Genomic DNA, 60,948 nt, shown 5'->3' on the forward strand with positions numbered 1-60,948 from the left:
TGAGAAGATGACTCAGTCCCCCGGGAACCGGGTTAATGGTCTCGTTTAGGTATGACAAGAAAATACAAATATGCCAACAAACCATCGCCCGAGACCAAGGGTTAATGTCGATTCTATAGTTTCCTGCAATAACTTAATAACGAAGAAGTTGGGTGGTTTTTTTTCGATTTTCGGTTGTCTTCGGCGAGTATGTTGACATTTTAAAGTAGAACCTAAAAATAAAAAAATATGTCGAAGATTTCTCAGAACATTAAAAAAAATGGTAACTACTGTATTGAAAATAATATTTTTTTAAACTTGAAAAAATAAATTTCAACTACATGATTTTTTATTCACAGTATGTTCCTATAAAATGTAATAATAATGAATCCATTGTTAGCGATATGAAGGCATACTTTCATCTCTGTAGCGAAGTGATAAATGTGGCTTATATTGTGATATCATACCGTGGACGGATTCTCATAGGAAAAAAACATGTTACGTAATTTTATTAAAATACTCGCGGACCCGACAGACGTTGTCCTGCCCGAACGTTGGCTCGCCTGCTATAAGCTTGGAAAAAGACTTTTCATTGATAAGTAGGTAGGTACCTATTTACTTGTTTGTGATTAAATTCCTAAACTAAAAATTGGTAATATTCAAATATTGGATTTAAGTAGGCACCTAAGTACTTGTTTATGGTTGAATTTCAAAACATGAAATAAAGATTTTTTTCAAATATGGCATTCTTTTTGCAAAGGTCAAACTCCGGTCGTCTAACCAAAAAAGGGATGTACTTATGTGAGAATACGATTTTTATAAATGTATCGAATTTAATGTTATTTTAGTATTACCATAACTCCAGTAAAAATAAATAAATGGGTAGACATTATAAGGAATTTAAGGAAAAGACCTGATTAAGATCCACAAAAAACAAATGCTTTTTGTAAACATTAAAAAACAAAGATTTTTAATACGCAAAAAAACAACATCTTTTTTTTGTAAATGCATTCTCCTCGAATGCAACCCTGGTAGATCGATAAATAAAACGTTTATGCTCCTTACTTCTTTTTCACATATCAGATTGAAGATTTTAATATCTACGAACACGCACAGCGCAAAGACCTATATTTCTATGAAAACCGCACGTAAATCGGTTAAGCCGTTTAGGAGGAGTTTAGTGACATCGCACGTACAGAGGAATTATATATATAAAGATTGGTTGAAACCAAAAGACGAACTATACATTGTGAATAATAAAACTTTTTGTTAAATTCAGTTCTGCCCTCCGCTGGGGAGCGATAACAATCGGAAGATGCGGAACCCATTTTTTTTTCTCCAGATATATATTTTCACTCTGACGGTATAGTTGAAGATATTTAATTAAGCCCATTGTAGAGGTGCTATCCTGAATCTTCTCTACCCCCGAGAGCAGTGATGGTGGATTGAGAAGTGAGTCAAATTTAATTCTTTATTTTTTTAGTACTAGCTCGTGCGTAGTCAGTGGTCAGTGGCGTCACTTGGAAAAAATAATAATAATTTCATGAAAATCAACGCGTGGGTCATTTAAAAAAACAGGGTGTGTCAGTGTCTGACCCGCGGGTCATAGGTCAAACAATAATATGTCCACATATAAATTACTGTTCTTCCACTCTTTTTGTATGTAATGAAGGAAAAATGAAAAATATACAAACTCTTCAAAATAAGGCGATGAGAATTATACTCAAAAGAAATATCTATTCTAATGTAGAAAGAATGCGCAAAGAAATTCGCTTGCTCACAGTAAAGCAACAAATTAAATATAATGTAGCAATTTTTATACATAAAATAATTAAGGGGATGCATAAAATCAAAACAATGGTAAAATTTAACCAACAATGTCATACATATGAAACAAGTGGTAAAAAGGATAAGATTACCAATGACGAGAAAAACCGAATCTCAGAACTCATTGTACAAGGGATTGAAGCTGTACAATGAGTTACCTGAAGAAATAAAGGAAATAGAAAAAATCTAAATATTTTTAATTAATTTGAAAAAATATGTTTTTGAGAAATTTTGATAAAAAATTGTAATATTATTACAAGTTTATATTAGTTCTTAAAATGTTATGAACTAACTTAAAAAATCATAAATAAATCAATAGGTTCGCTATCACTACCTAGAGAGTGGTTAATTTGGGGATTTTTTTTTTTTGCATGTGACTATACTTTGCTTCACCTATGGCCACACAAATGATTAACTATTTTTATAAAACACTTAAAAAAACGCAAACGGTTTCGTCAATTCAACCTAATTAATTGTTTTGGGTAATGCTGGTCGCAATAACGTTCTAAATGAAAATCATCATGTTTGATTTCACTTGTTCGTATTTATTTGGCGTTTAATCGGCAATGTGGCCATATATGAAGCAAAGTGTCATCGCATTAAAAAAATTATATCTTCAAATTAATCACTCCCCTTAGAGTAGAGAAAATACAGAAAAGCAGCCCAGGTGAAGTGAAAACCAACTGACAAAATAGTCAAACTTTTATATTCAAAATTTCATTTATCGTTGTAGTAAACTGTTAAAGTCCTTTTAGTTAACTAAGATGTTTCGTCCATAAAAAACAAGGTAAAAAAGGTTTTTGGATTATACCGATCAAGATCAAGATCTTCTCTCTATGAATATACGTTTTCAAGTTGTGCCCGGTCCACATTTTTCCATAAATTCAAAATCTCGCATTTAGCATATCATGCTGGATATGAGCTTTCTTCAAAAAATTAAAAATAATATAATAATAGGGAAATATCGCTTTTTTATAATTTAAAATTAAAAAGGCTCAGAAATGCTGTCGAGTAAAACTAATAATTTTTTTGTACACATTGTAATTGTTGCATTAAAAATATTTTTAAAATTATAATTTCGAATTCCCGTGAATATGGTTCAATGAATTTGATACGCCCCTAATACGTCACGATTTGGCTAAATTTTGAACATTGTGACCGTTTAAGTTTAAAAATAACAGCGTCACTATTGTCAATGTCAAACATGTCGCGTTTTTGTAGAGACGTATTTTTTAACAATTTCATTTCATAATTTACATTTCTCCACAGCATTGAATTTTTCTAAATCCATTTTATATGTTTTAATCGGTATTCGTAGTATATATACGGCTTTATATTGATTATTATTTGATGTTAACATTCTACTTTTAAATTTTAGGCCTCGTGGTGTAATGGTCAGCGCGTTTGCCTGCCATGCAAGAGGTGGGTTCGATTACCGAAATGGTTGACATGAAATATTTATTTAAAAGGGTGTTTTTACACTAAAAATATTTCATAGTCCCTGGACTGGTACCTGAAGCATGAGACTAATCATCTTACTTTCATGTAATAAAAATGATCAAGATACGCAGCGATTGGTGTGCCAATGCAGTGCCCAGTGCACCATCAGGTATAGAAAGGGGATAATGATGATTGATTTTTTTGTATATATATTTTGTCTGATAAATACGAATGCTTATTCTTTGGTTCCTTATAATTTTTATATTATTTTATAAATTTATAAAATTTTATTCACTTTTTTCTTTGTAAAGGAAAAAAGAAACCTGCTGACAAGCCGGTTTCGCGGTTTAGTGGGTTTCATTATTTTTCCTTTTATATTTTCTGTTCATGTATCTTCTTTAATAAAATAAATATTTTTTAATATAATCCGCAAATAGTCAGAAACATTTCGTATTGAGTAGAAACGCGATACGAAATGTTCATAGAATTCATAAATATGTTCTCATCGGCATTCCGCGCTCACAAACTAATAACAAGGACAACAAAAAAATACTTTTTTGTCACAGAAGGAAAAATATGTGGCTAATAGTATTTTTTCTCTTGAACTCAAATATGATATCACTTCATGATATTCCCCATCACACAAGGTTTCCAAGATACAGGCATTTATAACATTCTACTATCCCTCGTATTAGGGAAACATTAAACAATAATTTCAATTGATTAGATATACGAGGGCTGTGTAAAAAATAAGGTTCCCAGCGCTGTAAACTCGCCGCGCGAAATGCTAGATGAAATCCGGCAACCTCGCTGTGTGCGTTGGTTCCCCCACTCTAGATTCCGCCTTAGTAAAACTCGTTGCAACGTTCAGTGCCGGCCTGAAAGCCATCCGCGATGGAATCCCTGATCGCCGTCTCCCCCAGGTGCGAAGTTCGTGCAGTAATCCGATTTTTGCACGCTAAAAAGTTACCACCGGTTGATATTCATAGGCAGTTGTGAAAAGTTTATGGGGAAACTTGTATCAGCGTTCAACACGTCCGCAAATGGTGTAGGGAGTTCTCCGATGGGCGCACAGACATCCACGATGAGCGATCGAGAGCGACAACGATCCTGCTTGTTGAGTTTATGACTCGAGGGACCACAATAAATTCGGGAAATTATTGCGAGACCTTGAAAAACCCTACAAGAGCCATCCAAAATTGCCGAAGAGGAAGACTGACGAAAGGCGTTAGAAATTTTGTCTGTGATCTCGTTGAACAGGCTCTTTACAGCCCTGATCTTGCACTGAGTGACTTCCACTTGTTTCCAAATTTAAAGCAACACTTGGGTGGACAACGTTTCGAGATTGATGAAAGAGTGCAGGAAGCGGTCACCAAATTCCTCCACAGACTGGCAGTGGAATTTTTTGAAGCTGGATTCCAAAAGTAGATTAGTCGTCAGCAAAAATGCGTTGAAAAATCTGGTGATTATGTTGAAAAATAGTTAAGAAATTAAGCTTTCCAATGATGTATTTTTTAGTTCAAATAAAAAATGCCTTAAACCTTAAAAAAAAAATTGAGAACCTCATTTTTTACACAACTCTCGTATTTAACACTCCACATAATAGGTAAAAAAAAAAAACTAGCAATGATTCAGAATAACAGAGAATAAATGTTTTTTTGTCTTTTTTTTGCTCTTTATTTCTAGTCAACAAATCAAATGCAATTTTACACTCCTACTTCCCATTATATATCTTACACCACTCTTTATCCCTTTCCTTCATTTTCCTTTTCACTATCTCCTTGTTTGGTCCCAATTCCTTTTCTTTTAATTTATATGACTAACATTGTTCCAATGATTCATCGTTTTATCTTTTATAAAGTTTAAGCCGTCGATTTACTTAATTGTAATTTTATTTTATATGACATAACAATTAACAATCCATATTAGCATCGTTACATTGCATTTCTTCAACAGTATTATACGTTTATTATGATAAAATGCTATGCATAATATAATATTATCGTAGCAGGTGCTGACACCTAAAGATAGGCAACTATGCGATTTATACGTTAATGCCTTAGTATTTTAACAAATACGCAGGCGCTTAAAGAAAAAAACTGAACATGTTATTACTTTTTTTTAAACTTACATACTACGTACTTAATCTTCAAAAAAAATAGTTTTGTAGTTACTATAAGAAAAATTATATTATTAATAATAAAATTGATGTAGTTAAGTTCATCACAGATTTAGGAGTTGATTTGGACTATAAACTGACTTACAATGAGCATATTGATAATATAGTAAATAAATCACTGAAATCCCTTGGCTTAATTTTTTAAAAAACTATGTAATTTTTTTATTAAAAAATATTAAAGTATCTTTAACGTAATATATTCTGATTTTACTAATGTCCGCACTATCAACATTTTTTATTGCTTAACTGTTCGCCCTCTTCTAGAATTTGCCTCGGGGGGCTGTTACCCATTGTTACCCAGTGAATCGTATAAATCACATTGAATCAGTTCAACATTGCTTGTTTCGAAAAATAGCGTAAATGCTTGGACTAGAGAGAAAAGTAACTATGCATATGCCAATATGGAGTCAATGTTAAATATTTATTATCTACAAAAATATTGACTCCAAATATATGTTCGGCATCCTTAATTATATAATTGATGTGTAATCGTTACTGGGACAAGTAAAATTCCATATTCTGACTCGTAGGTTAAAAATGCCCTTAATTCTCCAATGACCTAGAGCCTTTGTCGTATTAACTCAAGACAAGTTCTGGACTTTTTGGTTTAAGTTTATTAAAAATTATACGAGCACTAAATAAATAGTCCAAATCTTGTCTTTTAGGTTTGTCAATGCTTCTTTTCTCATTTTTAAATGTTTTTAACTATTCTTAAAATGTAATATTTATATTTTTGAATTGTATAAATGGACAATATCCGTTAATAAATAAATAAAGAAAAACAAGAACAAAATACGAATAATATAGCGTAGCATGTAATAAAATGTGTACGTATAGGTAATAGTACCGTACCTAACTATGACCTTTTTGAGCAAATAAGTAATATTTATCTTTATTTATTTAATCACAAAATATTACAAAAGACAAAACTTAGAGGGACACAACCAGGAAAAATGTTGCCTGTAAAGGCAAATACTTTATTGATTTTGACAGAACAGAAAAAAAAATGTCCTTATTAAGTCTAAATTTTATTTTCCGAAGTAAAATATAAGCATGTATTATTTATCTCACAACAAATAAATTGATTCATTTCACGTAAATATTAAAAATAATTTATTCAATTTGGTCTCCGTCGTTTCCCCCTTTGAAAATATTTTCTCTTCACTAATCTCTTCACTAAACTCCGAGAACAGATTTTCGCCATAAGCGTTAAAAATAATTAATGAAGAACTCCACTTTATGGGAAATTGCGTACAAAATAATTTTTGAACGCCCGGTAAAAATTAGAGCATTAAATTGTAATGCAAAATTTCTTAAAAATGTATGAAAATAACAACAAAAAATATTTAAATTAAAACGAACTACAATCAATGATAGGAGAGTGGGCAGAACTGACCAAAAAGAAGCGCAAGAGAGTTTGAGACCTCACAGTGCTGATAATACGACATACGATTTTTTTTTTAATTTTTAAAAGAGCTTAATTTTAAATTCTATCAACAAATAATAAAAAAAATATTTTAAAAAAACATTTATTTAATTATTTTTAACAACATGTATTTTATTAAAAAATTTCTTTTTAAGAAATGTATTTAAATATAATGTCATAATACGTGTTTTGCATTTACTGTATTGGTCAATACGTAATATTGTTTGAGACATCCTCCATATGCAGAATGCGCATTGGGCACTGCTGCAATGGTTCTCACCTGTTCAGAATCCATGTCTCTGCCATTTGCGAATATCAGTTAGACGAGGAAGATTTAAACAATATTTTTTTTAGATGCCCCATAAATGATTGTTATCCTGATTTCCTATCCGACCTCTTTGATATTAATATCCCATTCCCTATTCATTTTCTTACTCTCCTGTCCCTACCCAATAAACGTGTATTTAAAATCCTATGTAAATATCTAGTTTTAAATGGTGTAAAGCTGTAAATATGTTTTATTATTAAATGTTTATATTATATTAAATACTAACATACTAACTTGTACATATTATATTACAAACACATGTGTATATATATAAAAAACAAAAATACTCGACACTGGCCAGAACACCCGAGTTGAGATGTGAAAAGGCCATGAAAAAACGAAGAAGAAGAATAATACTTTATATTTTACAAATAAAAAACGTAAAAGGGCAAATAAATTTTTAGTTACAAACAAAAATTACTCAACATACCCCGTAAAAAGTTTTCCACAGACAACAATGCGTTGTTCACTTCACGAAGATTCATTCGGATTGGCGTGAAGTTGAAGCAGTAGATTTCTTTGTTTGCCATTTCGGTCACCCGTCGGGTTATCGCACTTCCTTGCCGCAAAAAGCATTAAAAATGGCGAACGTGTTTCGCGCCGTCACGGTTTCGACCGTCAATAACGACGGCGGATTGACTCCGAAATATAATTTTCCAACAAGTGTTAGCGTGGAATACGACCCTCAAGGTCTTAGTGTCAAAATTATTAAATCGGACGCGCTAACGGATCACGAATTGCTCGAGATCCCCGTCTACAGTCAGACGGAGTGTTCTAGGGTCGCCGCTCAATCGTACATATTTACAATTGACAATGAAACTCTGTTTTTTAAGTTCCATTCGGAAGCCGACACGCGAAAGTTTCATTTGCTGGTCAACGACGTTAAAGCCGGGCGGAACGCGTCTATGTTCACCGTGAGAACGGAGGACTCCTCCGCTATGCAATATTTCCAATTCTATGGGTTCCTGAGTCAGCAGCAGAACATGATGCAAGACTACGTCCGGACCAGCACGTACCAGCGGGCCATTCTCAACAATATTCTGGATTTTAAAGATAAAGTCGTGTTGGACGTCGGAGCGGGCTCGGGTATTCTGTCATTCTTCGCCGCCCAAGCCGGCGCCAAGAAAGTGTACGCCGTGGAGGCCAGCAACATGGCGCACCACGCTCAGGTCCTCGTGAACGCCAACGGCCTGCACGACCGCATCGAGATAGTCGCCGGGAAGATAGAGGAAATAGAGTTGCCCGAGTCGGTGGACGTCATCATATCGGAGCCCATGGGCTACATGCTGTACAACGAGAGGATGCTGGAGACGTACCTCCACGCCAAGAAGTGGCTGCAGCCCGGGGGGAAGATGTTCCCCTCGCGCGGGGACCTTCACATAGCGCCCTTCACGGACGACGCTCTGTTCATGGAGCAGTACAACAAGGCGAACTTCTGGTACCAGACATGCTTCCACGGTGTGGATCTCAGCTCGCTGCGGACGGCCGCCATGAAGGAGTACTTCCGCCAGCCCATCGTGGACACCTTCGACATCCGCATCTGCATGGCGAAGTCCGTGCGCCACGTGGTGGACTTCCTCGAGGCGGGGGAGGCCGACCTGCATCAGCTCGAGATCCCGCTGCATTTCCAGCTGCTGCAGTCCGGCACGTGCCACGGCCTGGCCTTCTGGTTCGACGTGGCCTTCGCGGGCAGCACGCAGTACGTGTGGCTGTCCACGGCGCCCACGGAGCCCCTGACGCACTGGTACCAGGTGCGCTGCCTGCTGGAGACGCCCATCTTCGTGAAGCAGGGGCAGGTCATGACGGGCCGAGTGCTCCTGATGGCCAACAAGAAGCAGAGCTACGACGTGACGATGGACCTCGTCCTGGAGGGGACCTCGGTGGCGTCGTCCAACACTCTGGACTTGAAGAACCCGTACTTCCGGTACACGGGGGCGCCCGCGCCGGCGCCGCCGGGCGCGGCCTCCGCGTCCCCCAGCGAGGCCTACTGGGCCGCGCTGGACGGGCCCGGGGGGCAGCAGCTGGACGGGGGCTACGGCTCCGTGTGTCCCGACCAGCCTCTCTACAACAACATCTCCCCCAACATCATGAAGACTGTGATGCTCCAGGAAGACTTCATCAAGAGAATCGGAATAAGTCAAAACGGCGATGTGAATTGCCAGCGCTACGGCTGATTCCGTTTCCCGCGTAATGTTAACACGGCGTGATTTCTATCGTGCTCCGCATGTTTAAAACTACAGATATTTTTGTTCTTCGTGTTCCTTTTTCAAACTGCGATTTGTTTGTTTTTCGTTTTTAGTCACTCGTAAGAGAAGAAGATGCCAGAGCCGGTCGTCTCGGGATACTTGGGGTTGTAATTTAAGACATCGATAAAGAACACTTGCGAGATTTAACAGTATGGCAGACTAGACATTAGTAATAATGGTGGGTAATAGATTATAATTTATCTAAATATATTTTTTCTGTAAATCTAATTATATAGTTGTAAGTTAACATTTTGTTCCCGCCGGATATTTGGATGAATTAACCTTCTTATTAAGCATTTATCTCAACAATTAGTACGGCCAGCGCTCCACGTCGCCATCGCAAACGCGATGTTAATGTAAATCTTCACTCTGTGCTTCTGCAAACTTTAATTGTAGCGATTGAAGTCAATTAACCTAGAATTGATGTCTGTCTAGTAGTGATTAATTATTATTAAGACGTCAACACCGGCAAAGTTTTTCAAATGGCAATACTTAGTAGATTTTTTTAAATGTAAAACAAAAGACGTTTGAAAAGGTTACAGGAAGAACAATTGAACATGAACTCGAAAGTTTATACATAAAACTTGTGGAACTTGTGAACAATTGACAATTATTATAGGAACTTGTTTACCCAAGTATTTTTAGTGTTTACGTGAAATTGTAATCTAAGGCGACTATTCTTTGCTGGAAGACTTTTTAGCGAAGCCAGTGTTCTTATTAGATTTAAGTGTAAAGTTATCGCTGCCGTTTGTGATGTGAAGAAATAAGAAATTTTACTAATGGGACATGTATTTTCTTTTTATAATACTCATTCGAACAAATGGAAACACATTTACAACTTGCTTTGGATTTCTCGAGCATTTTTGAAATGCTCTAGAATAGTTTTTGTTAGTGTATGTATATTTTGTCAATATTTATGACAATTATAAGACCTGCTGTAAATACTTGACCATCCTGCATTTTATTTCAAACAACGCGTTTCACTATGCGCATTGTATTTCTAAAATGAAATCACAGATGAAATTATCTCACTTGAACGATGTTTTCGTACAAATGTCTTCCGAATTTTGTTGTGAGAGGCAAATAAGTGCTATTATACTTAACATTGTTGAAAGTTTGTATCAATGCCATCTGTGTAGAAATCCAGCATAAATATTCATCGATTCCTCTTTTTTGCAGCATTTCTTTCAATCGTGCCCGATGAATTCTGAGTGATAAATCTCGAATGATCTCTTTATGCGAAAATAGCGAGTCAAAAACATAGCACTCGCATTGATAAATATTGCGAACGAAAGCAATTAAAATTTAATCTTCACCATTTTAGATATTGAACAATCATTCCAGTTATTAAATAGAATTCATGGGTTGTCCTGTTTTAATATATTGATTCAGTGTTATTACATTGTAATTTTTATATTATACTCGCTGTGTGTTATAAATGTCTTTTCTATTTCATCCTATGCATACTAGAGGTGATTAAAAAAATTAGCAGTTATTCTTCCAAAATGTCTGCAGCAACAGTTTCAAAAACAAAAATTTAACTTTGACCAGAAAAACATCTGGTTTTGCCCGCGCTGCTCTAAACTGTTATTTTAGAAACAAGTTCACATATGAGGGTACTATTTGCAAACCCGGCAAAATCCATCTTTCTTTATTTTGAGCAAATCACAAAAAACTGATACAATCCTTAACTTCAACTTTTTTTAACCTTCAATTTTTTATTGTAATCAGAAAATCTTTTATACGCAAACAGTGATGACATAAGCATGATTATGTCAAGAAACAGTAGTGAAATAACAAATTTAATTTTATGCATTCCAACTTTGCAATACTCCAGTAGAGGTTGCCATGTTTGCAACGAACCTGATAATTTAAAAGTCAAGTTCTTACAAATAAAGCCGTATTGTTATAATTATTGTAAAAAATTGTATTCTGAGTATGTTTCAATTAATATCTCATTTATTTTGGATTTTGCCGGGTTTGCAAGTAGTACCCTCATATTCTGACTTGTTATTAGTTACAAGTAACGTCTAATTTATTTTTTTCCCAACGCTGCTCTAAACTGTTATTTAGGATCTATTTCACTAAATAGTTCAATTTGTGTAGGGAAACAGTAACTGTTCCTTCTTTTAAATAACCGAAATGTCTATCTCTAATGCGTACACAACATACCGCTGTAAAATCTTCATCTAAAATAAGAAATATCAATAATGGCTTCTGTAATCAGTTATTGATCCTTTTTATATGTTTGTGATGATTTTTTACAATTTTCCAGTGACGTGATATTATGGGCAACACTAGACTAAAGATTGTTAGTAACCCAATTAACGTTTAACCGGAGCTAATAATATTTGTCATTTATTTTCAAAATTAATTCAATCACCCAGTTCTTAAAAAATACTATGATTTATTGATCATTATTATTGATTCCTGTGAAATAAAAAACTGTTAATATTTTTTTAATACCCAGGTGTAAAGCATATCAAATGTTTCACTTTGTTTTTTTAAACCAAAATGACGCCTTTTAACAAAGTTAACATTTGCCTTAAACCATTTCTCCGTATCATATTGACTGCACATTTTATGACGAATTTTCTAAGACAAAGTCTGAAATGCTCTATACAAAATGAATTTCTTAAACACGTATGGTGATTTTTTTTATTTACGTTGTTTGTTAAAAGCCACATCTCTGTGATCATGGCGATATTCTATGTGTCCTCATTTGTTGATACTAAGAAAAATAATTAAATCATTCATCTCATTGAGAAAGCACCATACTTAGAATCTGGCATTAAATATTAGCTTAGATCCTCTTTAAATATATTTTATTTAGAAGCACCACAAGTTAATATAAATTACAATATGAGGAAGTTTAGTGTGTAGTTTTCTTAGACAAAATACCAATACAAACATACGAAACATCTTTAAAATGTATTTAAAAAATCGAAATTTCATAGAATTAGGAGGAAAGAGTAAGTAGTAAAAATCAAAGCGGGGATTTGAACAATTCAAATGATGGGGCGTCAAATAAAATGAAATAAACTATTGAAAAATATTTAGGCTCACTTAATACACTAGTCAAAAATTCACTAAATTTCCTCATTGCTTTTTTTCTACGCCCATCATTGATTGGATTTGATGTATTAAATATCCCAAATTGATTAATAATGTGTATCCGTCCTTGGAACAATTGCCAGATTGTAAATATAAAACATTAAAATGTTAATGAGCTGATTAGATAGAAAGTAGTTTTCAATTAATAAAGCTTTCAGTGTATAAATGTGCGATGTATCCAATATTAGGCATTACAAATACATGAAATATCACAACTCATCGATATTTAGAGTTTCAAATTGACACGTTTTAACTTTTTTTTTTCCAGAAATTTTGCACTAATTCCCTGTTTTTCTGTGCCAAGTTCTCAAACATTTCGATTCTTCTCAAATTTCCTCTATGTTTCTTTACCAATGTTGAATGATAAAGCGCTGTATGTCTAATTTCAGTGCAAAACCACATTCTGTTCTTCTTTATGTTAACAATAAAATATTTTTTGAGATAAGTATTCAAATACTATTAATTTTACAATTAAGCACTGGTTTTCGATGACACTTATTTATTTTTGATACAAATTATTGTATAATCACTTAAAATACATTATTGTAATTTGGAGATCTGTACGTTTTTTAAAAATAGTTGATTTACCATTGTGCAAAACATTTTAGAAAAACACAATAATGAGCACCTGTGGTTAAGAATAGAAACAAATCATTCGAATGAATTAATCGAATGCATTAGATTATTGTATTCAGTTGAATGAAAATCCGAATGCAGAAATTCATTCTAATGAATTAGTAGTTGTACCGAATTAATGAAAAAATTTATCGAATTCTGCCAACTTGACACCAAATCAATTAATCCAAAACAAAATGGCAAATTCAGGAGGAATGAACCATTTCAAAGCAAATGGAATGTTCAAACTGTTATAACTTGACACCAAACCTCAAATACACCGTTAGAATTAATTGAACCTGACCAAATTAATGAATTTCAATTCAAATAGACCAATTAGCAATTAACAAATTGCTACAACTTCATAACTAATGAGAATAGACCAATCGGCATCGGTCAAATTGCTCGAACTTCATATTGTGTTAATTTATTTGGTTACTTAAACATCCAATTACTAATCATTCGATTACTAAATTCATTTGATTGATTTCATCATTAGTTAAGAACTAGATTTTGACTGTAATCGGATAGGTGTAGATTTGTACAATGGAAAATGAACACATTTTACTAAGGTTGTGAAGACTTGCCCTCGGAGAGCTTTGTTTTGCGAACGTCTCTGGCCTTTAATGTGTGATTTTGTTTTTAGCATAATTATTTAACAATATCGGAACTTCTTGACAAAAAAAAAAACAATTTGTCTGTCACATGTTCTTGTAAAAATTGCTAAAGTGAATTAAAAAAAAAAAGTAAGAAAGCCTATTTTTTTGCCAAGAAAGTCTCGTCATATAATGAATATCTTAGTGTTACTTGAAGGCCTTTTAAAAACTCAGATATAAAAATTTTTAAAAAACCATTTGATTAAGCAGAAAATTATTGGTTTGAAATCTCCAACCATTCCCAGATGTTTTTAAGCATTCTTTTTTCTGTCTACGTTTAAAAATATTTATGACTACTTGAAATTTTTTTTTGAGATATGATGTTTATCTGAGTTTTTAACTAATAAATTATGGGAATGAATCCATTGCGACTAAATGGAATTGACTTCTGACTTATCTAAAGATCTGATTATCGGGACATAATAATGTTGTGGTGACATGCATAATGTGTTATTACGCATCTCACCATAACACTATTATTAGTAGCATTCAGTCATAGATGAATTATTACATTTATTTTACTGTGTAATACTTTCATCTTAGATTATTGTCAAAAATGAAACGCTGTAATAAATAAATTGTACATTTTCTGTGTTTTTGTATCAATAAATATCGCCATTATAAATTTGGCGTAAAATGACCATGAACTTTCATTTTCAACTGTTATTATTATTACTAAAAGGGGCAATCACTTATTTTACCCCTATCTTATGTCATGACCCCAAAGCCACACTCCCTTAGAGGGCTGACTCACCAAAATGCATATTCGTTTATACCAGACATGTTATCCATTCGCGTGCGTCGGTATCACTCGGAAATATGTCTTCCGTTCGGGATGTTTCAGAATCACTCGGAATCGTTTGTTATTAATTAGCACTATTCAATGCGCCTCCGTGATGAAATTGCTAAGAAACCTGACTCGCGCACGCAAGGTTTCGGATTCGATGCCCGGTGAGAACATGAAAATTGAATGTGACTTTTCTCTAGCCTTCGGTGTTCTGTGCTGTAATTGGGCCTCTTGGCCTGATGTAGTGCAGAAAAAAAAAGATAACGAGTAAAATCGTTCCCGAGTAGCGCCTGCTAACGTCACTCAACATAAACATCCTCGTTTTCATTGTAGTATCTCGGCTATGCCATAAATGTCTTACGAAAGAATTTGGTTTACTGATATGTAAATTTAATATGACCTCAGTAAAATCATTAGTTTTCTAGCAGTATTAAGAGTCAAAGATACAAATTTTTATTCGCTATAAAAAAATGTTTACGCTTTGCTTTTTATTTATTTAAATGTACAATACAGCACTACTGCCAGTTACAATGTACATTTATTATATTATTAGGCAATTATAAAAACATGTTTTTAAAAAGAGGCAAAATAAATTATTAGGGTCCAACATATAGTCCATAAAAACAATAGTAAACAAAGACGAAACGAAGAGTCTAAAACTGGTCATCGCAACATAGAAGAGATCTACCTCTCTCGGTAGGCTGCTCAACAGCTCAATCATTCTTCCCACAGGCATCATCAGTACATTCAGGACGAACAAATAATGGTCTGTGTTGCCTAGCTCTTAAATAGTTGCTTGGTACATAATTATATGCGCTCCAAAATGTTGGGATTGTAAATTAACCCGTCCAGAAGATAAAAGGCCATCATAAGCAAGGCAATGCTCCTTCTGGCCCGCAAACTTGCAATACCGAGCATACCTTAAAGCAACAATGATGGGTACTGCAATAGATAGTATCCATACTCTCTCATGTACAGGTAACGAATATGTTCATAATATGACCTTAAATTTATAAATTAAAAAAATATATAGGATATTTTTAGATATGTACTGTATTCTATGCAAACCTTCATTTTATTTTATGCAAATTTTAGTATAAAAAAAAAAAAGGTGAGTATACGTACAGAGTATGTCCCAAAAACCAACGTATCCCTTTCAGGACTGTAAATAATCATCGATTTTCGAGATACTAGCACTTTTAGATCAGTTTCTCGAGTGCCACAACTTACAAACTCCCTTTCTAATTTATGTTTTGATTGTTTAATATTTTTTACTGTCATTTCTTTTTCCTATTTGCCTTATTTCTTTTTTTTTCTTTTTTAATGTGGTAGTGTTATTGTCTGGTGTTTTATTTGTGTACGTCAGCATTTTCGGTTACTGTTATGTAATTGTCTTGTATGGTTCCCGATGCAATTTTGTGCACTATTCTTACTGTCTCAATTTTCATCAAGTATTTTATTTCAAACTGGCAGGTTTTTTCATACAGTTCGGTTGTACATATTAATACACTATCTTTATTATCTGATAAAGTATAGATATAATGCATTGGATTAAAGGTGAGATAATCAGGCTTTTGCTTCAAGTAAACCGGGTCGTGGTCCCGCGGTATTGTCAAGGTTTATTTAAAGAGTTTGGGGTTCAAACCCAGTTCTAAAATAACGCTTGAAAAGGTTAGCACCATATTGTTTGTCTTGTGTCTAGATCATATTTTTTTCAAATCTAACATATTCTGTCCAAGTAGGTTTGTTATTGAAGAAATATCAAAAAAGCTAAAATAAAATAAGAATTTGATCATTTAAAAACAGTGTTTATTTTATAATTTCAGTTAAAAATCAAGGATTACATTTTGAATCATGTATATTTGCAAACACCTTAACAGGTATGGAAAACTTTTTTAAGGAAGAAATATGATAGTTGCATTTACAAGGTTTAATTACTTATTAAATGGTTTATGACTAATAAAATATAAATACAAAGCATTTGGGTATGTAAAAAAAAAAAAGTATATGAAAGCAATGACAAATGTAGATATTAGAAGAAAAAAAACCATACATATTTAAACTCATAACTTTACCATACATAACAAAATAACAAGAAAAAAATATAAAGTTTTTGAGTAACAGGCAATGTATTTATTTATTTATTAAATATACGGCCTAAGCCAATTACAACAGTTACATGAAGAAACATGTGTAGAAGAAACTGAACAAAAAGAACATTAAATTATGTAGCAAAGACAAACAAGGGCAATAAAATAATGGTATACAATTTATTCTTAACTCCACGCTTGCCTACTTTACAAGGCATCAGGTTCTTGACGTCCACTGCTGACTGTTCGTCGGCAGTTCGTGTCAGAACTACACGATGCGAACCTGACTTGGGAGGATGCGCAGGAACTGGCAGCTGACATATATATGTTAGGAGGATTTTCGTGGACACCATATGCTCCAACTAGGGAGAGGAGATGGAATGATGATGATGATGATATATCCATAAATACAACAAACATATTGCTTGCAAAACTTTGGTTTGTGGTCACATGGCTAGTATCTCGGACTCACGGATTAAAGGTCCGTGGTTCAAATCCCACTCTAACTTGATTACCATTTTCTAATAATGAGTTATTGACAAAATGGCCCTCAAAATTAAATATTTGGGTAAATCATAAGAACGCAAATATTTATTTTTTATTAAATATAAAAATATAAGACTTCAAGGTAAACCATGCCAATCCATCTTCATCCCACAATGTTTTAGTGGCAAAGATATCTACGAAAATCCAGAAGATCTATCCCAAAGGATTCCAAGTTGCGTGACGAATTGACTAATCTACACATTCGCGCATAAAAACAAAAGTTGCTCTGAGTATTAATTTATATTTAGGGAATCAGCGCCAGAGACAGGACTACACACATATGGCGGCCTCCGTGGTGTAGTGGTCAAGACGCTTGACTCACGCTCGGAAGATTCCGGGTTCGATTCCCGGTGAGAACACAAAGATTAAAATGTGATTTTTCTCAAGCCTGGGTGTTCTGTGATGTAATTCACCACTGTAATTGGGCCTCCTGGCTTGTTGTGGTGCAAAAATAAAATGAAAAAATATGACCTATCATTGGCTTGTTTGAATGATCACTTTACATACTGTAAGGTACAGCATTCTTGATGTTTGAATTACGACGACAACTTGTAATGTGTATTCACAGGCGGAGTAATTACAAAAAAAAATATTTAAAAAAAAGCATAGTAATGATAATCAACAAATTTTTTAAAAACCACCGATTTTTCTCATTATTAATTATTATCTCTAAAACATGTCCGACTAGGAAACTGGATGGTCGAAATATGAATTCACAGATAAAATATATGGCTTTTCTGCTTGGCTGACCATAATGTAAGGAAAGGTTGCCAGTAAAAGGCGTTGAAACCCTTAACGGTCTATGGTAATACGTTTTTACAGTGGCAAGTAAGTGTGCTAAAGAAAAAAAATCTAAACCATTGAATATAATGATATATGAACACATATAAATATTAAAAAATATATTATAAAGTTTCCCATAGTCTTGCCCTATAAAGGATTAAGTGACGAGATAAATAATGCTTTTAATTTTAACTGCACATTCTCAATAAATATAATAGTTTTAAAAAATTGTTGAGGGTATTATATAAATATTGTAATAAATTTAATTTTAATTTAAGATTATTTGGTATCCATTACAAGTTTTAAACACATTGGAACATTTGTAACAGTGTCACTTTTATATCTGCACAATTGTCTCAACAGCGACATCTTCTTGGTCATTGTATCAGAGGATTCCAGTTCATATAATGTGCAGAGATTTAGTAAAAGGCTTTCACTTAGGCCTCGGCTCGGATTAGAGTTGACAGCGTTTTCCATAACGCCGATGGCTTCCTTGAGCTTCCCGGAATACAGAAGACACACGGCCATGTTGTTTAACACCTGGTAAAGAAAAATATTAGAAAGATGAAGTTAGGCCCTACCGAAAATTGGACACAAAAATGTTATCGTACGCGCGTAAAAATTAGACCATTAAATTGTACGGCAATTCTTGAAAATGTATGAAAATAATATTTTTATTTTTATAAAAATGAGCTACTTTGATCGTCACTAGTTCATATGAATCAACCAATGTTGTGAAGGAGAGTTGTGAAATATTTCCGGTTTACAGTAAGCCAATGAACCAACTGGCAGAACTTCAGAAATACAAAACTTATAGTACTTACTTAGCCCTGATAATATGATGCATAATTTTTTTTGGCTCAGATTAATAGTCTAGTAACAATTTTTTTTATTTTTAAAAACCACTAAACTTTCTCATCATTATCATGGCAGTGGATAGTGGACTTAATTATTTCTAGTGAACTAAAACACAAGTAAAACTACATTTGGTTAAAACCATGGTAAAGACCATAGTTTTCATTCTTAATTGTATTATCATAATTATTCATAATAAACTTTGATTAAAACAAAAAAAATCATTCTGTCGAGATAAGGGTTAAAACTCGTCATAAATAACAGTTGTAGAAAATGGGAGCCAAGTAGTGGTGGAGCAGTGAGCGAGCCTCGGACTGCCGCGAGACCACAATCTGGTTCTGTATAAGAATATTTACCATAATATTAGCAGGTTCCAACTCATTAGCTTTGGTCAGGGACAGATAAGCATCGGCAAAGGCATTCTGCGCTACCGCCAAAAGAGATTTGTCCACCAGCTCTCGAACATCTTGTTCAGGATATCTACACACATAATAATCAAATTAATTTAGTGCTTGTTTGTGAAATTTGACAAAAAAGAACCGAAAATATTATAATAATTAAAAAATATATTATTATAATTGAAATTATATAAATATATCACTGTGTAATGGTCCATTTAAAAAAAAACATCAATTTAACAATGCAGAACAGTAATACTATAATAATAATTATGGTTTATTAACATGCTTTATGCGGGAAAGGTAGTTCGACAGGAAGGGCAGAAATATCCGCTATGCTGGCTCCACTTTAAAGGCGAGAAAGGTAAATGATTATTTCATCGAAGTATTTTATGTCAATCCTTCAAGATGCTACAAATTACACACACATCTATAAAAATTAAGATAAGCTGTCGTATCATTTACGTACACACATTCTCTTGCACAGCTCTCATGAGAGCTTATGCGTAAGATGATTTGTTTAGTCAATGAGTTGATAAATTATATCCATCTTCTTTTCAGACACTTTTATTATATGATTGGTTAGCATAATGGTGACATTTTCGGATTGTATTTTTCATAAAATGGATTACTGTTTGTTCATCGTTCTGCGAATGTGACTATAGACAAATATTTATTATTTTATTGTCCTGTTATAAATATACTTGACCTTTACTCTTATCTTTTATTAGATTATCATAAGCAGTATATAGTGAGTGTGTATTCAAAATTTCATTAAAAAATAAGTGACATTTTAGGAGATGAGCGATTTTCATGAAAGTAGTTATTAAATTTTTTGCTGATTATCGCCCGTTGCTTTAGCTTATTTCACCGTAGCAAAGTCCACATAAAATGTGTTAACATAACAATTTCTATATCTTCTACATTTTTGTGGTAATATATTTCTCTGGATTGGGTGTAGTCTGCCTAAATAGGTACAACCTGTTTTAAGGCAGTTATTTTTTATATGAAGTTTCGCCAGAGTGTCGCTTGGGCAGATTTGTTAACAAAAAATACATTATTTTCATATAAAATAAGTCGAAACAATTAAATTTTTTTATAGAATCGAACTGTAAAGTAAATGCTCACAGAGTGGCCCGTATCTGGGCGGCTTTCCGGAAGTAACCTTCTGCTCCGGGAATGTGCCCTGCCTGGAGGCAGCACCGGCCCAGGGCTGAGTACAGAGCCCTGGACTGAGTGGGGCCCCACATGGGGTCCTCTGCCATGGTTTCCACGAGCTCAATAGCCAGGGAATAATCCTGCATACAAAAAATATTGAAGATTGTAAACTTCAAACAAAAAGAGGCGCTATGTTAAAACTCAATAGGCTTAAGGGGACGATTACAAATTTATCTTCAATAATCTATATCTAAGTAAAATTAAACTTAATGTACAAAAATGTATGTTTATTTATTTATAATATGTTCAATTACAGATTTTACTGTATGGATAATTGAAGGTAACTCATAATACCGGTCCAGAACAGGTAATTGGATTTGGTAAGATAGCAAGCAATCACACCCTAGCGAGTGTTAACTAAAAATGGACTGTATTATGTATAATATCATTCAATTTTGTGTGAGGTTGGAAGTATTCGACATAAAGGAATGGGAACACAGGAAATGGACTGACATATGATAAATATGAACTGTGTTCTTTAGATGGCACAGTTGCGAGGAAGATGAGAAACTAAGGCATGTATTGTTAAATTAAAATTTCGATTGCAATTTTTTACTTCTACCATAAATGGCGATTCCAAGAATGCAAAAAATGTGTCAAACTTTGAATGTGTCACAAATCCCGAAGTTTTTTATCTTTCTTTCTTGATAATGGGACGATATATTGTCCAGGAATAGTATAGAAAAATGCTGTATTAAACAGAAAGAATTGCCTCAATTTTAGGAACATTTACTAGCAAAAAGATTTATTGACTATCATAAAATTACTAAATACAGTAAAACCCCATTTTACATTTTTCAAGGGAGCAACAATAAAAGGGTAAAACTAAGGAAAACGTTAAAGTGATGAAATGAAAATGCATGGAAAAATTTAATTAGATAAAAATTAAATTAATTTTTGGACTAAATGGTGTAAAGATACTGCGAGAAAAACTGTCATAACGTTGAATATTTTGACCTGTTTTTATTATTTCATTAAAAGATTTTAATATTTCGTATTAAAAAAAAATATATAATAACAATTTTGTGATTCTAAATGTAAATACTATAATTTTAAAATACGAAAATAAAATTTTTAATTTGCATAAAATACACATCTATTTATTTATTACGCCCAATGGGCATTTTTATGGACACATTTATTCATAGAAAATTATTATAACAAAATTAGAAAGACTCAATGGTTTATAGTAGACTTTATGGGAGTGGAAGCGGGAGAGAGGTGTTTATAATTGAATTTGATTCAGTGATCGTTTGAAAGAAGACAACTTGTTATCAAAGAAATCAAGACTGGTATGTTTGTTGGCAGACCTAAGAATTCTGGGCATACGGGAATGAAAACCATAGTTAGTTTTACGGTTATTGGTATGAAAGAGTAAGTTTTGTCTGAGGTTTCTAGTTGGGATATTTAATTATATTAAGCTCAGTAGTTCAGGCGCATCAAAGAGTGAGTTGAGAATTTTAAATAGGACTATAAGGTCGGATTTATTTCGACGGTCTTGAAGAGAAGATATATTCAAAGTAGTTTCTAATTCATTATACGTATATAGGTCTCTGGATAAGCCCAACCTCCAGCCTTTATTTCTTAAAATCGATGTTGAACTGATTCAATATTCTTTATGATTATATTTCCCCTAAATAAGGCAAAATTTTATTTATACGGTATCACTTTTTTTATTACGGCATCACAAAAATCGCTGGAATATTATTTATGATCTTTTTAACGGGGGGGGGGGGGGGGGGTTATGAAATATGTTAAATAGGGGGAATATTAGTACAAAAATGGGACCTGAACATTCCGGAATAAAAAGCGGAAAGCGTAAAATTGAGAAACGTAAAAACGAGGTTTTTTAATATAATTATTATAGTGTCTTGGAGGGGAAAAAACACAAACGAAAAATACCTAAAATCCATTTTAGAACAAACTTTTTCATTACTTTTAAAAAATATATTTGTAGTATTATTGAAAACACATATTTCTCGAATTTTTCATTAATCTAGCTATGAGCTAGAGTAAATATTAATACCAATCAACCAAGTATTTTTTATCAATTAAAGGAAATGAAAAACAAAAGACGCTAAACTGTACAATGCATTTCTCTGTAATTGAACCTGAAAAGCTTGTAATCAAATAAAATAATATATGTAATGTTAAAGAAACACAACATCTTGTAGAGCAGAAAATTTTCTTTCGAATGACGTATAATCTTTACTATTTTGTTTTACTTAAGGCGTTCATTTCTAAATTTGAAAAAAAACCGACACAGCCTAAGTTAACATCTAATAAATTTATGCATGTGTCGTTATAAGCTTACCTTCATTTGTAAAGCGCAGTTGATAACGGAAAATTGAATTCTCGCTTCCCGGCCAGACCACAGTTTGAGAGACTCTTGTCTGTCTTGTGCGGACAGCTCCAGATCCTCCCCGACTTCACACTTTGAGGATTTCAAATTATTAATCATCTGAAAATAAAAATTTTAATTCAGAAATAAACTGTGTGTGCGACCATTTGACCGAAGTGAAAATTAAGTTTATGGCAATTGTAATTAACACAATTTAAAATACAATCAACAGAAGTGGGGTTTTCTGAAGGGAGATGATATGAACTGCGATTGTGGAGAGGTGCAGGATGATCCTCATCTGCTGCGGTGTCCACAAAATGCAGTTAACTTGTGATGATAATGATTTGAGGACGGTCACTGACAAGGCGATATCTGTAGCTGCGCACTGGAGTGGTAAGGTCTGAAGTCCGGACCCGATACCACCTTTTCAATCATTATTTCATGTCGACCTTCCTAGCAAACAAACCCAGGACCTCAAGTATGGTAGGCAAACGCACCAACCACAATACGATGCGGCGGATTTACCTCCGTTCAATTTATTTATTCAGGATACTTACTTGAGAGCAGCCATCAAGTCAAAAGCACTCGAGAGTGAAGTGATGTTTCAGAAAAAACTTAAAACCCATTTGTTCTCTAAATCATTTGAATAAATCCGTAGCATGCAATAACAAAATATTTAAAAAAATTACAAATTTAAAAGCGTTAATTAAATTTATTTATCTATAGAATCACTTTGTAAAGCGTCCTTGAGGTATAATATTATAAAAATGGCCCTATTTAAATTATTCATAATAATAATAATAATGTGTTAGCTTCTAATAGCATGTGTTCTATCAACACGTTAGTTTTATGTTTTTGAGCAACTATGGTGAGGGTGTATGGTGAGATTAGTGTCTAGACGAAACCAGTAGACATAAATAGAAAAAACAATTATATGGGATGGGGTGTGCATATGCCAATATATTAAACCCTCTTAAAATAGTACAAAGATTAATTATTAAAGTAATTTTAAAGAAACCCTCAACATTCAATACGGAAAGTCTATTTAAAATATTTAAGGTTCATACAGTACACTCTTTAAAAAAATAAATTCTATTATACAAATAAATAAAAAAGAAAAAACAAAAGAATTTGAAATGAATAAGTCACTCAGATACCAACATAATATCAAAATTCCTAAATTCCATACAAGTCATGGTCAAAATAGCTTTGTCTTCAAAGGTGTTAAAAATTATAATAATCTTCCTAATGAACTAAAAACTATTAAAAATAATATATCAATAAATAAATTTAAAGTTAATCTAAAGAAATTTTTGAACTCGTGTAAAAACAACATTAAATTTAATTAGTATGAGTGTATAATTGTTTTATGTTTATTCTTTATATATCCTATGTTTTTATTTTGCTTTTCATGTACTCGTATTAAAATTATATAAACTCTTATTAATAAACAACTAAAACAGTGTAAGTCACTCTCCAAGCACAAGAGTTAGTCTCTATTTTTGGAGAGTTACAGTGAAAAAATTTACTAGATGTGTAAAAGTAGTTATGTTTAGAATTTTACAAAAACTTGTACTTTTTATGAGATTTAGGAATAAAAAATATTTTTTTAAATATATACAAATATTTAGTAACTTTTTTTTAGGATTTTTTTTTAATGAGGAACATCAGCCCTACGGGGAATTGGATACGAAAAATGTTTTTTTACGTGCGGTAAAAACTAGAGCATTAAATTATGCAGCAAAGTTTCTTGAAAATGTGCAAAAAAATATTTTAATAAACGAACTATGTACTTTGAACGACGTTACTAGTTTATAGAGTTAAAAAGGTTTCCGATTTACTTACTGTCAACGGACCTATCGGCAGAAATGACTGAGAAGAAGCGGAAGAGACATAACACAAGGGGTAATTTAAAAAATTGAAATCATAGCGCTGATAATACGATACATAAAAGTATTTAAAAAAAAGTCTATTAACAATAAATAAAATATTTTTAAAAAACACTGAGTTTTGTCATTGGTTACCTTCCTGACAACAGCAAGCAGTAAATGTAATTTGGCGATAGCTACTCCCGGTTTATTCAGGTACATTGGCAGCTCAGCAAGAAGAAGGCGAAACGAGAAGCAGGCCATCGATCCTGACCTGTTTGGGTACATATCCGGATAGAACTGAAAATATATCAGAAAAAACGTTTTTCATTACCGAATTTTCATACACATATGTACAGTCGAACTAGGTTTTAATGATCACGGAAATAGCCAGATTTCAGATGTAATGAGGAAACATTAGTTGACATTTCAGTGTGTGATTTTCTCGATGCATTAATTCACTTTTATAATGAGTTATTTCTCAGACATGCCGGACAAAAATATTGTCAACAATAGGGAAATACTACTTTTTTGACATTTAAAAAATAATAAAGGTCTATAAAATACTGTTCAGTAAAAAAGCTAATTATTAGTAGCGAATGTTGATGGATGCAGAAATAGAGGAAGACCGAGAAAGACATGGCATTACCAAATGCAACAAATACTTGAAGATGGACATGTCAAAAGTCGGAATAATCGGCACGCATGCATTAGAAGATGTATGAATGTAGAGGAAGCGAGATCTGTATGCAAAGATAGAGTTGTGGCGTTCTATCCTCTCTGCCTACCCTTACGGGGAAATGGCGTGATGGTTTGTTTTGTTATTTTTTGTTTTTTTTTATGAAAAATATTTTTTAATTTGTAATTTTGAATTCCCGCAAAAAACGGTCATTCCATCGGCCACACCCCTAATACATCACGATTCATGTGTATTTGTTCCTGACCATTCAATTCATTTGTTTAGAACATTATCACCAATCTTGACGTCACAACTACCAAGGCCAAACATGTTGCGTTTTTTTAGCGACGTATTTTATTTAATTTTTCTATGAAAACATTTCTCCACAGTATCCATATTGATTTTAATAATACAATTAATTATTCTTAATCCATTTCATATATTATTATCGGTATTCATAGTATGTGATATTTCCCTATTGATCAAAAACTCTTTTAAAAAAAAAATTCTATCTTCTGCCTACTCCTAGGCCGCAAAGGAGTGACGGTTTGTTTGAAAATTAATGGTTTTGATGATTCAATAACGCAATATTCTGGTTCATTTTTGATTGGGATGATTACCTGGAAATAAATATCAGGATTATCCAGATTGCCGAACGCATCTGCCTCCTCTTGGCACGCCGTGAAGGAGTGGATCTTCACCAGCAGCGCTAGGCGAGTGAACCAGAGCTGCAGCGAGCGCGGGGGAGTGCTTCCCCGGGTGGCCGGCTCTGCCCACCCCTGGGAAGAAGAGTTCCGTGATAATATATAAACAGTAATTGATGGACTCTGAATACGATGGAAAGTCAGGAGAGTTATCTTCAATTATCCATAGAGTAAAATCTAATTTTCTGTGTGAAAATGTGTTCATTGGATGCAGTTTAAGTATCTTCGTTGATAACCTGTAATGAGGAAATTCAGTGCTTTGGAAAATTGGATTTAAGACATGTTTTCTTCCACGCGGTAAAAATTAGTAAAATGTATGAAAAACTTGATAAAAACGAACTACTTTGAATTACGTTACAAGTTCTTCCGAATCAACCAATAATATTTTTTTTTGCGCCATAACAGGCCAGGGCCACGATTACAATGGGAGTTAACAGAGTTTTCTTCGACTGTCTATAAAGAAAAGTTTATATTTGTGTACAAAAATGAGTACATTTGCATGGACATTTAAAGTATCTTCATCAGTAACGTATAATTGAACATGTTTAAAAAAAAAAAAATGTATGAATATTCTGCTTTTCATACAGAAAACTTAATTTTACTTTACAGATAAAATTGAAGATAAATGTCAACTTCCCATTATAATTGGGGCTCAGGAGGCCCAATAATTGAGATCAATAACAGCACAAAACACCCAGGTTCGAGTTGTTTCCCGAGAAAAATTTACTACGAGATTTGAGGGTGTTGTAATCCAGCATTCCTGCTAGAAATAATGATGGATTACAAGAATGCATAATCATTATTTTTTTAAAGATATAAGTATCGCGAAAATCGCTTTTGAACCATACGCTATATGGAGGGAGTGCTTGTTGAGCTGACTACCTTGTCCGTATATGGTCAGGAGCCGGGAGGTGAGGTTGACGGCCGCCCTGAAGCAGCCGGCCTGGATCAGCTCGCGCAATCCACGCTCGTCCTGCGACACGTGTTCGCAGCCAAGCTGTCCACGCTGTACGGCCTCTCCTTCCCCCAGATAGTGAGACACCACGTCGTACAATACGTCGCCCTGAAAGGAACACCCATAACCTCAAAAATACATCATAACTTTGCTAAGATAATGGGCCTTATTTAGAAACCTTGTATAAAGTTACACCTAGGCATAGTGGTAGAATAAGTGTGGGGATACCATCCTTATTCTACTACTATAATAATGATGGTATTCCCATCTGTATTCTACCACTATGCCTAGGCGTAACTTTATACCAAGTTTATGAGTAAGGCCCATTATGAACATGATGTTAACCTCAAAGATAATTATTTTTACCATCATCCGCTCGTTTAATATGCATTAAAGTACGAACGACCATCTTGATACATCGATTTTTAATCATACAAGCTAACCAATGACAATGCAATCAATATATTTATCTATTTGATTTAAATTTGTTGCAATACAGAAGGAAAAAAATTTTTAGAAGGGAACGTTTTTTTGTTAACCTAGCCGGACCGAAGAGGGGATTCGAATCCCCCATAGACCGATGAGCCGTTTAATTCGATAACTCGTTTATTATTAAAGCTATTTGCCCAATATTTTTTGTAATCGTGAAAATAACAGAAAGAAGCATTTTCTTGTTTTTGTTTAAAAAATTTCTAATCGTTTAATTTTAAAACAAAAAAAAGAAGTAGATAATAGAAGGGTCAATTGCACTTTATGTACATTAGCATTCGGCAAACTAACAACAATAAATAAAAGACACAAATGAGTAAAACGTGTGTACGTGAAAACATGAATAAATTATTGCACAATTACAAAAACCTCTAACTTTTTATTCTCGTGACGCTGTATATATATACAAGTAGGCGTAGGCGCTGGGGCCGTTTGGTCCCCCCAGATCATGTGTAATTTTTGGATGCTCAGTGAGGAAAAAGTTAGTGAATGAGTCTATTAAAATGTACAATTTCATATATATCATGATTTTAATTTAACTCTATTACTTTCACTGCATTACAGAAAATATTTACATATTGTATAAGAATTTTATAGGTCATTTTTATAGTTTTCTACTAATGGATATTTTTTCACTGCGCTCAAACCTCTTTTTGTGCGATTTTCAAGTTGTGCATTTTTTTAAGCAATTTATAAAAAATAATTGTTGTTATGTAACAAACAACGCGTTATTTTCATACTTTATATGCAAAATCAATTGTATCAATGAAACATATCTTAAAATGACATAAATTTTTGTACCAGTGTAGAAATAGCTACATATATCTCAAAGTTAATAATAATTGTTATTTGAGTTGATTTGAAAAAATTGTTGGTAATAATTTTGTGTTGTCAACAGCTGAAGCAGACAGAGAGTTGATGTTCATAGAACAACAGAAAAAGTAGCAATTTGTATGTGATGACAAAATACATTGTTTTTCTTAAATTACAAATTAAAAAAGTTAAAATTAAATTTATTTCTTTATATAATCACTTTGTAAAGCGCCCTTGAGGTATTATATTACAAAAATGGCCCTTTACAAGTTATCTATAATAATTTGACATACCTATAATGAAGGATCAAATTTATAAACAATTTTTGTAGCTTACCTTTAAAAAAAATCACCGTTCGCCACTGATGGTTTGTATATTTTAAGTACATATATTTGAGATAAATAAAATATATGTGATTAATATTTAAAGCGTAACCTTGTGGTCAAAAACTTAACTAAATATTATTAAATATTTGTATGCAACCACTATATTAAAATCAAGCTCCTCCCTTCATCCCCTCCCTTTTTTAAAAACTATTTCTCAAACAACATAAAATATTTTTATAATATAATCAGTGCATGTTTGTCCTAATCAGTGCATGTGCTTATCAAAATGCATGTCGTGTTGGTTTTATATTTTTGTACAACAACTATGGTGTAGGTGTACAGTGGGTTTTGCATATTGGTTTGATTAGTCTCCTGGCGAAGAGACGGGTACGTCTCGAAACCGGTAGACATTGAAAAGTCGGTAAGTGGTTATAAACAAATATTTAACAACATTAAGAATAAAATATATTTTTGGGAATAAGTTACATTATAAAAAGAATGGAAAATAAAATACAATACTAAGCGTTACGTTTTTCAATTGAGGTTTTTGCAGTGCACCGATGCTTGTATATTCTTGTACAAAATAAATCAATATCGACATAGACAATGAGTAAGCAGGTACTTACTAGATCTTCTTCCAAGACAACACCGGGCATAGTTAAAACATCTCTTTCAGGAAAGAATGATCCCGCAGGTGAAGTTTGTGCCTATAAGAAATTATAACATAATACAATATCAATTAGTTTGAGTTTTTATTTTTTCTTCAATATAGGTATAATTTATACGCTTATTGAAAGTCAATATATAAATAAATAAACAAAACAGCACAAAGAGATAGTCAGGTTTCAATAAATAACTACGAATTCCAAAAATAAACTAACACAAATAAAATAATACTATTAGTTCCATATACTGCTATCTTCCGTGTACTCATTGAGTCTATAATAGGCCTCTTTTTGAAGTACGCTTTTAATGAAAATTTTGAATTTATTGTCCGTCATAAAAATTTATTAAGCAAAATTTTCTCAAAAACCTTGCCGAGCGTGGGTAATACCGAAACTGGTCTAAAATTACTGGGGTCTTTTTTATCCCCCGATTTAAAAAGGGGTACTACTTTACTATGTTTCATAAAATTAGGAAAGACACCTTCGTCAACACAATTATTAAAAACTAAAGCTAAGTATGGGGCTAAATTTTTTTATTATGACTTTAAATATGTTTCTTACTATGTATTCTGTTTTTATTTCGCATTTTACTGATATATATTTATCAAAATATTTTTATAGACATATTTATATATTTTAATGGTTTTTACTATGTTTTCACTGCATTTATTACTTTGTTTTTTTTATTATTTTTTTTTGCTACGTTTTTTTTGCTACGTTTTTTTTACTACATTTTTATTATGTTTTTACTACAATTTTACTATGTTTTTACTACAATTTTACTATGTTTTTATTACATTTTACTACATTTTTTACCATGTTTTTACTCCATTTATTACTTTGTTTTTCACTTTGTCCTGTATCTTTATAACTGTTTCTATATATTGATAACTGTTTTTTTTTTTTTTTTACTGTCTTAGAACGGGGTAAATAACCATAGTTAGACAGTCAAAGCAACTTTATATAAATTATAATTTTGTGTACGTAATATAATGATAATAAATAAATAAAATTAGAGATGAAAATAATCGACTAAATTTACTAATCGAATGATTAGTAATTGAATGAATGAAATAATCGAATGAATCATTAATTTCTGGATTACCATAGATAATAGACACAGAAATTTATTCAAAGACAAACTCCGTTTTTCGGGAGAAATATCCATGCTTTGGGTATGCTAGGTACTTTTTTTTTCCTTTATAAGAAAAAGCCTTCTACCAAAATTTAATAACATTGGCCAAAAACAAGTTACATAGATTTACAAATTAAAATTAAAAACCACACAAATAGAAAGGAATACCAATATGAACATAAGCAAAAAACGATACCTACATTGTATAAAAACTTCAAGTTAGTTACATTCTAGAATATTTTCAAATGTTTTAAATTTTTATTTTACTAAAACTAATAATATTAGATGAAAAACAGAAGTCACGTTCTAATACGGACTTTATTTCTAGAAAGCCGGGACGTGAATACGAAAAAAGTCGTGTGTATTGTAAGTAACTGCAATAAAAAAGTAATACAAAAAATTTTTTTTTAAAAACAAATTAATACTGATTTTCAAACAAACAAATGGAAAATAGAAACATGGTTAGAAAATTAAAAAATACCACCCGTATTACGGATTTAAAGAGCAAAAAATTATAAACTTAATAGGTAGGTACGTCAGTTTGTTTTTTTTTTTTCAACTATGGCAATATAATGTAAACCATGATCCTTACTTTATGGTATTTAGAAATATTTACATGGGTATAATTATATTTTGTGGTTATCATTACTTGACATAATCTAATATTTATCTGCCAAACAAAGGATGGAAATTAAAATATTTTTGTTTCATATTTATTGTTTAGGTCACGCGTGTAAAACTACTATTAACTGTTATTGTGTTGATATTTCAGATCGGATGGATTTGATACCTATTTTATTATTATTAAGTACACAAATAGGCTAGCAGCAGACACATAAACAAACGTCACTTAATTTTATTGTTAAATGATGCACTTTATTATTTAATATATATTTTTATTTTACCTGTGCTGACATAAGCACCAAAAGTTTAAAAAAAATGGTAAAGGTTTATATGTTATTCAAACGAAAAATCTCCACTCAACAAGATATTGTGTTTGCTTTTACTTTTCATATTAAATTTTATTTGATTACAAGCCTTCAAAATGGAATGTCAAGTAGAGGATAGTGAGCATTTTCGACACATCCTTCTGTTTGCGTTCAATCGGGGGAATAAAGATGCCAAAGTTTCTTGCGAAATTTGTGAAACACAAGAAATAAAGATTTACTGGCTGTGCCCACTACTAGACTGCAAAAAAATGGCAATTCTTTTGCCTCAAACTGCATGCGATTCTACAACAAGGTACCTCTTGAAATTCAGGCTTTGCCAAGAAAGAATTTTAAAGCTTTTGTCAAGCACAGGCTGTTTGCAAATAGCTAATGGAGAGTCGAAGAAAATTTGCGGGACAAGACAGCTTGGCATTAGATTCGTGTTTATTGATTTTAGTTTGTTGATTTTAATTTATTTGTTTTTTATGTTTAATTTACTAATAATCGTTGAATTGTATTATATGGTTGTAATTTATTGACGTTTATAAGTGATTCAAATCAAATCAAAGAATGTATTAAACTAAACTACAGTGAAGATGCTATGAATGAACGGAGAGCACGTTGATGGAAAACATACTAATAAATATATTCCCGCATGGGTTGGGGCACGAGTTCATTAAAAAAATCAACTGGAATCAATTCATGCCGAAGAGTTTTCTCAGTTGATAATCTCCGAGGAAGAAAATAAAAAAGACATTTCAAACATTAAATTGAATTTGTCCTTAACTTCTCTTCAAGATTTGAAAAAGCAGACAACATAGCGAGAAATTTTATACACAATTTGCCTTTGTCATTTTTATATACCTATTAAAAATATACATTTTTCTTTGCATTTCGTTGGTACTTCATTTTCTTTAATTTTCCTAAAAACATCTGCAGATGTCAAGACCTGAAGTCTGCATCCGTATCCGCTGTAGAGTAATAACCTAATAGTGTCGCCCATACGGAGAAAAACCATTCTATGATTATTGACCACGAAGTTAGATACAGATTACAGCAATAAAACGGGCCGTTAGTACTTGGGTTGAGAATTGCAAATGCTAACCGAAACCGTCCGTTACACGTTTGTTGATAAATTAAAAACCAAACCAAAAATTTGGAATGCTTTTGCTCTATGCAATAGAGCTTAAGGGCTTCTCTAGAAAATTATAACTCTCAAGTATCTGTGGATGTTGAAAAAGTTAAGTCCGTTAGATCCCCGATATAGAAATAGAAATATCATATAGATTCATTTACCTGAAACAGTATTTTCTTAGCCTGATCCGTCGGTATCCACGCGTCTCTTCTTCTATCAGCTTCACCACCACTGGGCTGAGATTCCTATAAGCAAAATGGATATTGATTCATGTTTTTTTTGTGGTCTCCTCTGCAATATCGTAGTTAACATTTATCTACAAATTAGAATTAAGTTTTCTGTATGAAAAGCAGAATATGCATACATTTTTTTCTTTTAAACATGTTCAATTATAGGTTAGTGATAAAGATATTTTAAATGTTCACGCAAATATACTCATTTTTGTACACAAATATCGATTTTTCTTTATAGACCGTCGAAGATAACTCTGTTAACTTCCCATTGTAATCGGTGCCCTAGTGACATGGTTGGGAACGTGAAAAGAAATTGATTGAAGCCAATATGGGACGCTTCTATGTTTACCGGTTTTATCAGGACACTTATTAGATTAACATTACTATTTATAATTTTTATCAATGACATTAGTAAGTGCTTTAAATTTGCAATTTTTTTACTTTTTGCTGATAACATGAAAATATATTTAAAATAAAATCTAATTTAGACTGTTTCAAACTCCAAGAAGATCTCGATAGATTAAATTTATATTGTAAACAAAACTTACTAAAATTGAATATTAAAAAATGCTCTGTGCTCACATTTTCAAGGAACAACTTTAAAATCATCCATAATTATTGCCTTGACTATCAAGTACTTACTAAAGTTAATGAGATGCGGGATCTCGGGGTTCTACTTGACAATAAGTTAACGTTTGAGGCACATGTCAACTCAATTGTGAAAAAATCATACCAAATGTTAGGTTTCCTCTTCCGTATAGGGAGAGAATTCAATCATGCGCGCACTCTTAGAACTCTTTACTTTACATTTGTTAAAAATAATTCAAGTTATGATGTTGCGCCTTGAATCCGCAGCCTATATTATGCAGGTTATGTGCAGTTCTGTATGTAGGCACATAATAAATGAACACTGTATGGTCAACTATAGTTGTATTATTTATTGTAATGTGCAACTGTGTGACCAATATTCATTGACATTTCTAGTAATATTATAAGTTTTGTATGATTAGTTATTTTATGTTATGTATAATTTTTATGTGACAACATTTACAATAACAATATTATGTGGAAGCCTCTAATTGGACTTTATCATATGTATTTATGGTATAATTGATTCTTATAAATGTATAAATGTCTGTTGGCTTTCCAATGAAATAAAATAAAATAAAAAATAAAAAAATTAAATAAATAAAAACATGCAAATAACCCAAAAAATATTAAAAAGTCAAGTTTATGGTAAAATATAAAATATGTTTTGAAAATTCACAGGACAGTGACAGCGAGTAATTTTAAAAAAGTACTTTGGTGTCATGTTGTCTTTTTTAATAAAATCAACAGATAACAAATAAATCTTTATTGTAGGAGGCAAAATTAGCAATTCACAATGGAGTCCTGAGAATTGGAAAAACAAGGATGAAAGTACGCAAATGTGTGGTAAAACTTTGTACAATAGGTGTACTAATGCCGAGATTAAAGAAATAAGCATTATCGATAAAATCAAAAAAGGAGTTCTGTGTTGGTTTGGACATGTAGAGCGAACGGACGGCGAAGGAATGGCTAAAAAGATTTATGATGCGAATGTTGATGGATGCAGAAAACGAGGAAGAGCGAAAGACATGGGATGACCAAATACAACAAATACTTGAAGACGGACATTTCAAAAGCCGGAATAACCGATGCGTGAATGAGATGTATAAATATAGAGGTAGCTAGGTCTGTATGTAAAAGAGTGATTTGGCATTCCATCATCTCTGTCTGCCCTTATGGGGAAACGGCATGATGGTTTGTTTGTTTGAAATTAGATTTGAATTTTATGCGAGGAATCCTATCCACCGCTGTCATATTTTAGTATATATTTTATTAGAAGATTTTTTTATTTCACGGTACTACGTGGAACATATCCATCATGTAAAAAGGGGTTTAATGATTATTGCTCAAAGTATCGATCAGAAGTTATGGAATAAAATTAAAGGTGGAGCTGTTATAAAATGTTTAAAATAAACAAACCGATAATGTGATTTTTTCCAAACTAAGATCAACCGAAGATCCAAAACCCTCAGTAATATTTTGGTTGGAGCCAGATAAGTTCATTGAGGCAGCGGGACCGATGTTGTCAAAGAAAGTGGAAGGATCTGGAAGCTGATTCACCCCGGTAGTCATGGTCCTGGGAATATCAAATAGAGGAGCAGCTATCTTATCTTCCTTGCACTCCGAGGTGAAGGATATTGGCTGGTTTGCGCTGGACTGGTCCACAAAGATTTTACACACAGCAGGGTCCTGGTTATTTGAATTTGGTCCTTGAGGTTTGTCATTTACTGAAAAAATTAAAATGAGAATTCATTACCAATTATATGTTCCATGTGATGTCTGGGATGGTATTTTAATCTTCTCTACCCTTTAGAGAATGGTTAATCTGTGGATTTTTATTTTTTGCATGCGACAACACTTTGCTCCATATATAATCAAACTGATAATTAAACGTCAAAAAAATTGGAACACGTGAAACCAAACACAATGATTTACAATTATAACATTAATGTGGTCTTAAGGATCCGTTTTCTTCGGTTTTTTCATTTCCGAAAAAAATTCAAGCTGTCTACAAATATAACCATAGAATTAAGAATAGTCCAGAAACTGCATACGCACATCAAACAGAAGGCGGAGTAGTTTTACATTTTGACTAAACTGCTCTTGAATGAGTAGTTTTACGTTTTGGCCCATTAGTTTCTTTGTAGACGTCGCTCAGTACGCAACTCCCGATTTGAATTCAACTGTGTCGTGTTATATCGTTTTAAAGTGTAGAAATACTGCTAGGATCATGTGTAAGTAGCAAATGCATGTGCAAGTAGCAAATGCATGTGCAAGTAGCGAATGCATTACTAAAAAATTGAATTATTTTTTCATCTGTCAGATTGTCAAAGAAAACAAAATGGACACTTTGTTAGTGTTGCCAGCGTAGTCAAATTTTTTTACACTACTTTGCTAATCTAATAAGAGAACTAATTAAAATTGGACCTCTCGGATTAAACGACGCCGTGGTGGACATTTGGCCGACATTATCTTCATCAAAAACATCAAATATTATATAACACAACATAAAAATATCAGTTTTCATGTAAAATATAATTTGTTTTTTTTTTAAGTTCAAAGTTCATCAATTAAATTACTCTTATTAAATGACCGTTTACTTATCTACTCTTTTGTGTCAATCAATGTTTTCGCGTGTAAAATAAAATTTTAGAGAAATTAACAAATTGCTTTTTTTTTAAATATAATTATCTGGCTGTAATGATTATAGTTTTGTTTTTTTGATTATATTTTTCACGATCTGGCAACAACACGCGGCGACTTCACGCATGCGCGCGGCGAAAGTGGGGCAAAGCGGGGGGATTTTTGGACACAGTCCGGTGTATTCAAATTTGATTCTATTTGGAATACCAGCCCTGGTAAAAATAAACAAACTTAGTAACTATGGATGCATTTTCGTTTTTACTACGTTTTAAAATATTTTGCTCTATAGGGCGCACCGATTTTATTTTTTAATTGATGACAAAATAAGTTTAAAATTACAAATGATTTGTGCATACATAATTAAAAATGACCTCTCTAATAGAGTGAAAACTCCTGTTTAGAGAGAGAGTTCGCTTTACATTATACTTTAATATTTCAATGATTTTCACTCTCTGCACAAATATTTAAGTGATACAGTTGGAGATGTAAAATTGATCTCATAACAAAACTTAATAACAACACCTTAGAAACACGTATATTGATTAAAATAATATAAACTCACTCTTATTTTTCATACAGTTATAAAAGTTATTTAAAATATTTATATAGGTACCAACATAATAATATTCATAAAGATTATCGCTGTCAAAAAAACAAAACATTCTTCGGCGCAAAAAATGAATGACAGACACATCTAGTTCTAAATTCAAAATACCAGAAAAATCATTATTTTCAAAATCTAGAAAGTACTTCATAGAAGAGTAGGCATCTACCTATTTACCATCCAAATATATTCCTACTTTAGACTAGAAGCCTAATAATACCTACAAACATTCAGAAGAAGTTAATAACTGTCATCACCGCATAATGTAAGATTATGTAAGAAACGCAATTATTCAGTGCATTATAACAACCTTCCGCCAAGACTCCGATATTAGCCAGTGTGTTGTTGATTGGAGTTATGGGCACGTCTCGTCTGTCTGTTATTTCATCGAAGAACGCAGCGGACGAAGATATATTTGTATCTCCGAAATAGTTGCTCAGTGACGGTCTGGATTCATTGTTTTCATTCATCGTAATGTAAATGTCACTTGACAATTGACCCGAAACATTAGATGCCAATTGAACTACGACCTCAGAAAAACATATATTTAATTTATTGCAGCCTCAGATGAGCACGGACCACAGGCCTGACGGTCACTCGTAACTATTGTATTTTGATAAAACCTCAAAGATATCGTGTAAGCTATGGAATAAATTATTAGTCACAATAAAATATGGTGAAATGAACAATATTTGACAGCTTGACAGGTGGTAAAATTTGCTTTCATTGAGCTGTCAAACTTTGTTTCTGTTGTAGAGAGTGTTGCTATCTAAAATTTAATTGGATTCTTTGAAAATTTATTAAATATCAATTAGGATCTTGGTGAGTAAACAAAAAACTTAATTATTAAATATAAACAATTATAATGTATTAATTTCATGGCTATAACAATAAATTGTCTTGTAAAATAACATTTTTAAAATTATTTTTTTAGTATCTACCCGCAAAAAACAGAGCTGTTTATATAATTCACAAAATACCATAAATGCACAAATTTATTTCGCTTTTATCGAGTTGTCAAAAACTGTTACCGGAGCGAGCGTCGTGCAGCCTACATTTATTTGTTTTAGAAATATCCGCCTTATCAGCGAATTATTGTTGCGGTAAAAAAATACTACACGTTTCAAGGTAATTTTGCAGACTTGTTAAAACAACATTGACTTATTTTTTTCCGCGGCTTAACTCATAACAGCGTAGCACTTTCTGTCATCTAGCGGATAACACGATCAACGATGACTACTTTATTTGGGGATTGGCTCGCCGTCAGTTTGTGATAATGACTTTAATTACTAATTATTTGGCATATCAAACTGTATTTAGTCGACATTTTATCAATTTATTTGTGTTTTACGTGTATTTCAGCCAATGACGAATCAATCATCACCTATGGAGGAGCAAGAAAAACTGCTCGACGAGTCTCTCAGTGTCGTCAAAGTTCAGGTATCATTTGATTGTTCATAATTTCAAACGAATGTGTCATTTATTATTATATGTATTTGTAATTTGATCATTTGTGTAATGTGACAGGTCCAATGTTTACGCCATACTGTCAACAGAGCAATTTCAATATTTGAACAAGATTCCTGTTGGATCACAATAAAACCAATATTGAAAAATTGCAAAATTTGTTGTGTTTTCATATCGGTGTTCTAGTTTCTAATATCTATATTATCATATTATTGGGCAATTTTTACTGTCACTAATTATCACTTCTGTTCTTCAATTTTTTCATTTAAATTTATAAAATAAATATAAGATCTTCAAATAATTTAACTTGCGTACAACCTAGGACTAAGTGAGCAGGAAAGAATAGACGCCTTCGAGATGTGGTGTTGGCGTCGAATGCTGAGAATACCATGGACAGCCAGAAGAACAAATGTCTCCATACTGGAGGAACTCAACATAAAAGTTCGCTTATCGGCCATATGCTGCCAATGTATGCTGCAGTTTTTCGGACACATAGCTAGACGTGACCCAGAAAATCTGGAGAAAATAATCACGGGCAATGTGCCAGGATGAAGAAACAGAGGCAGAGCTGCAGCTCGATGGATCGACTAGGTGAAAACAACCTCACGGGCGACCCTATATGGAGCTGTGGAGAGGGCGCAGTGCCGTGAAGAGTGGAGACGCTTCGTCAATGGAATGGCTGGTGAGAGTTCCAATGATCACGACCCTCAGAACTTAGGAACGACAGAGAAGAAAGGACGAACAGAAAAAGAAGCAGTTTCGTGTATACAGCAATAAATTTGATGACCTAAAAAATATACAAAACACTAAACAATATACAAAGTACTTAAAAAACACCTAAATAAAACAATTCTTACAGCCCGTGTGACGAGTGATATGTGATGTTAATTTGTCGACTTTTTATTAAAACTATTGTGTCAGAAGATATTATATCCCCTCATACCATCACTTTTGCTGATCGGGAATATTTCGTACAAATAAAATATGTACAGTAATGTAAAATGTAAAGTTAAAAATGATGTACTTTTTCATTTTGTCATTGACATTGTGTAGTTTAACAGATATAAATAATCTATCAAATTATTTTCGTCGGCCTTGTGGTGAAGTGAGTCTCGGGTTCTAATGGTTGATGTGAAATATTTATTTAAAAAACGGTGTTTTAACCCTGGTTAAAATGGTGTATAGTCCCTCGACTGGCACCTGAAGCGTAAGACTGATCATCTTTCCATTATTTATTTATTCACTCTTTTTTTTCCTAAGTAACGGCGCATGTTTATTTTCCAGGCACTCCAGATGAAAAGATGTTTGGACAAATCAAAGCTTACAGAGGCACTGAAACACGCCTCTACAATGCTCGGCGAGCTAAGGACATCGATGCTCTCTCCCAAAAGCTACTATGAGCTATGTATCCTTTACCAATTTTCATTCCATTATTCTCTATGGTTTATTTACTTACAAATACATAGTAAAGAATTAATATATTGGGTTTTTCTACTGACATTTCTTGGTGGAACTGCATTTTTAATTATAATTATAAAAATGTGAAAAAGCAGAGTGAAGTGGTCGCTAAACATCAACGCTTCCGTTCTATGAAACATAGCGATAGGGCTTCTCTATAGCTTGGCGCATTATTACTCTGAGGGTAAACTGCTTTATATTCATTAACTTTTCATTTGTAATATTAATCTAATATTTACAGTCTACATTATCTCATGGGTTAAACAACCTGTAAAGTAATGAGGAAGTTCAGTGCTATGAGGAATTGGATCTAAAAAATGTTTTCTGAGCATTTAATTGTACTTTAAAATTTCTCTAAAATGTGAAAAAATTCATAAAAAGGAACTACTTTAAATGACATTACAAGTTCTTCTAAATCAACCAATGATATAGTGTTGTGATAGATTTCCGATTTCCGGGAAGCCAACCCACCAATCAGGACAACTCAACCAAAGAGAACTAGTGACATCATGGCCGAAGTAATAAAATTCCAAAACTGAAAAAATATCAGTGATTATAATACAATATTTAACCTTTCCCTTACTGTCCTAAATACACCCGCGCGTTACGGTGCTGTAACACTACACATTAAAAAAATAAGAAGCTTAAAGAGGGAAAAATTGTTTTTTTTTTTTTTAATTAACCATAAATTAATTCAAAGGTGATAATATTTCAAATCTAACTGCTGAAAACATGAAAAAACCATTGGGTATCGCTAACGACTCGGGCGAAACGTGCACCAGCGGCAACTTCCCGAGAGCTACTAAGTAGATATATAGTACTGGACGACATGACTGACTGAGAGTATACTTTAGATGATATTTGTAATTTATCCTCGATTTACGATAAAATTCTTTTTTTTATGCCTAATAAGTACTTATTATTTAATAACAAATTATTTCAGTCGATACGTAAATGTGTAATGGAGTAATACTGAAAATCTAAACCCAATATTTATAAAGATATTATAGTTATTAGACACAATGTGTACTAGCTACACATCACCGGAGAGAGAGGGAGGGTTAAAATATATTATTTTGTTGTCTTCGTTTTATAGTCTACTCAAAAATAAATAAAATAATGCTGAGCTCCTCATTCTGACTACAATAGTGAAATAAATAACTTTGTCAATATTTCCATGCATTTTCCTTAGTGGCATTAAACAGACATGGCCATAACCGACGAGTTACGCCACTTGGAGTTGTACCTTCTGGAGGAATTTCAGAAAGGCCGGAGAGTAGCGGACCTCTATGAGCTTGTTCAGCACGCGGGGAACATTGTGCCTCGGCTATACCTTCTCATCACTGTAGGCCTTGTTTATATTAAGACAAATAACAGTCTAAAGAGGGACTTACTCAAGGTGGGTTTCTGCTCTCTTGTGATTCAAATACTTTTATTCTTATGGATATTTTTTCACATGGATCAGAAAACTAAACAAGAATTCTGAATAGATTTCTAAGAAAAAATAAAAAAACTAGTTTTTTAAATAATTAAATGTAATTAAATACCACCAATAGCTTTTAATTAATTAAGTAACGCAGACCAGAAACTGATCTCTTTTTAAAATTTCTAAATGTTCCACTAAATCTTTTCAAAATTCATTTGTAAATCGAACCTGCAATATGTGTAATCAGAAATTAAATTGTATTGATATTAATAACATATCTTTAACTTCCTTTAAAAGTGAAATTTCCAAAAATATTCAAGTTATGATGTTGCGCCTTGAATCCGCAGCCTATATTATGCAGGTTATGTGCAGTTCTGTATGTAGGCACATTATAAATGTACACTGTATGGTCAACTATAGTTGTATTATATATTATAATGTGCAACCGTGTGACCAATATTCAAAAGTAGATATATTTCGAATAATATGTATTACATTAACATTTACATTTCTAGTAATACTATAGGTTTTGTATGATTAGTTATTTTATGTTATGTATAATTTTTATGTGACAACATTTACAATAACAATATTATGTGGAAGCCTCTAATTTGACTTTATGATATGTATTTATGGTATAATTGTATCTTATAAATTTATAAATGTCTGTTGGCTTTCCAATGAAATAAAATAAAATAAAATAATTGTCATGAATTTATTGTCATACAAAATTAGTTAACATTTTTGATAAACCAACAGTAAAGTTCAGTTCAGTTTTTTCAGGAAATAACTACAGTACAGTTCCGATCCGAACTAATTGGGACCGGACTTTGTTCATATTAGCTGATTGTTCGGATTAGCCGAAATAACCGTGATAACGCGGTTGGAAGCGAAAGAATGAGTCTCTTGTATTATAATAGTTGCATATATTATGTAAATAGTACAGAATACAATTTTTTAACTAATGTTTTAGCCTAAGTTTTTACATTGTTTTGCTAGCCTAATTATGCTGTTAAACCTAAGTATTAAATAAAAAAAGTGTACTGTATTTAATAAATATTTGATTTGTTTTTTAATTGATTTGACAACATGCACTTATTAAGAAATGCGTATTTTTGTCACATTAAAAAACTAATTATTTCGTTCCGGGGCATGTTCGGATTAACCGGACGTTCGAATTACGCGTGTTTGGATTAGCGAGACTACTGTAATTCTATTTTATGATCTTTCAACATTACAAAAATAAAAATTATTGTCATTGGAAAAAAAAAAAGTTAATGCTATTCATCTCGCATTAGAGGACGAAAAGTTTTAACATATTAATAAATCAATTTAATAATATCTAGAGCCACCGTAGTTTACCTCTTGCATACATATATATGGAAGTATTGTAAATATTTTACTTTATTTTTTTAACCGTTAAGTTTATTTCTGTATATTACACATAATTTTTTCATACAAAATAAATACCATGGTTGTTAAAAAGTGTAATTTTAGAATGAAACAAGTATTCTTTTAATATATCATCATTATATTACCTGGTCTATAGTTAAAATGATTATTACTCTTCCAGGATCTGGTCGAGATGTGTCGGGGAGTCCAGCACCCGCTCCGAGGACTGTTTCTGAGGAACTACCTGCTGCAGTGCACCAGGAATGTCCTCCCTGATGTCACAGAGGCTGAAAATGATGCCGAAGGAACTGTAAGGATTTACAACATTCAACCGAACCGGGTCGTGGTCCAGTGGCTAGTGTCTCGGATTCACAGATCAGAGGGCAAACCCCACTCTGCCACAACTTGATTTCCATTTTATATTTTATAGTGAGTTATTTACAACTCGTTGTAAATGGCTTCCAAATTGAAATATATAGATAAATCATAAGAACACAAATATTTCTTTATTAAAAAAAAAAAAATCTAAAGTAAATTATCAAACCGCATAATGATCTCCTTTTCTGCAAATTTAAACCCTTTTTTGTTTCATTCATTATCATCATTCTCATTTCTGGATCCTGTGGTGCATAGGGCACTGCACTGTTAAACTGAATGCATTGTATTTTGGTAATCTGTTACATGAAAGTAAAGTGATCAGTCTTACGTTTCAGGCGCCAGTCCAGGAACAATTAAATATCGCAGTTTGAACAATCTTTCAAATCAATATTTCCTGTCAGCCCTGCCTGGTAACGCGCCAATCACTAAACAACTAGGCAGACTTATCTCCACTCGATTTCCTTATTCAGGATTTTTACCTGAGAGCAAGCAACTGTTGCGTCAAAAATACTCGTCCGAGGTTTTGGTTCTATTTCACACCCAGAACAAATTTTTCTATTTTTCTTTATTAGCAAATCATCCTATGAATGATGATTTCTGCCATCCATGTATTTGTGTAGACTGGGATTTTTAAAAGATCCAAGTAGGAATACACGCAGAACTATATTCTTCATCTGCCTGAACACAGAGATGTTTCATTAAGTGTAATAATCTGGAAGGGTTTACAAACTATTTAAATATGTAATTATAAACATGTTTTATTGAGGATGCAACATAGTTATTTTCGCAATGCAAAAATTTAAAGTTTGTTAGTAATATAATAAATATTCCTTATACTATGAATTATATTCGAAAATGTAAATTTTAAATTTAAAGATATTTAAAAATATAATTATCAGTCACTTTTAAATTTTGTCAGAGAGATAAATATGAGATAATAATTATTATTACCGCTGAACATCGCGTCATCTTTTAAATTTTTCAATTCACATTTGAAACATTTTGACTTAATCCTTTATTTCACTATCTTTTCTTCATGTTTGGGGTTACGGGGGACTAATTGCTGCGTAAGTAAGAGGCCCGGAACACCAAATAAAAGATAATACTAGAAGAAATCGTACAAAGAATGGACCTTTTGCATTATTCGTGTGGAATAGAAGCGTCAGACGGGCATCTGATTGAAAGAATAATAATCACTATTTTCAAACTGCGTTCAGGATTTTTGCAAAACTAAAACAGATTTTTATTAATTTGATTGGATAATTTGTTTATTTTTTTAGATAAAGGATGCCATTGATTTTGTGCTGATGAACTTTGCTGAAATGAACAAACTGTGGGTACGAATGCAACATCAAGGACACTCCAGGTGTTTCTCTATTTTATAATATAGATTAGAGTTGAATTTTTTATTTCGCTTTCAATTTAAATAAAAAGGTGTTGAAAATATTCATAGGCTAACCAGAAGACTTTTTACAGAGATAAAGAGAGGCGGGAGCGAGAGAGAGAGGAACTCCGTATATTGGTCGGGACCAATCTGGTCAGGCTGTCACAACTGGAGAGTGCCGGCCTTCCGCAGTACAAGAAGCTGATACTTCCCGGTATTCTGGAGCAGGCTGTGTCGTGTCGAGACGCCATCGCACAGGAGTACCTCATGGAGTGCATAATCCAGGTACGCACGTTGTGAAGCAAGGGGTAGGTGTTGGCCGTGTCTCGCCGCCGTCGTCGCTCTCGGGGTCGCACATTCCGAAAGTTGTGATGCCTTGAATTTCTCTCAAGCCTGCTGTCACTGCGTAGGTCAATAATAATAATATCAATAAATTGCGATGTTTAAAACACAACAATAGAAATATTTAAAGTTATAAAAAAGATGGTTTAAAAAGTTCTCATAAAAGTGTGAAACAATTTTGCAGCTATGTATATGACAGTTGTTTTTAGTGATGCCATAGAAAAAAAAGTGATACCGTATAAATAAAACTTCCCAACATTTAGGGGAAAAAATATTTTACGTTATTTTATGCAAATTCAAAATTTAATTTTTGTTATTTTTTTTTACACATAAAATAATTTTAACACGCTGTTTTTAAATCAAATAAAAAAACATATTGCATAATATTTTTTGAAAAAATACAAAATATAAAAATATTTTTAGTGAAATCATTGGAAATAGTCAAAAAAATACTGATAATCCCCAACAATCACGTTTTTTTTTTCTGGAAGTATATGTACACCGTAGCAAATTAATTTTATTTTCATGTAATTTCTACTTCTTCCATACATTTTTCATTTCCTCTCGCTCCCCTGAAAAACGTAAAAAGGGTTACTGTAATTGAAATAAAAATGACATTATGTGATCAATATTAGGTGTTTCCCGATGAGTTCCATCTCGCAACCCTTCAACCGTTCCTCAAGTCTTGTGCCGAGCTGCAACCCGGAGTCAACATCAAGAATATCATCATCGCTCTCATCGATAGGTTGGCCGTTTTCAGTCAGGTAAAATAAAATTTATTAATTTAGCTGTTTTATTTATGCCCAACCCGTACTTTCACATCTGAAGAATATCATCAGTGCTCTCATTGATAGATTGGCTGCCTTCTATCCGATCATTTTACATCACATTATTTTGTTAAGTCTGTTATCTTTTTTTATGCATTATTTCAGAGAAACGAGGGTAACATAACTATGGTCGTAGTTAATGATGAAGGGTCAGAAACTGGCACATCAGACGTACAACTGTTTGATGTGTTCTCGGATCAAGTTGCTTCTATTACACAGGTAATGAATTATCTATTTTAATAGATTGAGTTTTTCTACTGACATTTCTTGGTGGAACTGCATTTTAATTATAATAATAAAAATACGTAAATATAATAAAACTATAAACATATTTTTATTATTATAATTATGTATTTTACCTTTAATATTTAAAAAGCCATTATTGTGAACGAGTTTATCACTAATCAAAGATGGACGCCTACTTCATTCGTCGTCGTGCACATTATCATAACATTCATTTAAATGCTACAGCAGTTCCCAGCAGGCTGCAAAATTTTAGGCAATTTTTTGCAAAGATAAAACCCAAAATAATTATTTTAAAGTACATATGTCAAAAAAGAGTCATAAAAAATTAACCAAATAAATACACTATCTGCCATTTCTCAGAAAAACCGCAATCAATTTTTTTGCAAAATGTCAGGTTGTCACTTGCCACATACATTCACATTCTTCATCATTATATATTTCATACATTATATCTTCATACATAGTATCCATCATACATTTATGTTCTCCTTCCATTTTGAGTCTGTAGAAGAAAACAAGATTTTAAAAATAATATCATTAGATATTACCAAAAATAATATCATAGATCGACAACAGACTATGTTTGACAGACTCAGGGGGGGTATAAAATCCTGTATTATCAACGCGTTTTAAACGTGAAACTTATCTCTCATTTGAACCAATGTCATGTCAATAATTTGAATAATTCCTCGTGTCCTAGTATTTCATCGAGCTTCTAACGGAAGCCTCCGATTGTTCGAAATCTAAAATCTTTCGGAATACCTAACCTCGTCACGTAAAACGCGTAAAGATGCACACTATTTTTGTATGGCCGGCCCTTTGAGCACAGAAATGGAGAGCGCGTTAATGCGTTTATGGCACATAACCACTTAAGAGAATGAGTTACATACCCCTTATCTTACAGCGGCAGAATTTTCAATTTTATTAGGCATTTCAAACGAGCACCATGAAGCATACACAACAGTCGACTAACTCATAACGGCGTCAACTCCTCAATAGGTCGAGTGTTACACGTGCACAAAACTGCAATGGCAAGAAATATAATACTAGCAGCACATTTTGGATATACCACGTATATAGTTTTCCTTTTAGGGTAGGTGAACATAAATGAATGGTGCTAGTTTTTGTCCACAGAGCAGGCAAGATATGCCCCCTGAAGACATGGTGTCTCTACAGGTGGCCCTACTTGGGCTCGCACACAAGTGTTACCCCTCACGAGAAGATTATATTGACAAGGTTCTGCAAAACACTATCGCCATCTTTAATAAACTACAAATCACCAAGTAGGTACCCTATTTTAAATACCATTCAAATTACGTATTCCAGGCTACATAGAAAACTGGAAAAATTATTTCAATAGCCGACATGTAGATTTATTTTATTTTATTAATCGCAAATAGATTTATTTACATAATAAAATAAATAAAACAACTTTGTTTTTAACCACTTTTTTTTTCTACTGACCGGTTTCAAAGCTATACAAGCTTCTTTATCAAGGTATACTTAAGTAATGAATTCTATCAATATTATGCTTAGTATGGGACTATTAAATCAAGTCTCTTTGTCTTATACGGATGGGAACCGTAGATGTGACTGTGATTTATGATTTCAGAGTGGACTACAACACAAATGTTTGCAAGGAGCTAACACGGTTACTGAAGCTTCCCGTGGACCACTACGCCGACATCCTCACGGTGATTCGTCTCAAGGAGTACGCCAACCTGCTGCAGTACCTCGACTACTGCGGACGTAAGGCCCTCGCCGTGTACCTGCTGACTAGCGTACTGGACAATGGCACCCTCATCACCACGCAGGACCAGGTAAGGTCTATCCTCTGTATTAGGTTTTTATTCACTCCTGACGTCACTGCGACCCGAGCAGATATATTGTGACAGGTCCCCGTATGTCGGTTCTCACCCTCCAAGCCTAGGTCTTCGAGAGGATAAGCTGCGGGAGACTGGTTCGATGAATAGATTAGAATATAGTTTTTCTGTCACTCTCGCTGATGCCTTAGTGGTGGGGGTCAGTGCTATGCAAGCTCCTGACGTCATTTATTTTTTGAAATATATGTGCATTTTGTACTTAAATTATTAATATTGTAATCCCACAGCAAGCACAAGAGGTTGCTTCTTTTTTGGTGCGGTATTTCGTTTCGTTTTTTGTTACTGTACTTTCACTTTATTATGTATTTCTTTTTGTTAACATGTTGTAACCTTTTATTATATTAAATAAAAAGATTAAAAAAATAGTAAAAAAAATTATTACATTTTCTTTCTTCAGGTCAGCGCAGTTCTGAGCATGTTGTCCTGCCTGGTGTCCGACCAACCAGACCAACCCGCTGCTCCTCAGGACGCCGAAGACTTCCTAGAAGAACAAGGATTATTAGCCAGGTACTGTTCAGTTTAGTATAAAACATAATTTTTCGATACTATTCCTGGCCGATTACCTTAAAGGGCTAATTCAGTCATGGTGGGAAACCGCGTTTAGTATTTACATTCTTCTTCTTTTCCACATCCGCTTCTAAATGCCTTCCGGAGACCCTATTGCTAGCCAGCATTCTCACCTCCTCCCACGTCAATCCCGCGTCCCTTAGCTCCGCACAATAAAGCCGAAAGATCGTCATCACAATTTTCTAGGACGGCCAGAGTCCGCAGGTATGACGAAGAGACAGCTTGGGCAAGAAAATTTCTGGGGCATCCGCAGCATCCAGGTCATGGTTTTACAAAGTTCAGGAATACATAGAATATTTTGAGTCCTAAAAACCTTTGCCCGAGTTTTAAGTTAAGATATTATTTATCATCATCATTATTCCATGTCAGCTCCCTAGTTGAAGCATACGGTGTCCACAAACACCCTCCAGGCTACCAGCTATAAAAGTTTAATTATTGTTACTATTATTGATCAATATGGCACACCGGACGTCCCTGATTTAACGAGACTGATAAGTATCAAAGTACTAAATAGATGAACATTATTCCAGTCTACGTTTGGACCGATTAACGTGTCTTTTTCGGCAAAATCATAAGCTTTGCCATGGGCATATTTATAGTTTTTAAAATCTACAATCTGTTACGTACAAATAAAATCGCATTTGATGAGAATGCACTCATAAAAATGGAAGGATGTTGTTTTTTTGTTTATAAAAAAAGTTCATTTTTGAATGTTTACAAAAAACATTTGCTTTTTATGGATCCAAATCAGATTCTTTTTTGCATAGCATCGGGGAGGCATCTTCAAGACAGTGACAGAAAAACAATGTTCAAATACCCATTTACCAAAATTCTCTGACAACGTATATCTAATTTTAACTAAATACAATAATTGATATCAAACTTTCGATTGTGTTCATTTAATATATATACGAGTAAGTACTCAAATTTAGCAATAGCAAAGCATTGCCGGGTCCAGCTTGTCTATCTATAAATCATTATGTAATTCGATACTTAAAAACAATATATATATTTCTATTTATTTAATACATATTTACGAAACTTGACTTGTTATATTTATTTATTTATTCATATTTTTGCTTACAATTTATAATTAATAATAAAAATAATGTGACCTCACTGGGGTTTCCCGCGCCGAGGACACTTAACAATATACTTTTTTTTAAATTACATTTGAGAATAATCAAAGAAGACTAACTTGAAAAAACGAAGATAATTAACAAATATTCAGACAGTTTTAAAAACAAGGTATTTATGTACATCTATATCATTTATATTACAAAACACACAATGAAAATAACAAAAACCTAACATAAGCTATACACTTGTGCAGCAGTTTATTTAATATTGGTATGGGCGAATAAGAAACGCTTGAATTGTAATTTTGTACCTGTAAAAGTCATGTAAAAGCGCTCTAGGCGCATATAATAAATAAATATGTTGTAGTTTTGCTGACATTAACATTAGCATTGTGAATATCCACAAATACATGCTGTAAGATCAAATGTTTTTAAAAAAAATTACTGCACTAATTTACCAGGTTAATTCACCACTTCAAGTCGGACTCTCCCGACCAGCAATATCTCATCTTGAAGAGTGCAAAGAAGCTGCTGTCCGAAGGGGGTCCCCGGAGACTGCCCCACACCGTTCCTCCCATACTGTTCCAGGCGTACAAGTTAGCCTACACCTACAAACAACTAGCTAAAGAGGTAACACATGTTTATAATAATCACATGTAATGTTGACTAACTGAAGAAAACATATAAAATTAAATTAATATCATATTGATTTATTTGGGATACTTTATTTCATTTTTGTGAATGTCTATATATTGACAAAAGAAATACAACAAAACAGATGAAAAAAATCCCAAAATTACGTCTCCCTGATTTGCATTTTCCCACAAGTCCAGTTTTTGTATTTTTTAGTACCTTTAAACCCCGTTTTACATTTTTTTATGTCAGCAATTAATGTCAGAGAAAGTTGCAATTCGCACTGAAAACTGACAGCTCAAGAGTCTGGAGTTACATGGTATCTAGTCTATTTATTTATTATTTATTTATTCATATTTTTTCGCTTACAAACTATAATTAATAATAAAAATAATGTGACCTCACTGGGGTTTCCCGTGCCGAGGACACTTAACAATTTAGTTTTTTTTTTATTACATTTGAGAATAAACAAAGAAGACTCACTTAAAAAACAAACATAATTAACAAATATTCAGACAGTTTTAAAAACAAGGTATTTATATACATCTATATTATTTATATTAAAAAACACACAATGAAAACAACAAAAACCTAACATAAGCCATACAGTTGTGGAGCAGTTGATTCAGCATTGGTATGGGCGAATGAGACAATCCATTTTACTTCTACCTAGCTCCACTATCCATTTTTTTATAGCCCTTTTAAACATTTTCTCATTACTAATTGCTTTAATAGATAGTGGAAGTAGGTTATAGATTTTAATTGAATAATACTCAAAATTATTATCATTATATCTGTGGCTTGGATTATGAGAGTAATGATTTAGCAATTTTGTGGTGTTATAATGAACTCTTTGACGATTTCGAAAACAAATACTAATAAAAAACATTATCACGCATGTATGTGTGTATAAAATAGTTCAATATAATAAGTTTTTTAATTGACATCGGCCCTCTACAAAATGGTGGCAAGAAAAATATGGAATCTGACATTGACCATTTTAGATCCAAGCCACAGATATATCAGCTTGTTGGTAAATTGAATCAATAGACAAAACTTAGAAATCATCAGACAGTTGTTTATTGTGTTTTACGGACATTTATTGCCGCCTTTGTTTTAGTAGTAATTTTAAAGGCGGTTTATTGTGTTTATCGGACATTAATCATTACGAAAATGATATTAAATAACTTTTTTAATAAAAATGATTTACTGAATTTACATTTACATTTTTTTGTCGGCTTCTTGAAAAATGTGATTGAAGGGTTTTAATCTATGTTATATGTCTCACCAGTCACAATGGAATGCCCCAATGTAAAAATATGTTTTTTTTTCCTTTTTTGTTTAAAATATGAATTTTGATGTTACATTATTTTTTAGGATGAAATGTGGGAGAAGAAGTGTATGCAAATATTCCAGTTCTGTCACGCTACCATTACGCAACTCGTCAAGGCAGAAATGGCTGAACTTCCCCTTAGGTAAATATGTCGATTGTCTTATATTATCGTCATAGAGTTTTATTGCTCTTTGCTTGAGAGATGGCTGGTGGAATTTTGAAGTAAATATTGCAATCTTCTTATGTCATAATTTATTTACTTTACTTATGTCATAATTGCAAGGAGTGCAAAGAATTTATACTAGACGTGGGTAAGACCCTGTCACCGAGAGGATACGTGTCACTTGATCTGCATCACCAAAGTGACCGTATCTTTTAAGTGGTTCAATTGAACGAATGTGTCTTTTGCTCATTCGGCTCATTTAGGTCATCATATCTCCGCATCTTTCGCATCATCGTATCATTTGTGTCTCCATATCTTTCGTGTCTCTAGTTCGTTTCGTTCTTTCGTTCGCTTGAGCTAAATGCGTACGAGCGATGAATAAAACAAATAATTCTAAACCTTTGGCTGATTTGTCAGCATGATTTTCTTTATAGATTTGATAATATTGTTCTTTCACAAAATTATATCACAAACCTGTAGAAAACAGATAAATTATTTTATTTACAAAAAAAATATATATATTATATATTATAGAAGGTTAAATTTCATGCTAGTTTTATTTATTTTTTATTTACTTTTACAATTAATTTTTTAAATCCCTTAGAGGGTTAACATTTTTAAAAATTAGTTTTTTATTTTTATAACGTGTGTAGTTATAATATATATTGTTGGATGCTCGATACCTTCGACCTCGGGACTGTAAACAAGGCCTGCCCTCTCGCGATACGCGTGTTCGAAGAAAACAGGGGACGTTTGATTTTGGCTAAACTAATTGACGTTATGGTTTTGAGTGTCAATCCTGGAATTAATGAAAGGAGTAAGGACTTACGGTTTCCTCCCTTTGGCACTGGTCCAGAAAGACACCGTTATCGTTTGCACTGGTCACTGCACGTTTTTGTATGTTGGTGATTCGAAAATCGGTACGGTTTTCGTTGTTGTTCGCGGTACGGTTTTTTCGTTGTGTTGTCACGCGTTGCTTTCTTGACTCGCCGTCAGGGAGAAGTAGGTACATTGGGATTCAAAACAAGGACCACCGGAATCAAAGGAAGGAATGGCTTGACACTTGAATACAAGAAAATGAATCCGAAACATATATATTATAAAATAAACTATAGCAAATAAAAAAAAATATACATAAATAAAAAAAAATTAAAAACATTAGTCGGCCTCTAGCACAAAATGGATAACTGACCTAATAAGTTATTCCACAATTAGGTTGTTATTTTTTACATTGTTTCATTTGTAATTATTTTTTAATGTTATATCGTCCGATTGGACTGTTATTCTGAAATTGATATATTTTAATCACTATTTATTTTAAGTTACTTTATATTTTTTTAATGTAAATTATTATGGTTTAACACGGGCACAGCCTAAAAAGCCATTATTAGGTTAGTGAATATGAATGTTTTTATAATGAATTGATAAACAAATTAATTAATTAATTTGTTTCTGTAATTATTTATACTGAACACAAAAATATATAACTCGAGTGAACAAACTAACCTCTTTTTCACTAAGAGGGCATTAATGAAATACGAATACCTAATGTTTTCATCTCAATGTAAATAATAATTCATAAAATAGCATTTTTATCGCGACATTTCATAATTAGTGTCAATTAAATTTCAAGTGCGACACAGCGCGGGAGAAGAACAAAGCAGCCAGTTTAGGCATTTAGGTACCTACCATAGATATAGAGTGTATATGTAGGTACCTAATCTACCTACTTACAACAGAGATAAGGACACAATCTCGTTCAATGAATGAACGAAATGAGCTAGAGGTCCATAAGACACGAAGATATTAAAGATCCAAATGACACAAAGAGCCAAATGACACAAAGAGCCAAATAACACAAAGAGCCATTTAGTTCGCGAACTAACTGACCGAGATAAAGAAACATGTCTCTAGTTCAATGTTTCTGACCTTGTCAGTATGACAGGGTCGTTCGCGAACTACACACCTCTAATGTATACAGTCGCTAATTAACTTTTATCTTTTTAACTCCTGTAAAAATAATCTATTTTTTTATTTATTTAACTTCTTGGCTCTTTATTGGCCAGCTTATTTTACTATTACAATAAGGAACTTCAGCCGTACGGGAAATTTGATACAAAAAATATTTTCTTATTACATTAGAGCATTAAATTATGTATACAGCAAAGTTTCTTGAAAATATTTTAGTAACAAAAAAATATTTTATTAAAAACGAAGTACTTTGAATGTCACTAGTTCAAATGAATCAACCATCGATAAGAGATTTGTGGAAGATTTTCCGTTTACTTACCATCAACGGATCAACCGGCAGAAATGATCGAGAAGAACGAAACGGAATCTGAGACGTCACACACACGGTAATTTCAGAAATACAAAACTTTAAAAAATCATAGCGCTGGTAATACAATAAATTGCTACACAGTGTGTAAAGTGGCCACTTAAACCAAACAACCGCAGGTCATCAGCCCTGTTAATGCCTAGACTTCCATACTCCTTTTCTTAAAGATTCTCAATCTCTGTTGTAATATGTCAATTAAAAAATATATACATTTTTACATTTTTAACATTTTAATTATTTTTAAAATTTATTTTTAGTTACTAAAATCCCACCAAGTCGCTAAAATGTGTTGATAAATATTTATGATTGCATTTTGTAGATTATTCCTGCAAGGTGCCTTGGCCATCGGTCTCATCCAGTTCGAGAACTACGAGACGATAGCGTACGAGTTCCTCTCGCAGGCCTTCTCCTTGTACGAAGATGAGATATCGGACTCCAAGGCCCAGCTGTCGGCCATCACACTAATAGTCTCAACATTTGAGCAGATGTACTGCTTTGGTAAACATACTCTATCTAAATAAAAATCATATTTAAACCGCTAACTTTGTGATTTTCCATGTTGAATAATATAACTACGTATTTACTTAGTGATTAATGATTTTACACAAAGTAAGAACGTAGTTATATTACACCTCTATCTCTTCAATATCAGTGATGTTTTTTGTATGTAGGTATTCGGGATATTCCTTGATAAAACTCTACAGTTTATACATTTGTTTACGGTACAAAATAGTTAGGTGAAAAAACAAAAACCATCAAAAAGTTGGCCTCAGACGTCAGAGAAGATATGGAATCCACATATTGCACGTACTAAAAAGTAAAATAACGTTTCTAAAAATTGTGATTTTTTATTCAGTATTTTGTTTTTACACCCTTCTCAATGCCGATGTAACATATATTTAGATTTCTTTAAAAAATGCTTTTACATTTTTAAATAAAATCTTGATTGTATTAAAAAAAATTGTTGAAATCGATGAGCTCAACAGACATCAAAGTTTGGTAGCAAATTTCATGCACAGGTTTACCCTTTTTGAACCTTATGTAGCGTAAAAACTTCCGCCGAACTCTTTCCGAGCTAAAAGAGTTGCATTTGTACGAGGGGTTCCAGACTGACGATGCTGATATTATGATTATTTAGGTGAGGAGAACGCAGAGCCCATCAGGACTCAATGTGCCCTCGCGGCCAGTAAATTGCTCAAGAAGCCGGACCAGTGTCGAGGAGTTACGGCCTGCGCACATCTCTTCTGGAGTGGAAAGAACATTAACAGGGAAGAGGTTAGTAAAACATTATTATTATTATTAATAATACACTAGCAGCTATGAAGCTGATGCGTGTATATCAAGTGTACACGGTTATTAAACATTATACATTGCTGTGTGCGTCTAGTTAACATTCACTGAACTAGCACCGATCACTTTCTCTGGAAGGCCATTCCATTTCTCCACGACTCGGTTTGTCAGGAAGTTCTTCCCGGGGTTGGATGCGAAGGAGGCAGCGTTTAATTTCAATGAATGACCTCTGAGATGGCGGTTTTTATCCATAGTGAAAACAAAAACTTGTAAAAACAATTATACCTCAAATTCATTCATTAGACGTACCGGTAGAAATTATAACGGACTCAGTATTGATGTAGACATTTTTAACTGCACGTTGCATTTATACAGAAAATTTCTTCATGGGGTCGATTATTTGGGATAGTTGCTGAATGTGCTATGTATATGTGCCGCATGTAATGTATATGTTTGTGTATGTTTTACATGTGCGTTCATGTGTGTGTGCGTGGATGGCTCTGAGTGTGCATTCGGTATTTTTATTTATTTTAATTTATTACCTCCATGCAAAATGCAAATGTTAACAATTATTCTTTTCTCACTTGAAATTATTATTACTATTTTTTTTTTGTCACATTTAATGTTTATATCTTTTGCATAATTTATTTAATTGATCTATTTATGTTAAAAAATTGTTGTTTTTAATACTTATTATGTATGACTGTATGTTTTCTGAATAGAAGAAAATAAATAAATGATGAATTTTGATTTCAACTTGGGTACATTATTTTGCTCAGGTAAGATTTTGAACGTTTCAATCAAGTCTATATTATATAATCAAGTCTAAATTTAATAAAAACATATTTATTTATGTTTTTTTTTTAAAGAAGTTTCATGATCATCATCCCCTTTCTGCATCCAGCTGTGTTTAAGGCACTGAATTGGTATTCTAAATACAGCTTAGTTCTAAATTTGTTGAAACAGAGAGGGAAAACATTTTGTGAAGTGAATATGGAAGTCTTGGCATTTACAGGGCTTATGGCCTGTCATCGGCTGGTTTAAGTGACCACTTACACACCGTGTAACATTCACCATTCTGCCTATGTTTGAACATCCACATTTTCTCAATCTGTTGACTTTTGTGAAGTAAAAGAGTTGAAACTTTTATCATGCGGGTGAGATTGATCCGGCTGAACCAATTCACCTACTAGGCAACGCCTGAAAACAATTTTACCAGTTAGTCAATTCAACAATGTTTTGAGTATGTCCAAATGTTTGCAGACTGGCTGGATTTCATCCGTAGGGAGTTATTTTGATCTGACTTTGTTTAAAAATATATGTTTTAATAAAATTTCTTTTCCCTCTTTAATATAATAATTTACACTCTGTCCCTTACAGCATTTCAAATTTCTGCTGACAAAATAATCACATTCGTCGTGAATTTGCATAATTTATACTTGCATTTGATTAGAATGATTAATCATTAGCTCAAAACATATTTGTCTTGAATTTTGTATAGATGCGCGATGGAAAGCGAGTTTTGGAGTGCCTTAACAAGGGGGCCCGTATAGCATCACAGTGCATGGATCCCACGGTTCAAGTACAGCTACTGGTGGAACTTCTCAATCATTACGTGTACTTCTTCGAGAAGAGCAACTCCCACATCACCATGGCCGTACTAAACAAGGTAATGTTGTCAAACTGAAGTGTATATAACCAACTCCATCTTCCTTGTAATAACCAAGTTCGACTGTAATTAATAGCTCTACTTACATATTTACAGTTAACATCAAATATATACATACATATATATTTAAATATTGATAAAGCGCCCCCAACCCGTTTCCAACAGCGATGAGACCACACCATGTGTAGCTCTCACTATGAGGAATTCCAGCCCAACCCAGAATTAAATTTTAAAAATGTTTTCGTGTACACGTGCATATTTAAAAATTTTGGAGTAGGATGAAATATCTCAAAAACTCATGCAAAAATAAATAAAAAATGTTTAAAATCGTAAATAATGACGTCACTCCTTATATCTACGTGTAGTATTTCCGGTTTCTGCTTTAAAGCCCCCGCACCTTATAAGGAACGTTTTGACCATAGAAAAAAAAGAGTATAATTTGTGATTGGTGATTTGGCGGCGAATAATTCGATTACGATCTACGACCCGAAATCCGGCCAATAATACTTTGTTGACATTTCAACCAGAGATTATGTCAACTTTCTAGGTTTTTCTAAATTGAAACGTTCGTAAAAATAACCATAACATAGAAATGAGCAAATTACGATCAACTTAATGAAGTAATCAAAGCAATATTCCATAGATTCTTGTCAGTTTTGTTATAGGCTGGAGAAATAGAACTTACCGCGGTCAGTGAAAGTAAGAACGCCAACCGTTTCATGACGTCACTACTGAAAAGTGACACACTGATTACAGTCATTTGGCGCGGTATTTGATGAATGTAACTTTAAAAATCATATCTTTGTAAATAACGTACAAAAAAAATAAATATATATATTTTTGCTTAGTTAAATAGTACGCTAATAGAAAAAAAATTAATTAGAAAACAGTGGAATTCCTCATTGTAGTACTACAGTGTGTTTAAGTGAGTGACACACACACTTTTCACTGTATGGACAATACAAACAAACGTGTGACATCGGCCGCACTCGCACAGATTATACATACTAGTTGAAAGATTGTGGCCTTCATCCAGTGTGGCATATGAAGATAGCTTCGAGGTGTGAATTCAGAGTACCGACCGAATTATTTTGTTTTGTGTGATAATAATGAACAATATAATTAATATTATTATCTTAGGCATGTTTCACATTTTTGTAAAATGTTTCCCTCGGCACGGGACACCCCAGTGAGGGAACATTATTCTGTATAAAAAAATAATACAAACAATGTAAAAGTATAAATAAATAAATATGACAATTAATATTGAAGAAGGCGATTCGATAGCTAATTTTACAGTTACATCGTAAATTAAGATTTGTGTACACCGAAATGTTGGAAAATCAATTTAATTAAAATACCTAGAAAATTTTTAGTAATGAAATAATATCATCATGAAATGGCAAAAACACAAACATTAGATTTCAACATAAAATTATAATTGTCTAACGGTACCTAGATGTTATGGTGGTATCACCGATTACCACGATTAACACATCGCAATAACTTCATTCAACACGCTCGTACACTAGCTAACTTCACACGATACGATACAATAGAGATGCCACTAATGCTGATTTAGCCGAATACCGAATATTCGGCTAAAAGATGTGTGCATTTTGCGCGTGACAGGTTACGACCTGTCTCATTGCAGTGCGTGCAGGGGCGAGTAGATCATGTCGCAACACGCGTTAGTTATTCATTATTACATTGTGTTACTAATAGTCTTTATTAGTAATAATTATTAGTAATTATTAATTATTTGTTCATTGTACATCATGGCAATATTGAAAAAAAAATCGTCTATTTGAGAATATAATAAACTGGCTGTGTGTTTGCTGTGTAACAACAAGATCTCGCGAGGTATTATTCATGAGGAATGGCATGATCCTTTGCTACCAACAAATGCTGAAAAAAATGTTTTTATTAATCACTGATAGATTTTAAGTATTAACCCAATAATTTGTGATTTAAATAGATACATTTTTAGTAATATGTGTGTTTTTTTCCATGATTTGGTGTGGTATCTCTACAATAAAACACCCGCTAGGGGGGGTCGCTAGTTAGCAAGATTAGTACCGCACACTGAAGCTAACTTCACACAGTACATTCCACCCTCTGGTAGCACTGATAACTGTTTGTAGTGCTAATGTGTGTGGTGATGTTCGTGTGCACGCGTTTGTCTACCATGCGAGAGGCTCGGGTTCGATTCCTGACATAGTTTACATGAAATATTTATTTTAAAGGGTGTTTTTACACTAGAATATTTCGTAGTCCCTGGACTGGTACCTGAAGCGTAAGATTGATCGTCTTACCCTTATGTAACAAAAATGATCAAAGTACACTGCGATTGGTGTAACAATGCAGTGCCCTATTGCACCATTAGGTGCGGAAAGGGAATGATGATAATGAATTACATGTTGATCTTTTGTTGAGATTTTATACTTCTGTTTATCCAGGTGATTTCCAAAATTCGCGAAGAGTTGCCAAACCTGGAGCAGTCCGAAGAAACAGAACTTGTGAACGTCCACTTCAACAACACATTGGAACACCTCAGGAACGGGATGGAGTCTGCCGAATCTGACGGCATCTCATACGCCGATCTGGTCCTTTGAAACACCTCCTAACACCCGTCCGTGCCCCGTCTGGACAATGTAATCCTTCGCAATAATTAGTCACTCTCTGGGGCCTATTGCATCGTACGGTGAACTTCATGTGTATAATTAATTAACCGCGTGGATTAATGACAGCGCAAACAAAATAAATGATGTATTTTAACCGCTCAAATGCCAAACTAGCGGGATACACCAACTGCCGAGCATTTTTCAAACGCGCACTGATTTTTGCGATCATAAATTTTTATGTGAAAATAAAACATAATTGTTGATGAATTGCAATCCTCGGTTGGCCTCTATATAAACTGTATATTTACGTGCTTTTAACTCTGCAATAACATCTATATAAGATAACACGACATTCCTAGAGTGACAACTAACATTTTGTACTTTTTCTTAGAAAAAACAAATAAAACAAAGACTGCATCACAAAACTGTGCATTTTTTTTCAGTAAAATCCATTTTAGGATATACAGGCTATCAATAAAGTAGTAAAACAGTACGGTATTTATACAAATACAGGATAAAATGGGCACCCTTTTTAGTCTATGGTGTTTATTTTTAAACCAATCTATGAAAAAGAATAGTAATTTTGCTATCTACCATATTTCGTATTATACAGGGTCTATTTTAAAGATATTGTGCATTTTCTGGGAAAAATAGATTTATTGATCGGACCTGTACATATGCTTCAAATTATTCAAAATACTCTCCCCCTGCATCAATACACTTGCGGAGACGTGTCTGCCATGTCTTGAAGGCAACCTAAAAGTCCTCGATGGGAATGTCTCTCAGGAACATTGTAACATGCTTTTGGATGTTTTCCACGGCCTCCCAATGCTTTTCTTTCAGCTTTCTCTTCAGTCGGGGAAACAGAAAAAAGTCACACGGAGCCAAGCCGGGACTGTAAGGGGGCTGGGGACAGGAAGTTGGTAATGATGAAAGACCAATGGCTGGGAGCTTTCTCATGGTGGAGCTTGACTATGTCTTTGATGTCAGCCCTCACGTTTCAATTTCTTGAGCACCTCCAAGTAAAAGGCAGAGCTGATAGTTTCTCTCGACGGTACAAACTCGAAATGGACGATTCCTCGGGCATCAAATAATACAATGAACATTGTTTTGATTGCTAGACTTGCTAATTTGCGCTTTCTCAGGGCGGGGGGGTGATTTTGTGTGCCACTCGTTGCTCTGCCTTTTCGATCTGGGTCGTACTCGAACATCCAGGATTCTTCTCCAGTTACGACAGAGTTGAGAAAGTCCAGCTCATTTTGAATCAAATCCAAGAGTTCGTGCCTCCACGAAACTCGAAGTTGCTTCTGATCTTTCGTCACAAGCTTCGCGCAGACCTTGCGTATGTGCAGATCATCGGTCACTATCCCATGTACTGCAAATGTGGACATGTATAGGGTGTCAGCAATTTGCTGGATGCTCAATCGACGGTCGGAACGCACACGACCCACGTTTTCATCGGTTCTGGCCTTTGTTGGGCGTCCAGAACGGGGTTCGTCGGCGACCTCCCAGCCCTTCTTGAACCTCCTGTGCCACCTCCCGGCCTGTGACCTGAAATGCAGTTGTCCTTAAAGGCCTCTTGAAGCATCTGCAATGTTTCGGTTGCATTCTTTCCAAGGTTCACGCTAAACTTGATGGCGTATCGCTGTTCAAGCAAACGCTCCTATGTATTCCTAAAACAACCTGAAAAAATACTAATGCTTATCGTCATCTTTCTGAAAAAAACACTTATATCACTAAATTGAAAAATCGCGATCCGTTGAATGGGGAAATTGCAATGAACGTCAATGGCATTGTTTGATGACTGGTATTAATTTGTTTATTCAAAAAGGACATGAAGTCAACAACAATAACA

The 60,948-nt window shown here is 33.3% G+C and overlaps 3 protein-coding genes across 3 annotated transcripts; 2 read left to right on the forward strand and 1 right to left on the reverse strand.

Annotated features, from left to right (window-relative positions):
• Positions 1 to 7,708: 7,708 nt before the first annotated feature.
• On the forward strand, positions 7,709 to 14,451 carry Art4 (arginine methyltransferase 4). Its single transcript, XM_088239638.1, has one exon. It carries the CDS (start codon positions 7,761 to 7,763, stop codon positions 9,351 to 9,353), a length of 1,593 nt encoding a protein of 530 aa, XP_088095764.1. The 5' UTR covers positions 7,709 to 7,760; the 3' UTR covers positions 9,354 to 14,451.
• A 3,699-nt stretch (positions 14,452 to 18,150) lies between these two features.
• Positions 18,151 to 37,064, reverse strand: LOC148272731 (trafficking protein particle complex subunit 12). Its single transcript, XM_088239637.1, is given in 12 exon segments — positions 18,151 to 18,556; positions 19,228 to 19,351; positions 20,398 to 20,567; positions 22,802 to 22,948; positions 24,853 to 24,996; positions 25,996 to 26,118; positions 26,120 to 26,154; positions 26,962 to 27,142; positions 29,289 to 29,369; positions 32,688 to 32,771; positions 34,767 to 35,074; positions 36,905 to 37,064. Coding segments are annotated over 12 exon segments (1,818 nt in total). The 3' UTR covers positions 18,151 to 18,295.
• On the forward strand, positions 36,924 to 59,518 carry Vps35 (Vacuolar protein sorting 35). The gene is made up of 19 exons (XM_088239636.1): positions 36,924 to 37,231; positions 37,529 to 37,722; positions 37,957 to 38,034; positions 39,346 to 39,466; positions 40,725 to 40,918; positions 42,519 to 42,647; positions 43,996 to 44,081; positions 44,192 to 44,384; positions 45,077 to 45,205; positions 45,374 to 45,487; positions 46,649 to 46,797; positions 47,127 to 47,334; positions 47,795 to 47,904; positions 49,505 to 49,673; positions 51,054 to 51,151; positions 53,830 to 54,008; positions 54,649 to 54,785; positions 56,302 to 56,469; positions 58,929 to 59,518. Exons 3-19 carry the CDS (start codon positions 37,960 to 37,962, stop codon positions 59,082 to 59,084), a joined length of 2,415 nt encoding a protein of 804 aa, XP_088095762.1. The 5' UTR covers positions 36,924 to 37,231; positions 37,529 to 37,722; positions 37,957 to 37,959; the 3' UTR covers positions 59,085 to 59,518.
• Positions 59,519 to 60,948: the final 1,430 nt, after the last annotated feature.

The sequence above is a fragment of the Micrasema longulum genome, unplaced genomic scaffold (assembly GCF_059751315.1).
Source record: "Micrasema longulum isolate JH-2025_06_02 unplaced genomic scaffold, ASM5975131v1 h1tg002208l, whole genome shotgun sequence".
Taxonomy (NCBI): Eukaryota; Metazoa; Arthropoda; class Insecta; order Trichoptera; family Brachycentridae; genus Micrasema; species Micrasema longulum.

What these genes read in the sequence shown, in the direction of transcription:
- Art4 (XM_088239638.1), top strand. Translation starts at nt 7,761, where the DNA reads ATGGCGAACGTGTTTCGCGCCGTCACGGTTTCGACCGTCAATAACGAC.
- Vps35 (XM_088239636.1), top strand. Translation starts at nt 37,960, where the DNA reads ATGACGAATCAATCATCACCTATGGAGGAGCAAGAAAAACTGCTCGAC. An exon ending in CAACATCAAGGACACTCCAG is followed by an intron (nt 44,082 to 44,191) that starts GTGTTTCTCTAT and finishes GACTTTTTACAG; the next exon opens with AGATAAAGAGAGGCGGGAGC. An exon ending in ATGGCTGAACTTCCCCTTAG is followed by an intron (nt 51,152 to 53,829) that starts GTAAATATGTCG and finishes TGCATTTTGTAG; the next exon opens with ATTATTCCTGCAAGGTGCCT.